This window comes from Triticum urartu, chromosome 3A (genome assembly GCF_056163025.1).
Source record: "Triticum urartu cultivar PI428250 chromosome 3A, HENAU_Tu73, whole genome shotgun sequence".
Lineage (NCBI taxonomy): Eukaryota > Viridiplantae > Streptophyta > Magnoliopsida > Poales > Poaceae > Triticum > Triticum urartu.
The window spans coordinates 472597845-472669933 of NC_141875.1; the positions used below are offsets into that span (position 1 = coordinate 472597845).

Sequence of the window (72089 nt, forward strand, 5' to 3'; positions counted from 1 at the left end):
GTTCTCACCCAAAATAAGTTTGTATTCAAGCTGACCATTTATTTTGTGTTGCAGTGTCATCCGGTTCCCATAACTGCATCATTTAGTTGGGCAGCTCCAATCTCCAAAATATACCGCGGGAGCCGTTCGTCGGATTTGAACAAGCTCCTTTCTCTAAGATGGCAGGGCTGGGTGATGGAAAAACAACCATGGGAGGTTCATCCAGCAGCACTAGTAAGCTTGAAGATCATTTTGGAGAGGGCATCATACTCCCTGTGATGTTAGTGTTGCTAGAGGAGGCTATGTTGTCTAGTGCAGCGACGTTCAGGTATAGATCATCTATATCTTTGGCATTTTGGTTCGACTTGGTACTAAACTGATGAATTTATGCAGCATCGTGATCTCCCTAACAATCTTGTTCCTCTGACGGTAAAACAATTAACATTGCTCACACCTTCAACGCAATATGGAGGTGCACTGAGTCTCCATGGGACGTCTGTTAGCACTATAAGAAAAACGTACACCACTAGATTGCTCTGTTCGGTTAGAAACTGAAACTTTAAATGTATAATGATGCCGTTTCTCAATGAAGGGGCATTTTGTTGGTGTGATGCGGAGTCGTTGTGACTTGGACATCGAAATTATCTTTGACTTCGATGGCGGTACTGGCAGGGTTAAGGCCAGGACATGGTATTTTACTTGAATTGTAATTTTTCTGTGTCAAAAAAATGTAGCTACCTTGGTCTAATCTGGTACAAAAATTGTTGCTTTCAGGATAGTGGAGTTGAGTTCATGCGTTCGATGGACACTGCTAAGTAAATTTTTTTGACTGACAACAGTTTTTGTTCTTGCTATTATCATTGATGGCACATTTACATGATTTGCTGTTTACTTTTCCCAATCTCTGAGATGGTGACTATATGGATATTCATAACAGTCTAGCAGGCGAGTGTGCTCAAATGTATTGTCACGTTCGACATGTTAAACCCAATATGGATGTTTCATATTTATTCAGGCTAGACTACGTCAAGCAGATAGGGATCGGCGAGAGGCCGCTTCTGTTGTTCTGGAGCACTGTATTTCAGTTCATAGCAGCGGCAACTCTCTGTTTGACTCGGTGCTTCGGGTCTTCTATCGCCCTGGAATGATGTAATTGACACAAGAGCCACGGAGATCCACTAATCTACTTACTGATATATTTTTTGTTTTGTTATCTGACCCCTTGGCTACTAACAGAGAACTTCAAAACGGCGCGTCCTTTTCTCTGAGCTTGCATTTTGTGCATGTAACCTCTTTAGGTGGCTTCTTGGGACCAACATATGTTGGGCATGTGCTCCTGTAGTGGCCGGGTAGTCCACAGTTCTTGCAGTTTCGTGGGGGGTTGTTTTTCTTGTCTTGCTTGGCCTTAGTGTATGATAAATTCAGAATTCGAATTCGATTCTGAATTCAGTTTCTTTTCTACAAGTGCTTGCCACAGAACTAGTTAAGGGTTTCAACGGTGCAAAAGTTCTCAAAAATTCTGAAAAAAATACTGAACCAACACACCTATAATATAACATGATCCAACGGAGGGATTAAAAAAATACAACTGTATGTGTCCTGGACAAAAAACAAATAGTTCAGTATATATTTATGTCACAGTGAGCTGAAATGCTTATTATTTTTGCCGAGGACACACAGATGCATATTTTGACAATCCCTCCGTTGGATCATCTTATTACATTAGAGAGATGCTCCCATATTTATTTCATATTTTTTGATAACTTTTGAACCGTTAAAAGTTTAGGGACACTTAACTAGTTCTGTGGCAAGCTATGGTATACACAGTTTTACCTATATATAGGAGTAGGATTTTCTACAAGTGCTTGCCACAGAACTAGTTAAGGGTTTCAACGGTGCAAAAGTTCTCAAAAATTCTGAAAAAAATACTGAACCAACACACCTATAATATAACATGATCCAACGGAGGGATTAAAAAAATACGACTGTATGTGTCACAGAACTATATATATACTACCAACCTTCTCCTTCATCTTCTTTAATACATGCCATTTGCACCAGCAGTGCACAGTTGTTGGCATACCATCTGCAATGGCAAGCTCCATCTGTCTACTTTGATCTGAAAAGTAAGAAAAGAAAAATGTCACCCATTAGTGTTTTGATAAAGCCATAAACAAAATACCCATTGATAGAATGTCACTGGAACCCTATTGCCCATTGCTGCAAGGAAAGTTTCAAATGCCCACTTGAATGCTTCAACTGTCTCCTCGCGAAGTACAACGCAGCCGAATATACAACATTGGTGATGATTGTTTACTCCGATGAACAAGCCCACTGGCATCTCATACAAATTACTCTTGTATGTAGTGTCGAACGTAACCACATCTCCAAAGCATGTATAGTCTGCCTTGCTCTTCTGATGGCACCAGAATAAACCGGGCACTCTTCTTTCCTCATCAGTTTTCACCGCAAAATAAAAACCTTTGTTTTCAGCTTGCATTGATGAAAACAGACCCAAAGTCTTGTTGATGTCGTCCTGGCTGGACTCATGTGCTATTGATGCACACATGCTGCGCAGAGATCTTTTTCTGAATGGGACATCCTCATACCGATAGACCTTCCTGAGGGATAACCCCATAGACCTTCCTGAGGGATAATATTATCAAGGCCCATGTGGCTTACTAATTCCTTTACTGAAGAGTCTATGTGATTGCGGCATTTCCATATTTTTCTTTCACCTATCGAATCAGCCATGATTTTGAGTTTGGCGCCGTTTCCTTGCCCTGCATAAAAATGACAAATGAACATGGCTTGGCAAGGAAATATATTTGGTCGACCTGATTAAGAGAAATTTGAAGTTGGTGCTAACCTCGCTGGAACAAAGAATGTCTTGCTTTGATTTGTAATTCTGATTGTTGACGTATTTGTTTCCCTGCCTGATGCCGAAGCCAATCTCCCATGAATAGGCGTTGTAAAACTCATAAGCCTCTTGTTCAGAATTGAACACCATGCCAATAGCTGGTTCGAAAACAACTTTTTTTACCAAGTTCTGTCGCTTCTTCAATTGCACGCTCTATCGCGCTCTGATGTCCTTCCACTGGTGCCCGGAATGGATTACCCTATCTGTTTCTGTACGCCAAAGAAACAGGGGAGCTCTATCAGTTTTCTGTGTGACTGCGGACTGCCAAAGATACTGCTACAGAAAAGAACGCTTGAATAATTACCATCTATCTGTTTAATGTCAAGGCTTTACTACAAAACTGTAGTGCATGCTAGTTCTATTATCTATAGCCGTGATTAGGACAGATTAAATCAGAGTATATGAAAATCGCTGCATATTCTTGTATTGCGAGGGTTACCTCTGACGTCTTATCCATCCAGTGGCCGGCACCGTCGGCGCCACGGGGACTTCGGCTGGTTTGTTGTCATTCTCTTCTTTGACCATGAGATATGATCCATGAGGACTTCACCTGTCAATGGATCTATCGCGGAGAATAGGGTAAGAAAAATGTTACATGATTCAAAGAGGACAGGGAAGAAGGACATTAACGGTCGTGCGCGTGAGTAACTCACCTGTGTGCTGGACGAAACCATCGGGGTGCGGTGCGCCGTCGTTCTCCTCCACTTTTGCTACCGGACGCTGGCTGTGAAGATTGAGATGAAGGGGAACTATGAGTCTGTGTAGCTTACGGGTTGAGATGGTATGGTCATGGGGGATGTTCACGTCCGGCCAGCACAGGTGTCGATATCTCTGAACGACCTGCAGACTGTGGTCACGGGTGTGGATTTTTTGTTTCTTTGACTTTTTTTCCTGTGGCGTGTTCAGACTTGTGGACGTACCTGGCCACTGTGATATTACTTGAAAAGGAAGAAAATTCGAGGAGGATGAGCTCTATTGGCAACGCAAACATATTCCCAATATTGAAATGATTACGTTCACCATCACAATATAAATCTTAACAAAGACCTTTTTAGTGAATTTAATGTGTTTGTGTTACTTTTTCTGTAAGTAACATGTACTACAATTATTGTACATTCCTCTAACTCGTTAGCTCATAAGGACATCTCGAACGCAGACCCTGAAAACGCCCGCATCCATCCGGACTCAGCATTATTGCTCCGGAAGACATCCAATGCGGCATTATATAGGGCAGCGGCGCATTCCCTACCATCATTTTCCCGCAAAAAAGGAACCAAACATTGGGGGGAGGGGGGGATGCTCTAGGAGACCCCTTATAGTCGCGCAAACTGTAAAAATCCGGTGACTATACGGGTTTGGCCCATTTTTTGGGCCAGACCAGAGCCCGTATAGTCACCCGGTTGTAAATGATTGTAAGATAGCCTGCAAACCGCCACCCCCCAACGCAGTATATCTACGGGTTTGCGGCAAGTATACGGGGCGAAACCCTATACCCCCGTAGCCGCGATAACCCAATCCCCTCTCTGATTTCTCGCCGCGGGTGCGCTAAGTACGCCTCCCCCGCCCACCGATCTGCGATGATGTGGAGCTCTGGCCGGTGCGGTGGAAGCGAAGACCCGGAGCGCAAGTGTTGCATCATCGCCGATGCAGCATGCAAGCGCTCGGCCAAACGGTACACCAACTACGAGCTCCCGGTGTCGTCGTCCCTCCTCCGCCGCGAAACGGAGGATTACGACCGCCACCATGCGCGACGCTTCGACGCGGGGAGCTCTTCTGGCGCGTCGCTGCTTCCGGTGAAGAGGGAGCCTGGCGAGCTTTCCGCTCCACACTGTCAAGAGGGAGTCGGAGGAGGAGCGCCCGCGCGGCCACGACATCATCGGCCCGGAGGAGTACCTCGTCGGGCCCGACACGGGCGCCTTTGAAGCGGCGCTCGTCGAGCGCACTGCCGCGAGCAAGAGGAGGAGGACGCGCGTCGCCGGCGGGATGAGGAGCTCAGTGACCTCCTCTTCGAGCAGGCACTCGCTGCCGTGCGTGAGTTCAACGCCAAGCAGGCGGGATGGCGTCGCGAAACCGAGGAGCAAGCTAAGAAGTACATCGATCTTGTCTCCTCCTCCGACGACGAGTGAGTACTGCTACCGCTGCACCCGGAGAGATCCAGTGAGCCCTGATTTTGGCAAGTTTAGGGTAGGGTGGCATCGAACTATGTATGTGTCAGCGGCGGCAAGTTTAGGGTAGCTCCGATCTAAAATAACTTTTGAAATGTAGCGATGATCAAACTATGTATGTAGCATGTGTTCTTCATATGGCCCAGGAATGTTTTTTTTAATTTACAGTTTCAGTTGAGGGCTCTATTCGGCCGTAGCTGATTTTGCCCCTCAAACCTCTGAATTCTCGACCCGTATCCACGATATAAGGGCCCCTGATATGTGGATCGATGGTATCGCCGGACCGGCAGGGCAGAAAAATGCACGGACTGCAGGGCTAATGTTCTTCTTGGATTTGGCCATGTAAAAACAAGCCATGTTGCCTTTTTTGTGTGATCCATCGTGTTGTTTGGAACCGACTACATTTTAATTTCAAAATGATTTTTATCGGCGGAAAAATACATGACAAAAATGGATGGTTGATACGTCTCCAACGTATCTATTTTTTCTCACACTTTTCCTCTTGTTTTGGACTCTAATTTGCATGATTTGACTGAAGCTAACCCCGGACTGACGATGTTTTTAGCAGAACTACCATGGTGTTGTTTTGTGCAGAAATAAAAGTTCTCGGAATGGAATGAAACTTTGCGAGGATTTTGTATATCAATAATAAGAATTTCTGGAGCCAAGACCCACCAGAGAGAGGCTCCTGGTTGGGTACAACCCACCTGGGCGCGCCTGGCGTGCCCAGCTGGGTTGTACCACCTGGTGGCCCCGCTGACGACCCCCCTATACTATAAAATGACTCCAGAAAAAAATAGGGAGAAAGAATTATTGCGATCCACTAGATGGAGCCGCCGCCAAGCCCTGTTCTTCCTCGGGAGGGCAGATCTGGAGTCGGTTTGGGGCTCCGGAGAGGGGGATCTTCGTTCTTCGTCATCACCAACCCATCTCCTCCGCCAATTCCATGATACTCCCCATCGGGAGTGAGTAATTCCTTCGTAGGCTCGCTGGTCGGTGAGGAGTTGGATGAGATTCATCATGTAATCCAGTTAGTTTTGTTAGTGCCTGATCCCTAGTATCCACTATGTTCTTAAATTGAAGTTGTTGTGACTTTGCTATGCTTAATGCTTGTCACTTTGAGCCCGGGTGCCATGTTTTCAGATCTGAACCGTTTATGAATTCATCATTATATCCATGTTTTAGATCCGATCTTGCAAGTTATAGTCACCTACTACGGTTATGATCCGACAAACCGGAGTGACAACAACCTGGCCCACTCTCGGTGATGACCGTAGTTTGAGGAGTTCATGTGTTCACTATGTGTTAATGCTTTGTTCCGGTTCTCTGTTAAAAGGAGGCCTTAATATCCCTTACTTTCCAATATGGACCCCGCTGCCACAGGAGGGTAGGACAAAAGATCTCATGCAAGTTCTTTTAATAAAGCACGTATGACTATTTACGGAATACATGCATACATTATATCGATGAACTGGAGCTAGTGCCATATCACCCTAGGTTATAACTATCACATGATGAATATCATCATTATATCCATGTTTTAGATCCGATCTTGCAAGTTATAGTCACCTACTACGGTTATGATCCGACAACCCCGGAGTGACAACAACCTGGCCCACTCTCGGTGATGACCGTAGTTTGAGGAGTTCATGTGTTCACTATGTGTTAATGCTTTGTTCCGGTTCTCTATTAAAAGGAGGCCTTAATATTCCTTACTTTCCAATATGGACCCCGCTGCCACGGGAGGGTAGGACAAAAGATGTCATGTAAGTTCTTTTAATAAAGCACGTATGACTATTTACGGAATACATGCATACATTATATCAATGAACTGGAGCGAGTGCCATATCGCCCTAGGTTATAACTGTCACATGATGAATATCATCCAACAAGTCACCGATCCAATGCCTACGAATTTATCTTATATTGTTTCTGCTAAGTTACTACTGCTATCATCACTATTACACTTATATGTGTGTGAAAGGTTTGTGCAATGGAAGATGAGGGTTCCCATGTCATTATGATGATACGGCCATACAAGAATATCGTAAGCGGAGTGACTTGCATGCTTTCAATTACAATTGCCCATTCATTATTGTTGTTTCCTCTTGACCATGTCAAGTGTTGGCTCCTATAGTCACACAAAAAAGGTGATTGAGAGTGAGAGAGAAAGGTGCTACTCCGATAGGTACAACGTTCATGGAAGAGAAAGGTGCCCGGTACAATTAAAAAGAGTGCACTCATACGAGTATGTAGGGTTTGTGTAATGGAAAATGAAGCTTCTCATGTCATTATGGTGATACATAAATACAAGAACACCATGGAGGGGGTGATTTGCATGCCAAGTGTCCTTTCACTATTGTTGTTTCCTCTTAAGTGACCTCAACCACATCAAGTGTTGGCGCATAATAGTCACACAAAAAAGGTGGGTGTGAGAGAGAGAGAACGATCGGGTTCATCGAAGGAATTATGGAGCTACTCCAATAGGTACAACGAAAGAGAAAGGTCGCCGGTCCAATTAAAAAGAGTGCACTCATACGAGTATGTAGGGTTTGTGCCATGGTAATTGAAGGTTCCCGTGTCATTACGACGATACGGCAATACAAAAACACTATGAGGGGTGTGACTTGCATGTTTTCAATTAAATTTGTCTGTTCATTATTTGTTGTTTTCTCTTAAGTGAGCTTAAACACGTCAAGTATTGGCGCCTATAAACACACAAAAAATGAGGGTGTGTATGTGTGTGTGAGAGAGGGAGAGGGAGGGAGAGAGAGAGATAGGGAGAGAGTGAGAGATCGGGAACACCGGATAAAGCAGGGTGCTACTCCGATGGGTACAACATTTATGGAAGAGAAATATGCCCGGTCCAATCAGAAGAGCGCACTCATACGAGTGTGTAGGGTTTGTGCAATGGAAAATGAAGGTTCCCGTGTCATTATGATGATACTGCCTTATAAGAACACCATGATGGGAGTGAACTGCATGTTTTCAATTACAATTGTTCGTTCAATATAATAGTTGTCACCTTTTAAGTGAGCTTAAACATGTCAAGTGTTGGCGTCTATAGACACACCAAAAAGATGAGTGTGGGAGAGAGATAGATCAGGATCACTAGAGGAATCAGGGTGCTACTCCGATGGAAACAACGTACATGATAGAAAAATGTTCTCGGTCCAATTAAAAATAGTACACTCATACAAGTGCGTAGAGTTTGTGCAATGGAAAATGAAGTTTCTCATGTCAGTATGACTATGCAGCGATAAAACAACACCATGAGAGGTGTGACTTGCATGTTTTCAATTACAATTGCCCATTCATTATGTTTCTTTCCTCTGAAGTGATCTTAAACACATTAGATGTTGGCGCATATAGACACCAAAAATAGATGAGCGAGAGACAAAGAGATTGGGATCACCGGAGGAAACTGGGTGCTAGTCCGATGGGTACAACATTCTTGGTAGAAAAAGGTGTCTCGGTCCAATTAAAAAGAGTGCACTCATACGATTGTGTATGGTTTGTGCAATGGAGAATGAATGTTGTTGTGTCATTATGACAACTAGATGATACCCCGCGCGCTGCTGCGGGAATTGCTTGCATTATATTTTAATGAGATTTTGTTGTATGGAATGTGAATGTTTAAGTTAATAACATGAGAACCAAAACTAAAAATGCATATGATTCAGAGAATTTGATTGTTGTATAGTAGTTGTAAAATATTTGTTGCATGAATAGGTTGCAATATATTTTAATAAATTTTTGTTGTATGAAATATGAATATTTGAGTCAATAACATGAGAACCAAAACTAAAAGTACATATATGATTTGCTGCATTCGAGTATAATTGTAAATTATTCAATGAATATAAGTTGTATCATAAAGTGGAAAATTATTTTCCATGCATGGCTGCATAATGTGGTAGACTGTTTTCCATGCAAGCTTGCATGTTTAGGTGGGCCTTTTCTCATGCGTGATTGTATGATGAGGTGGCATGCTTGCATGTTGAGAGAAATAAGTTAGTGAGGATCAACTATTTAGGTATTATAGATACGGCTATACAAGGACACTGTGAGGGGTGTGACTAGCATGTTTTCAATTACAAAATGTGTGCTCATTATTGATGTGTCCTCTAAAGTGAGCTTAACCACATCAAGTGTTGGTGCCTATAGACAAACAACTACGTGAGTGAGAGATATAGAGATCGGGATGACCGAAGGATATAGGGTGCTACTCCGATGGGTACAATGTTCATGGTAGAAAAGGTGCCCTTCCAATTAAAAAGAGTGCACTTATATGAGTGTGTAGGGTTTATGCCATGGAAATGAGAGTTCTCATGTCATTATGATGATACGGTGACACAAGAACACCATGAGGGCCGGTCTATGGCTTGCATGTCAAGTGTTAGCGCCAAGACAGACAAAAAAAGGTGAGGGGTAGAGGGGCCGGGATCACCAGAGTAAACAGGGTACTACTCTGATGGGCGCAACGGTTAGGGTAGAAAAAGGTGCACAGTTCGATTAAAAAGAGTCCACTTATATGAGTGCGAAAGGTTTGTGGAATAGAAGATGAAGGTTCCCTGTCATTATGACAATACAACGATACAAGAACATCATGAGCGGGGTGACTTGCATGTTTTCAATTACAATTGCCCATTCATTATTGTCGTTTTCTCTTAGCCACGTCAAGTGTTGGCGCCTATAGTCACACAAAAAGGTTGATTGAGAGCAAAAATGCTAAACGCACGGACTATTTACTGGCTTTTACGGGCTGCTTCCATCTAACTAAACCTGCCCCCTGATTTTCAGGTGGGTGGGGCCCAATCTCTCCCCTTAATCCAATCAGTCCCTACCAACTCAGACTCACTCCATAAAAGCCCCGTATTGAGCCCGTGAGTGTAGCATTGCCGGATTAAGAGTGAGAGATAAAGGTGCTACTCTGATAGGTACAATGTTCATGGAAGAGAAAGGTGCCCGGTACAATTAATAAGAGTGCACTCATACAAGTGTGTAGGGTTTGTGTAATGGAAAATGAAGGTGCCCGATGTGTACAACGTTATGGTGGAAAAAGGTGCCCGGTCCAATTAAAAAGAGTGCACTCATACGAGTGTGTAGGATTTGTGCCATGGAAAATGAAGGTTCCCGTGTCATTACGATGATACGGCAATACAAAAACACTATGAGTGGTGTGACTTGCATGTTTTTAGTTCAATTTGTGTGTTCATTAATGTTGTTTTCTCTTAAGTGAGCTTAAACACGGCAAGTGTTGGCGCCTATAAATACACCAAAAATGTGCCACACACACACACACACACACAGAGAGGGAACACCGGATAAAGCAGGATGCTACTCCGATGGTTACGTCGTTCATGGTAGAGAAAGGTGCCCGATCCAATTAAAAAGAGTGCACTCATATGATTATGTAGGGTTTGTGTAATGGATAATGAAGGTTCTCCTGTCATTATGACGATACATCTATACAAGAACACAATGAGGGGTGTAACTTACATGTTTCAATTACAATTGTCTGTTCATTATGGTTGTTTCCTCTTAAGTGGCCTTTACCACGTCAAATGTTGGCACCCATAGTCACACAAAAAAGGTGAGAGAGAGAGAGAGAGAGAGAGATCGGGATCACCAGATGAACCAGGGTGCTACTTCGATAGGTAGAACATTCATGGAAGAGAGAGGTGCCCGTTCCAATGAAAAAGAATGTAGTCATACGAGTGTGTAGAGTTTGTGTAATGGAAAATGAATGTTCTCCTATCATTATGACGATACATCGATACAGTGATGGTAGAAAAAGGAATCATGGTGCTACTCCGATGTTTACAACATTCATGGTACAAAAAGGTGTCTGGTCCAATTAAAAAGAGTGCGCTCATACCGAGGCAGCTGATGGAGTGATGTCAATATGGCGGCAAACATTGACCGCTTGGCGTAGCCTCTCGGGTGGCCCATCTCTCTTAGGACGAGTTTGCCGTAGCCGCGGAAAAGCACGGTGTTGAAGCTCGAATGGCCGGAAAATGCAGCCTCCACCCCACCTCCTTTGGAAGGAGAGACGACTCTATTCCCGCCATGGGGGCGAACTCAAGGTATATGATGTTGTGATCTCGCACAAGGAACTAAGCAACGATGCCATGAAGAGGACTAGCAGCTCCTCCTTTAGTGCTGCACTCAGCCAATACTTGGACACCACGCTAGCACACAACAATGTTTTGAGATTATCTACCCTAGCAAGGACATCCTCAAGGAGATAGGCATGCCTTAAAACATCAGACATGTAGTCTTCGTCATCGACGGGGGTGGTAGAGACGATGCTGGACATGGTTTGTGCTCGAGGATGATGACGGTCGTGCTAGCTAGAAATATGGTTCTAGCTCTATGGGCAACTCCAACACAGCAACTCATTTTAGTTGTTTAGGTCATTCGGGCAGAAAACTTGACCCAATGGAGTGATCCAAATGGACAAAGTGTCTGCCTGCTATCTGTTTACAAACATGACTCAAATATGGGCCACAAATCGGTACAGAACGGACAGAAGTGGACGCTCCCGTTGTCCACTGTCGAACGCCCGTGTCCGCCCTAATCCAAACCGGTGAGTACACACCAGCTGGGCAGCTCCACAACCTCCTCAACGAGGAGCGAGTCCACCGGCGAGGCCACATGCGCAGGCCGCCACCGCGCTCACCGGCAAGGCCACCGGCACAGGCCGCCACCTCCACATCGTCATCCCGTCGCCCGCGGCAGAGCAATCGGCGGTGTTGGCACTGGAGTCGTGTCCAGGGGCAGCTGGAGCTCGTGTCCTGCGGCGGCAGCTCGACCCCTGCGCCATGGAGGGGCCCGGCGGCGCGAGGGGGAGCGGAGGGGCCCGACGGCGCGAGGAGTGCGCAAAGGCACGAGAGCGCAAGGGGGAGCGGAGGGGCGTCACGAGGAGGGGCACGGCGACGCCGGCGCCACTGAGGCGGACGAGGCGGGCCGCCTGCAGAGGAGGTGCTCACTGGTGTTGCTTCTATGCACTTGTCCACTTTTGTGTCCCGTGTTGGGTGCACTCTTCGTCCGCACGTGTCCGCGGCATGTCCGCTAGGCGGACGGGCGATCCAAACGGACAGAAGCGGACGCTCCCGTCGTCCGCTGTCGAACGCCCGTGTCCACCATAGCAGTGACTACACACGAGTTGGGCAGCTTCAGTACCTCCTCAACGAGGAGCGACGCCACCTGCGCAGGCCGCCGTCGCGCTCACCGGCAAGGCCACCGGCGTAGGCCGCCTCCTCCACGCCGTTATCCCGTCGCCTGCGGCGGAGCAGTCGACGGCACTGGCGCTGGAGCTCGTGTCTGGGAGCGGACCAAGCTCGTGTCGCACAGGGACGACTGGAGCTCGTGTCCTGCAGCGGTGGCTGGATATCGTTTCTTGCGGTGATGGCTGGAGCTCGTGTCCTGTGGAGGCGGCTCGACCCCTGCGCGTCCTACGTCGGCATAGCGAAGTGAAGGGGGTCAACGGCGCGAGGAGGTGTGGAGAGGCACGTCGGGGTGAGGGAGAGCGGAGGGGCGGCGCGAGGAGGAGGCGGGGCGCCTGCAGAGGAGGTGCTCCCCGGTGTTGCTTCTGTGCGCTTGTCCATTTTTGTGTCCAACGCTAGATGCATTCTTCGTCCGCACGTGTCCGCGGCATGTGCGTTAGACGGACAGTTGAACAAACTGATAAAAAATAGATAAAATATGTGTTCGTTTGGGTCACTACGTTTGAAGCTACTCTAAATGCCTCTCCTATGCATCGTATTTCAGCACGTAAGAACAATCCAGAGAATGATGCCACGCCGAGTTCGTGGCCAGGCAAAGTGAGGATCTGACCATGCCATCTAGGTAGGCCACAGGTGTGGCAGAGTGAGGACTGCGGCATGCATGAAAATGGCCGGTCCATTGGCTGCGTGCTGGACATGCATCAGGTTGGTCGCTGCTGTGGGAGGCTCCTTTTCGTTGCGTGCATGCCATCAGGTTACAACGTTGACTTCTGGACACCGAAATTGCGCTCGAAAACACAGTGCCTTTTGACCGGCTTCTGTCCATGTGAATACTCGTCGGGTGATGGGAGTGCATCCGCATGCGTCCGTGCGGAAGATGACAAGAAAACGAGAGACCAACATCATTCATCACTCAACACCTCTAGCCCCCTACTCTGCTACGGTCACGAATCTGGGCGTACGGGGCGTCCGGCCTGCACCAGAAGCAGACCCAAAGGTACTTCAGAAAACTTATCTCGTTAATACATCCAAAATTCACACGAACAGAGTGGTTCCATTAGCCCGTGTTGAGAAAAATATGTATGTTGTACAGGACGCAATGTATCTAGCCTTCTGCCTTTTATTTCCTTGTGCTACTTCATGCTTAACAACTAGGATGGCTCCCGGTGTGTTCCATAATTATTTGGCAATTCAACCAATAACCTTGTAACATAAGTAGTGTAGCTATAATTGCAATGTCTCCAAACTGATGTTATATGATGAAGCTTGTCAACGCTGTGCGTCTATTAGTGAAAAGATGCCGACCTACTTACAATTATTTGAAATATATATCCATAGCTTGCTATTCTTCTGGTTATGCACCAACGATTTTTTTTCCTTCGTACAGACTCTAAATTTTAAAAACGTTATACTGCTCGCATCTTTGTTGGAATAATTTTTTAGTAGTTTTAACGCAATATGTACACCACCCACCAATAAGCATGACAACATAGTTTTTTCTATAGCGCAGTGTGACAACCAGTTGGGCATCAGCTTCCAATTATACCGGCCCGTTAGAGGATGGAGAAAAGAGGAACCCATCACCACGGGCTTGCTAATGAGAGGCCGTCGTGACACAAACAGCTCACACGCATATACTACCAAAAAGGAGATGAACGAACAAAAAACAAAAACAAAAAATCGCACCTTTACTGAGCATAGAACCGAATGGAGGGATGAGAACCTTTCATGGGCTCAGAACCTTACGCGCATGGCCCGATGACTGCAGCGTGCAGGCCGAGTGCCAGCCTACAAGCTGGGCCTATGGCCTATGCACATGTGTTGTGGTCCAACTTCTGCTTAAAGAGGAAATCAAGTTTAGAGATCAAAAATTGCGAAAATGCAAAAAGGGAAAGGGGGTGGAACAGATCCCAATGCTTGCATGTGGCTGAGATAGCACTCTTCGCTAAGAAACACATAAACACTATTCTGATCACGGGATCAGAATAATATTTTGATCACAACCTGACATGCCCCGCTAGTAGTACGTTGAACTTCTCTGTGAACTAGGTTAAACTTCCGCCAACATTGCCCAAATGGGGCTTGCGATATATCCTTGAAATGCTATGGACCTTAATATCATGACCCAATTTAATTTTTTGGCAAAATATAAGCGGTTTAAGAGCAGTTTTGAAAACCATTTTTTTTCGAACAAAAAACGTGAATCGTATTTTCGATCGCATTTCTAAACCGTTTATCGGAATGAGGCATATAATATGGCGTTGGAAAGCTGCTGCAAAACTGCTCCTTCCACGTGTTGAAAGTTTTCTCTAATTCCCTATGGTTAAAGAGTAATTTGAAAAAACGTAAAATTTCGTAAACCGAACAGCTGAGTTCATTTTTTGATGTCATTTCTAAACGGCTAATCCAATGGAGGCATATGATACGGCGTTGGAAAGCTTATGAAAATGCACTACTTTTTCATCTTGAAAGTTTTTTTCTAATTTTGAATGGTTTAAGAGTAATTTAGAAAATGGTGAAAGTCCTACCGAGTTCGTATTTTCAAGCTAATTTTTTAACCGTGCGTCCGAATGCAACAAATGATATCGCGTTGGAAAGCTTGAACAAATGCGAAACTTTTTGGTATGTATTGTTTCTCCCAATTCTTTACGGTTTTAACTCAGTTTTGAAAATGGCGAAAAACATATTTTCGCCGTAATTTCTACAAACTCTATCGGAATGGGGCAAATAATATACCGCCGAAAAGCTATGGAAAATGCGAAACTTTTTCATGTTGATGGTTTTCTCTGATTCCTAGCCGTTTTCAAGTAATTTCGAAAACGGCGGGATCATGTGTTCTGCCTTTATCGCGAAACTGATTCTTCAAAAATGCACCGCGTGAAGAATCTGAACTTCTCGTCGCGTGTACTTGAACTTCACTCTGCTTTTTCACGTGCTTTTTTTGCTCGTAGGTCTCCATCCACTGCTCGTAACTCTCTATCCACTCACCGGAATTGAGCAAGTGATATACCAGTGGAAAGCTGTTGTAAGCACATAACTTTGCCGTGTTGATCGCTTTTTCATACTCATGATGATTTTAAAAGTTTTTCATCTGAAATTCATTCAGCGTAGTAGTTGAACTTCATGCTGTTTTCACGTTGAACTTCTGTGACGTATTTTCGTTTATAATTTTCTTATCCATTCGTCAGTGTTACACAAATGATATTCTTGTTGTACAAACCTCTCTCACAATAATTTTTTTAACTTTCTCCCACGGAGTACTTGAACTTATAACGACAACAAATTTAACCTTTGCATTTTTATTCTTTTTAATACAAAATGCACACCGTATAGAACGTGAACTTCTGGTAGTTTATCAACCCGAACTTCTGTCGGTTACGTGAAAATATCTAAGTTTTTTATAAATATTAATCTGAATTTCTTAATCCTTTTTTTGTGAATTTTGAAGCGCTCCATTTTTAAAAGTTGAACTTCTTATTATTTTATTTTTGAACTTCTTATTTCCATTCTTTAATAACGAGGAAAATATGAGTTTTCTATAATTATCGAACTTCTCCATTTTTTTAATATGAACTTCCTGGTTTTATTTCTTAATCTTTTTTTCCAATTTGAACATGGTTGATTCTTCAATACTAAGGGATATTTGAATATTTTAATAACGGTAAAATGTTAGTTTCTAAATAAACATCGAACCACTTCGTTATTTTCGTTTGAACTTCTAGTTTTATTAGAAATGGGGAAAATCTATTTTTAAACATTTTTAGTTGTTCCTTTTTTAATTTGAACTTCTTCATTTTATACTTTAGTAACGTGAAAAATCTGAGTTTTTCATAATCTTTGGACTTCTTTTTTTTTTAATTTGAACTTCCTAGTCTTATTCTTAGAAAAAATATGTTTTTAAATAAGCACCATTTTTTTAAAAAAATAAACTTTATACTTTTATTTTTCCAAAAACGGAAAGAATTTGAGTTTTTGTATATCCATCGAACGTCTTTTTTTTAATTTGAACTTCATTTTATTTTTCAGTAACAAGGAAAATATGACTTGTCATAAATATGAAACTTCTCTATTTTTGTAACTTTGACTTCTTGATTTATTTCTTTCAGTAAAGACAATATCCTAGTTTTGTAATAAATATTGAATTGTCCATTATTTCAATTTCAACTTCTAGAGTTTTTTTTTAATTTTAGAAACAATGAAAGTCCTTTTTATGATTTTTGAACTTCTCTATTTTTAAAATTTGAACTTCTTGTTTATTATTTTAGAAATGGTGAAACATCCGCTTCTAAGTGTCTTTTACTTTTGAACTGCTCTATTATTTCTGTTTTTTCTTCCTATGATCTTCTTGATTGTCTTTAGTGATTGAAGAAATTTGAGGTTTAGTAAACATTGAACCGCTCCGCTTCTAGGTTTTTTAAGGTGTGTTGTGAGTATAACTCCCAACTTCGGTTGTCGGTGTATTTGAACTTATGCGATATTAGTAAAAAAACAGAGCCAATTTGCGCATTTTTTGAATCTTTTCTAAATGGTTAACCTTGAACTTCTCGAAATTTTTCACTATACATACCTTTTTTGTATGTAATAACTTTTCTATGTCAAATGTCTCCCTGAATGTATATGAGCTTACATAAAAAAATGTACATGAGCTTCTTTTTTCAATGGTGTTTTCTTGCTAACATGGCACCACATAGATCCCTTAATTTCCCTTTTGGCTTCATACGTTCTAATGCAATGGTTTTGCACGACATGCATGTTTATGAAATTACAGAAGTTAATTGGTTTGAGGTAAAAGGAAACAGTAAAATAATTTATTTCCATTTTTGGCATAACCACCGGCACCTTAGGAACGTATCCATTTTTTATCTGCACTTGCTCGTTTTTTTGGACGCTCCACTGCTCTCTGCTGTAATTTCACAGCACGAGACTATACAATTTTTTTTTGAATTACTACAATCTTCAACCTGGAGTCAACCTTGGACTGCACAATCACGTGCAATCAGATAAGAAGTTTTATGCATTCGGAGTTGGATATAATGTACAACAATCACGTATAATATGCATCAAACTTCAACCTGGAGTCACATTGGACTGCAAGACCAAATTTTAGAAACAATGAAGTAAGTAGAGAGGGGGTGGAAGGGAGATTCGTGCGGTCCTTTATTCGCTCCAGCGGGACAACCAACGTTGTTGCACGAGACCGGAGAGAACATCTCAGGCGAGGTTGATATTAGATAAACAAACTAACTGATATTAAGATAAACTCCACTGCTTAAATTATTGCCAATGACGATTTGGATCATTGATTGCTCTGTTGCTTCCCAGCTCCTCCAGACTGTAGTCCATCGTTCCGTGCGTGGGATGGATGAGCGAACCAAATAAAACTTAAATGATAGTTGGAGGTAATGTCAGGTCGCCTCTTAGACCCCCACACTTGCCGGTGAGCAAACTGTGCACTGCAGCACTAGTACCTGCGGCCTAACTTCCGAAAAGCGCGCGCATGCAAACAAAGACCTACTAAAAAGCAAAGCAAAAAGAGCGCGCATGCGATGGCAATGTCTCGAACGATGCCGGTCACGGTTTTGCTACGGCCATTACTTCCACGAGAGCTTGATCTCTAGCGCGCGTAGGAAATCTTCATCTGATCCATCGATCTCTCGGAAGACCCGGAGACAAGCCCGACACGGATGTTGCACAACATGTTGCGCTTTGCCTCTGGCGGCGCACGGCCAGGCGGAATGCTGCATGCTCGATCGATCGGTGGTCTGGTCCCACGATAAACTCCATTGGCGATTGACAGTTTGACACCGTCGACCAGTCGACCGACGCGACCGTCAGAGAACACAAGAGGCACTGGGTCAGGGGAACCCAAGTGGAGACGCAAATTTCTTGAATGACATCGACGAGCCATGCTGCACCATGTTCGCAGTAGCATAGAACGACAAGCATCACTTAGCATCTCTCTGAATAAACTGGGTGCAAAATTATGGACAAATGCAGCAGTGGGAACCGGGCGGCTGAGGCGGTGGACGTCTTGGGGCTACATAGTTGAACGGCTGGAGGTAGCAGCGGCAAACGACTTGAGTGCTGTTGCGGCCGGAGGAAAGGTAGGCTCGCATAACGGAGGCTGGAGAAGAAGATCGAGCCCGGCAAGGAAGCTGTCCATGGTGAGTTGGAGATGCGTCGGCGAGGGACGCATGCAGGCGGGATACGGCGTGACCTCCCAAGGCGTCTGACCCCTAGACGACAGCTTGGCCAGAGACCGGGGCCTGTAACCCGGTCCTTGAGGCGGCGGAGCGGGGGCACGCGGCGAGCCTCTGCGCCCGTGTAGCCGGCGGGGGGCACGACACCGGCGACGAGGAGGGAGACGCTCGCCGACAGGGGGCTCGCGGGATGCGGAGGCTCTCGTTGGGAGTTGGTGGGGGCGCCTTGGGTAGGTCAGCCGGCGGGAGGAGGCGCGCGGGACGGCGAGATCCAGGAGGGTGGCGGCACTCGGGGAAGGGGATCGAGGGATGTCAGGGTGGGGATCGGGGCAAGCGGGTGGGGTGGGGTGTTTTTTTTTCTGTAATCGGTCCGGTAGGGTTTTCGGGAGTTCGGAAACAGCTCGTCGCTCCTATATATAGGGCCTGGCTGTGATCCAAATAGTTATTCTAATCTTAGGATTAGAATAGTGTTGTCCTATATATATATATTCATTTAACATTTCGTAAATACATGATTAATATTTTCTCAAATACATGTTTTGATGACTGCTTTTCATACACATTTGTTTTTTTCATGTACATCAAGAACATTTTTTATACATGTTTAACATTTTCTCAAATACACGACTAACATTTTTTAAATGTGTGATGAACACGTTATAAAAAACTAAAAGGAAAACAAAAATAAAATGGAAAGGAGAAATAGAAAAATAGAAACAAAAAAACAAAAAAGATAAACAAAATGAGCACGTCCCTCGCTTCCTTGTGTTGGAAACACCTCATTGTGTACGTGGGTTGATTGCAACACCGACTTAGTGAGCACCTCACTCGCTTCCTTTGATAAGCCTAGACCCTTCCAGACACCTTTGATCTTGAACTTTCTCTAACATGCTTAAAACAACCATCCTTTGACCTACCAACCATAGTCGACGTCCCAAGATAGCGTTCTGATAGAGCAATTGAATCAACACTCATCATCTGCTTTTGCTCCTCCTTTTTATTCTGCTCACACCCCTTCCCAGAGAATATGGAAGATTTTTGGAGATTTAACCTTTGGCAAGACACGACTACATGTAAGTGGCAGTATCTCTTAGCTTCAAGAGGTTTGCCGTTGATGCACCAAGACAATACTGTCATCAGCAAACAACAGATAGGTGACAGTGGGCCAGTGCCCCTAAAATTCACTCCGCGAATTTCACTATCTCTCCACGCATGTTTAAATCGTGCCGAAAAACTCTCCACACAGAAGAGAAATAAATAGGGAGGGGGGGGGGGAGGATCCCCTTGCCTTAGGCCCACTGGATGAAACAAAACCATCAGATAAGTTGCTACCTATTATTTGAAAAAACCTTGTTGACCTCACACATCTCATGATCATGGTTGTCTATGACGGAGAAAAGACAAATTGCGTCATCATATGCTCTAAAAAAATCACTCAACGTGGCGTATGCTTTCGTCATATCCAGTTTAACTTCACATAAAAGATTCTTCCTCTTCCTTGTCGGGATAGCATATGACATATGTGACCAAAACATTATCCATAATCAGTCTACCTAGAAAAAAGGCACTCTGCTCCTCAGATATGAATCAGCAACACTAGTTTCAGCCAGTTTGTAAGAATCTTTGCCCGTAATTTTATACAATACATACATAGGCTGGTCGGTCTAACCTGGGATAAAAATTCTAGCGCGTTCACCTTTGGAATCAATGTAGGATTGTATCATTAAATCCCTCTGGTATATCCTTGCCACTCAAAACTCCTCGCACCGGTGAACATACTTCAGACTTGACCATCAACTAGTGTCGTTGGTAAAAAAAAGTTGGATGGCCATCGGTCAGGCGCTTTGGTCGAACCCATTTGGAATAGCACCTTCTCTATCTCATTATCTATCACATCTTTGGTTAATTTCTGGTTCATATCATCCATAACACAACCCGGGATGTGGTGCGGGATAACAACCACATCCGCTCCTCGTTCCATGTGAAGCAAACATCCCTGAGTTGAAGTCTCGCGCTATCTGCCGCATTGCTTCATTAGTTGCACACTTCGAGCCATCTAGTCGGTGCAGGTGCTTGACCATGTTTTTCCTTCACCAGTGAAAAGCCCTATTTTGAAAAATACTTGCTATTTTGAACCCCCCTCCTTCAACCAGCAACTCCATATCGTTGCTTATACATCACCTCTTCATGCAGGTAGATCTTATGGAATGTTTGTTCGCACTGCTTGACATGGTCTCTATGTCCACTGATCTCCTTCTCTTTCTTGGCACGTTTAAGATTTCCCTTCAATCGTTTGATTTCCTTGCGCACCGAACCAAAGACTGATCGACCCCATCTATGCATGTGCTCGGTGACTTGCATTAGCTTGTCATGGAACACAACAAGACCTATCACTCTCTCTCTCTCTCTCCATGTTCTTCCTTCTCCCACGCATCCTCCACCATCTCTTCATACTCATCATGTCATGGCCACATCTCCTCAAATCTAAGTTTCCTCGCAGCCACCCTTGGTCGATCATCTCCATCTCCATGGATCAGTGTACTAGTGCCATGTGATCTGATTCCTCCGTCATTAACATGTTCCACCTCCGTCACAACAAACATATGCATAAAATTATTTGTGCAAGTTTCTTTATCTAATCAAACCTTAATGCTTTCTGGAGGATCATGTTTATTGTCCCTAGTATATGGGTAACCGGAGAAGCCATTGTCCGCTAGTGCACACACCTCGAGGCAATCCTTAAAGTCATCCACATGGCTTAGACTGTGTTCATTACCGCCTAGTTGCTCTAATTGTAGTCATATGTGATTAAAGTCGCCATCACACATCCACAGAAGATCATCTTGTGACTTAAGATATCTCAATGCATCTCATGTGCGTTGACATAATTCCGTGCATGGCTCCTTGTAGATTCCATTGAATCTAAAGGTTTTTCCGTCCATTGTAATTGATGCATCAAAATAGTAGGGGCACCATGATCTCACTGACATCGTAACATCATATCTCCACCACAGAGCAAGCACCACTCCTACTAACACAACCTGCCGCTACCCCGTGTCTGAAACCAAGTCTCCACTTTAGTTTGTTCATTGGCTCTGGCTTCTTCGTGGTCTTAGAGAAAAAACACCACCACTGGGTTGTAGGACCTGACCAGGCCGCACAGTTCACCCACTGTCGAGTCTAGCCCCAGTCCTTGACAGAACCTGGAAAGAATATTCGTTACTCTTGTCGGATTTTACTCATATGTTCAGACAATGTATCATTAGGATAACCGACACACTCAAAGACTAAGGGCACCTTCTACCTTTATTCACCAACAAAAATATCATTATTTGCGTGCCTGTCAACATATCCTTTCGCCACCTAGTACTGCTTTGACATTCTCTTCCTCTCCACCAAGAAAGTCTGGTTGCCATAGTCCTTTCTCATGTACTCCCCTTCATACTTCCTCGGCCTTCGCACACACGTCCCAACCCTTCTCCGCTGTCCTTCTCCGGATCTATCAACATTCTCATATGTGCCTTGGGAGAAAAATTGTGTTTTTCTTTCCTCTATTCAAGTTCAACTCTCAACTTTCTTTCTCTCTTCCCTTCCAGTTCGTGCCGCAAGTCCCTATCTTTCCTCTCATCGGTGTTGGATCACTTCTTACTTGGGGTCAAAACCTCCTCGTTCTCCGCCCCACAATCCCCACCAGTGCAGGAATCGCCTAATGGCATGCCATGCCTATACAGAGCTCTTTGGGTTGGTAGATCACGCACTTTTCCGCACCTTGTCTACGTTGGTCACCACAGTTATATATACATAGAACTACCCCTATTGTATCTTCCACTCACTGCCACTGGTCTGTGCTTGGATTCTTTTTGAGAAGAGCTCCAACCTGCCGAGGCCCGCAACCATTCACCCCACTGATACAAATGGTCAATTAGTGGATCACACTTCTCCTTCGACATGAACCAACCATCCACAATCAGAACAAAAGTGGGGAATTATTTCATATGAGAAATCGAACCATATCCCTTCCTTATCCTCTGGCGAGGTTTTAAGGAAAAAAAACCTCACTATTGGCTCATGTAGCGAGATCTTTGCGCTCACCCGTAGATGGTTTCCCCTTGCAAAGCCATTTTTCTCGACGACAACCTTCACCACCTCCACTACCCAATTCCCTAGAGACCGCGAGACCATCGAACGTCCAGTACTGCCGCCAGAACGAGCCACCAACGCGCCGATGTTGCTGTTCCCCTACTAGAGCCGGCTTGACCTTATCGATGACAGCTGGGAAGTATTTGTGTGCGTGCCCTTAAGGACCAGCGCCCTGAAGCTGCAGATCTAAAGCGCATGACATCAAATCTCGCCACATGACGAGAAACCATAATCTCACCGCCCCAAGGAGAAAACAGTAATCTACGCCGGAGCTCCGTCGGACGAACTAGACGAGGATCGAAACCCGATAGACAAACTCAAAGAAGAAGTGCCGCCATCCGCCCGAGCGGCACACCTACCACCAGAGCAGAGGCATCGGGATTCTCCTCTCCGCCACCAGCTGCCGGAGTGGCGGGCAGAGGGAAGGTGAATCCACGGGCCCGCCAATGAAGTATGGAGGGGAAAGTTTGTCCTAGCCGACTAGGGTTAGGGAGAAAACAAGAGGCGTGACCATGCACGCATGGCTGATGCTTCAAGATATTATATATTTTGCATCCGGATACTTTTATTTTCTTTATTTAGGAAGAGTAATTCAAACTCCCAAGTACATCAGCGAGTCCTTGTCATGTGCATTTCACGATCCAGTTATTGTTTTAGCGATGACAACCAATGCAGAGTGAATAACCGAGGGTAATGCGGAAATATTTATATACATTTCAGGTACCATATAGCTAGTCCAACAACCTTTAGTCTGTGGGGTACTATACATATTTTTACATCATCACCTTGTTGAAGGCATTGCTCGGATATGCTCGGAGTGATTCTATAGGGCGATTACCTAGATTTTTACCTTTGGTGATTGGATCTGGTAACGGCGGTGCTTGAGCACCGCCGCTCTCTTCCTGAAAGCATTGTTATTAAAGTATTACCGTCGGTGTGCTGTTATTAAATGGCTGGTGCGAATATGATCCTTTAGATTTTTTTCTTTTTCATCACCTACACGTAGCTATGGTCTTATATGACTTTGTTATTTGCCGGCGTATTTTTTTTGCATGTGTTGATATTGTCTGTGGACATTCTAACTATGTAGAGGCGGTCCTCATTGTATTTGTATCCTTTTAATGATTCATTCCGAGCCAATAAAATTCACCATTTGTAAAAAAAAGTATCAAGATTGAGAGGCAGAGCATTGGCTTGTTGGCAGTTTTCAACCATTAGATACCGCAATTTTATTTTTGTGCATAAGTGTGGTACACCCCAAAGAGGTCACAATGTAACTAAAACTAGCCATCAGTTTTATCTGGTTGTAATTATGTTTTTTTGGAAGTTGTAATCCTACATACCGTCCGAAGAGACTCAGCTCCACTAACTTATTTATCTCAACATATAAGCATACCACATCATCATATAATTATGAATGGCATACAACCCACCTCAACAGGCAACCATGCATAGATTTGTTTTCATTCTATTATTCTACTTATACTTAATAAATATTTTAGAACTATATAATAAATCATATGTAATTTTAATTTTCATTCACATGTTATTAATCTAAATATTTATATTCCACATAATCAATACCTACTAATAATGCAAGGTGCATTTCTTTGATTTTTTTCATCCGTACATGGGCGAAAAGATATTTGCCAAATTTTTGTACATCCGTCTGCTAGAAAAGGAGAAACGGCTCGTTCGTATGTGGGCTGCGTGCGCTGTGGCCCAGAAAAGCCAGCCCATTTAATTTTCTGTCCACGCAGCACGGAAAACCCTATTTGCCGCATGTCAAGGCTTCGCACAGGGCACCTAACACTGGGCCAGCCCGTTTCGTTTTTTCTGTTATTTCTAATTTTCTTTTTTCTGTTTCTTTCTCTTTTTCTTTCATGTTTGTTTTTTTCATTTTCCCTTCAAAGCTTTTTTCTGTAAATTCGGACTTTCTCAAAAATGTTTAGAAGTTCAATTTTGTTCATTTTTTTCTGAAATTATTCAGAATTTTAAAATTTTGTTTCCGTTTTAGAAAAAATGTTTGGAACTTCAAATTTGTGTTCTCATTCAATTTTTTTCAAAATTCAAACAATGTTTCCATATTTTTTTAAATGTTTTTTTCCCAAAATTGTTGGAGATTAAAAAAACGCATTGTAAAAAATGTTTCAAATTCGAATGATTCCCATTTTGTGAAATTTTCACAAATTTAAAATAATGTTTGTGTTTGAGAAAAAACATTGTATAAAATTATCCTGAATGTTCAAAACATGTTCCTGTATTAAAAAAATGTTCACAATTTCCAAAAACTTGCTTTTATGAAAGGATCATAATTTCAAAATATGTTTGTGTATTTCAAAAAATGTTCCTGTTTTAAATTTTGCTCGGGTTTTCCCAAAAATGTATGGAGTTTTTAAAAAATTGTTTCACAATTTGAAAAACTGTTCATGTTTTGAAGAATATTCGAAATTCATAATAGTAATTAATTTTGACAAGTTCAAACATAATCAAAAAATGTTTTTAATCTGACGCTGCAATATGTTCTTAAATATTCGCGTTGGTCATTGGTTAGCATGACGCATTGTTCGAGTGGCTAGCGATAATCGAACAGGAAAAAGAAAACAATTATTGCTCTATCGACCAGACTGTATTGGACCTCAGCCGCACTCCCCTACCGGGCCTGCTCCGCATCCGACCCATCAATCCTCGCGGAGGGAGGCAAACATATTTTGTGGCCGTATGGAATCGAACTTGCGATGTCTCATCAGTTCCTCAGGCGGATGCCAACCTAGGTCGGCTTTGTTACATAAAAACGGCTGGTCCTCCTATTAAATATGCGTAAACATTTTGTTCCTTCACTTTCGCATGTAGTTTATGAAAAAAAACGTTTGCTCCCCTGGTGGGCTGAACTAGGCCTACCACACATTTGTTTTTTGTGTCGGACGGATAAGCAGCAAAAATATGTCCCTATGTTGTTTGGAAATAAGGAAGTTGTCTCGAGAATTATGAGCAGAATGAGGAACTCCATAAATTATTTCCCATGGCATAATTGAAAGAAATTTAGTTCTAGTTAAAAATAGTTATGGCGCATGAGCTCTAAAATAATCAAAGAGTATAAACCCTGATACAGAAGGACACTCATGTTGACACTCATGTTTTTTTATGCGTTGATTATGCTAATGAAACGAGATTTATGCACTATAATTAGTAATCCATCCAATTATGTCGTCGTAGGAGGGAGTGGTTGAAGCAACCGTGCCCCGAAGGTCGTCGTGCAGCCACCAGATGACGCAGCAGCCACAACCCTGAGACAGAGGTGGACCGGAGGATAAAAGTCACGAGTTGAGTGGTCGCCGCCACACCGACCAATCCCACCACTATCAAGATCCCCCGGTTGCGCTCCGATACAGAGGCTCTCTCCGTATGCTGATGATGTCATAATGTTCATAAGGCCGTGGAGATCGGATCTGTGGTTTGTTCAGGAGGCGATGAGACTATTCGGCGAGGCATCGGGTCTCAAGGTTAACTTCGCCAAATCCTCGGCAGTTATGATCAGATCGGAGGAGGCCAAGGAGGAGCTGGTGCGGCAGGCCTTACCATGGAAGATGGAGACTTTTCCCATCAGATACCTAGGGTTGCAGTTGGGGATCAAACAGCTCACGCGATCGGAATGGCAGCCTATTGTGGATAACGTACTTAAGATGATGCCAGGCTGGCAGAGAGGCCTTGTCACCAGGCCCGGAGGCCTCATTCTGGTGAACTAGGTTGTGCGGGCCAGGCCCACTCATCACCTGATCGTGGCGGAAGCTCCGAAGTGGGCGCTGGAGAGAATGGATAAAGGGTGTCGTGCATTCTTTTGGGCAGGATCGGAAGAGATTCAGGGCGGCAAATGCGCAGTAGCATGGCGTCGGGGATGCCGGCCAAAACAGCTGGGAGGTTTCGGTGTGGTGGATCTTTACAAACAAGGGATAGCTCTCAGGTTAAGGTGGGAGTGGCTGAAGCATACGGACAGCTCGCGGCCCTGGCAAGGGCTCAAGTATTGCACAGACAAGCAAGTTATGATGGCTTTTGATAGCTTGGTCAAATGGGAAGTTGGGGAAGGATCTAGGGTGCTGTTCTGGAGAGATCGTTGGATCAACGGCGCTAGCGTGAAGGAGATCGCCCCTTTACTTGTCAAGAAAGTTCGGCAGCAGGTGGTTAACAGGAGGAAAGTGAAGGAGGCCATGCACCTTCATGCATGGACACAAGATATCGTGGGGGAGATGAATACAGAGGAGCTTCTGCAATTCATCCGGCTGTGGGAAGTTTTGGTACATATGGAGCTCGTTCCTAACACAGAGGATACCCCGATCTGGTAATGGGATGCAAGCGGCAAGTACTCGACAAAATCTGCTTACAAAATGATGTGTGAAGGGGGAGTCAGATTCCAATGTGCCTCGGTTGTCTGGCGTAGTTGGGCAATGCTCACTTGCAAACTTTTCATGTGGTTTGCCCTTCAGTACAGAGTTTGGACGTCGGATCGCCGTCAACGACATGGATTGCAAGATCACAGCTCGGCTTGTTTCCTTTGCAACCAGGAGGAAGACAAGGTGGATCATATACTCTTGCAATTCGTTTATGCGAGACAAGTGTGGTTGTCGTGCTTCAGGAAGTTTGGCATCGACGTAGTTGTGCTACCAACCACGGAAGACACATTAGGTGACTGGTGGGTTTCCGCCAGGAAACGCATCGACAAGAGATACTGGAGAGGATTCGACACAGTTTGCACATCAGTCTGTTGGAACCTCTGGAAACAGAGAAATGGTAGGGTTTTTCGCAACAGCAACATCGTCAACGAATGGGGAGCTACCAATATAATCCATCAGGAAATCATGCTATGGGCATCGGCGAGAGGAAGAGGAGATCAACATGGTATAGAGTAGTAGCCTAGCGTGTGGAGTGGTGGGGTGGATATGCATATGCCTGTCGTGTGTGGCGGTGCATATCGTTTGTATCTCTTGTATATAAACCTCTCTCGTCTATAAAGGTAAGGTACGCAATTTGCGTACTCTTGAAAAAAAAGATCTCGCTGACCAACATGACCCGAGAGAAGACCGCATCTCCTCGCTCTATCGCCATTTTCATTGGACACATAAATTCTCTCCCATTGCTTCTCGTAAAAAATATCTCTATGTGGCAACGCACGGGCTTAATGATGTGTTAGTTGAATCTTGTTGAAGTTTTCTATGACTGATTCCTGCAGAAACATCCAGTGTATCATCTAGTTGAATTAAGCCTCAAGAACAATTTCTAGAACAAGTCTAAAAAGCGCTGATTTGCTGACGGCGCGCGACCACACAAAGAGGGGGCCCCAGAAATGAACCCACCCTGCTCACCTCCATGCCCGAGCAGTGTCACCAGAGCCATATCATGCATCGACGACGGGCTCTGGACCGCACTTAACGTGACGCTCAAGTCAACGACCCTCGATTACGATCTGCAAACCGATGCGATTACGGGGCGCCGATTGATCAGGGCCGGCGATAGATAGATAGATAGATGTAGTACCAGGCACTCATTTTTCTTCGATTCTGATCCCATCGGAGGCTGATCATTGTTCGTTCCAACACTAACACGGACACTGTGGTTAATTGCTCCACACAGGAACGCGATTGTGGACGGGGACTCGGGAGTGTACAAGAAATATAAGAGCGTCAACGATTTCTGGCACGCGTATAGCTAGCTCGCTTTTGGTTACGTTGGATGGATGGATAGAAATCAACTGGCTATCCGATCCGCGCGCACGAGGGAGGCAAGGGAGGCCATGGTTTCCTTCGCCTTTCCGACGTCGAGGCCGGATATGGCCAGCCGGCTAGCTAGCCCTTTTGGGAGGAGAGACATGTCTATCTGCGCTGTTTGACCAAGCCGACCAAAGCAAGTTTAAGCCGATCCATCGGCCGTCGACGTAAATAGGATAGCTCGCTCGTGCGGGCAAGAGCTAGCAACCGCGGCCGTGACCGGGCTCGTCGGCGTGCGCGGGAGTCGTCGATCGTTGGCGGGAGAAATCATTACCCAGCCAGACATAGCGGATCACCCTGGTTCAAACCGTTTGTCAATGGATGCCGATCCAAAGTGGTGCGCGCTAGCCGGCTCTATCGCAGTGTGCAGTGTGCAAGCTGCAACGTCGCATTTTGAGCGCGCGCAATACGGTGGGCCGGGAGGGATCCCTACCACAGGTCTCATGCCGACAGTCCGGCCAGGGCAGGCCGGCGCGTCGACCGGTCAACCTCCTGAGTGCGCCATGCGGGAGACAGCGCCTCAATCAACACGTCGAAATGAAGATCGCGTGATGGAATTACTTCCATGCATTTTTTCACGGGGAACTTCCAGGCATGCCAATTGAAGTTCTGGGTTTATCGTAAGCTAAACTTGTTTAAATTTAGTCAAGTCTATAGAAAATTATACTAAAATTGAAATCTAGAACAGCAAATTAATCTCACGAGATTCTTTATATGAAATATAATTTTGTACTATGTGTATTTATTGTTGTACTGTACATCTTACCGATTTTTTTAATAGAGATGGTAAAACTTATGCAAAGTTGACTTAAGACAAATCTAGAACTTTAATTATTTTCAAACGAAGGAAGTAACACACATACTTACAATCCGGTGGCGCTTGACGTCTGCCTAGCTCCTAGACCTATTATCGCCATCATAGCTGGAATATTGCATAGGCGTGAAGCATCATTGACGCCCACACGTATATATACGTAGCCCCTCAAGTTAGCGGTGCAAGGACCCTCAACTTGCCTTTTTTTCTTTCGCGATAACCCTTAACTTAGTTAATCATGTACTCCCTCCATTTCAAAATATAGTACGTCTGCGCTTCCCGAGGTCCAACTTTAACCATAAATTTAACCAACGAGACCAACTGCGGCGGGAGAAAAAATTATATAATTGAAAACTTCTTTCGAATACGAATTCACTGATATAATTTTTGCTCCCGCCGCAATCGGTCTTGTCAGTTAAATTTATAGTCAAAGTTGAAGCACGGGGATAGAGGAAGCACTACATTGTGGAATGGAGGGAGTATCTAGCTTGTAATGTACTGTACCCCGATGTAGTTCTAGCACCGACGAGATCAATCGACCAGTTGTACATCTTGTTGGATCATGTACTTTTCACCTTATGGCATCTCTTTTCCTCTAGGGTTTCCTTAGAGTCTCCTTTAACTCCGACGGCGGCGCCGGAGTCCACCCAACAAATCTATCGTTTGGATGAGCGACCGCGATGGGCGTCTCGCAGGCCAAACCCTCGGGAACAAGTCCAAGGTGCTGCATGGCGGATCTGGAACCCAAGGATGACGAGGGCGGTAAGCAGGAAGAGCAAGGCGGGGTAGGGTTTAGGGGAGGAGAGGAAGGTGAGGGAGGTCAGCGGAAGGAGCCCAGGGCACCCGCTGCTCCGGGTGGGGGTGGTTCTACGAAGAACGTGGAGGATGAGGTTGTAGTTGAAGATCGGAGGAGGATGTTCATGGATGGGATCAATTTGGTCCTGATCCTGAGTTGGAAGACGTTTTTGAGGGTCTTAATCTTCATGGTGAGGAGGAGGAGGATCTTGATCTGTCAGGGGAGGTAGAGGAGTTGATTAAGGAGGTTCGATGGCTATGCTTGTTTAGGGTTCATACTATGAGGCCGTTTAGTCATGCGGCGTTACTGAATTCAATGAGGAACACATGGGCTTGTGCCCAAGGAGTTACTTTCAATATCAAGGGGCCGAATCTGTTCTTGGCGCAGTGTCATTGCCTTGGGGATTGGAAGCGTGTCATGGACGTAGGCCCTTGGCAATTTAGGAGGGATCCGGTGGTCATTATGGAGTATGATGGTTTCACTAATGTTTCTAAATATGCCCTGGACATGTATCCCATCTGGGTGAGGATCAAGGGGTTGCCGGATGGTCTAACAAGGAAGAGGGATCTAGCTGAGAAAGTTGCCAAGAAGGTGGGTGAGCCACCGTTTATTGTGGTAGTTAACGAGGGGAGGATCAATCCCTCAACTCATTTAAGGGTCAGGGTATTTGTGAATGTTCAGAAACCTTTGGTGAGGTTCGTGCATATAACTCTCAAAGAGATGAAAAGGTACCCAATCACCTATGAGAAGCTGATGGATTTCTGTTACTTTTGTGGCTGTATGGGGCATGTGGTAGAGGAATGCGGTGACGGGATTCATGACCCAGCTGACTGTGATTGGGGGGACTGGTTGCATTGGACTAATGAGCCGACCATGTCAGGAGGTGCTGGAGGGCACGGAAGGGGTTGGTCGGTTGTGGGCCAAGGCTCAAGCGGGGCAGGTTGGGCTGGTAGAGGGGGAGGGAGAGGAGGAGGGGGTTTAGGAGGAAGAGGAGGAGTAGAGACACAGCCGGCAAGGAGGGGTGATGCTGGTCAAAATGTGGGGGACGACGTTCTTGCCGTCCCAGGAACTGTAAACATTGGCAATGATGACGTTCGCTTGGCCCGCAAGAGGCTTATGGGTTCTGATGGTGTTGTCATGGTGCGAGGGCAACCAGTGCCGAACCTTGCAGGGAAAGTTTCGAGTACAGTTCTTATGCTGGAAGGAGGGGGTGCAGCAGGTGCGAATGAAGCGGCTCCTTCGTCATCTACACCTGGCAAGGTGCCCATTGTGAAGAGAAGGAAGCAGGGGGATGAGGAAGGTGATGATGACACAACTATGATGGATGAGGCAGCCTTGTTCGAGGGGGACCGCCGGTCCCAATGAATGACTTAAGCTGGAACTGCCGGGGAGGGGGGAATTCCCAGACAGTTCGTGAGTTAGCGACTATCTCACAGTCGCATCCCCCCACTATGGTTTTCTTGTGTGAGACTAGACAAAAGGCAGAGAAGATGAGGAGAATCCGAAACCGTATTGGACTGAAGGGTTTTTCGGGAGTTGATAGTAATGGTATGAGCGCCGGATTGGCTTTTTTCTGGCATGAGTCATATGAGGTGGAAATTCTAGATAAGGAGGATCGGTACATCGACGCCCTAGTGCGTACGCAGGAGGGTGCGGACAGGTGGAGGATTACATGTGTATATGGAGACCCGTGGGTGGAAAATAGGCATCTCATGTGGGAACAACTACAACGTTTGAAGAACACAAATGATTTGCCATGGCTTGTGGTGGGTGATTTTAATGAAGCTATGCGGGACTTTGAACATTTCTCAGCTACACCGAGGGGAGAACCACAGATGGTTGCTTTTAGGGATGGAAGTGTGTGAACTTGTTGATCTCGGCTTTGTTGGCGTACCATATACATATGAGAACAAACGAGGTGGGTCGAATAATGTACAAGTGCGGCTGGATAGGGCCGTAGTGACAAATACTTGGAGAAACTTATTAGCTTTTTCTTCGGTTCTCCATGTGCCTTCCCCGTGTTCAGATCATGTGATGCTGGTGGTGAGGGGCGTAGCTGATACATGGCCGGTTGGAGTTAGGAACCAGCGATATGAGATGTTCTAGGAAAGGGATTCTACACTACCTGATGTGGTGAAAGAGGCATGGGAGGCGGTTGGTGCTGTCGTGAATCTATCCCAGCTGCGAGATGCGCTCTCCAAAACAATGGCGACCCTGAGTTCTTGGAGCAAGAAGTTCGGCAATGTTACACGTGAACTTGCCAAGTCACGGTCCCAGTTGGAGGAATTAATGCATATGAATGCTGATAGGCAGGACATTAGGAGGGTGACAGATAAGATGAATGAACTGCTCTATCAAGAAGAAATGCTATGGTTGCAAAGATCTAGAATTACTTGGTTGAAGGAAGGAGACAGAAATACTAAATATTTCCAGAGTAAGGCTGTATGGAGGGCAATGAAGAATAAGATACGAGACTTGACTGATAGTATCGGTGTGGTTCATACAGATCTTGGAGCTATGGGAAGGATGGCAAATGAATACTTCCAGAACATATTTGCAGCTGACCCTTCTCTTGATGCTACACCTATCCTAAATTTACTCGAAGCTAAGGGAACAGAGGCGGATAACATCAAGCTTTGTGCACCTTTTTCTGATAAGGAGATTTCAAATGCGTTGTTTCAAATTGGCCCTCTCAAGGCACCGGGTCCGGACGGTTTTTCGACCAGGTTTTTCCAGCGGAATTGGGGCACTCTCAAGAAGGGTGTCCTGGCAGCAGTAAGGGAGATTTTTTGCACAAACATTATGCCTGAAGGGGTAAACTCAATGTCCATTGTGCTCATCCCTAAAATTTTCAATCCTTCCAAGACAATTGATTATAGGCCTATAAGCCTTTGTAACGTCATTTATAAGGTTGTTTCAAAGTGTTTGGTAAACAGGTTGCGACCGCTCTTGGATGATCTTGTCTCTCAGGAGTAGAGTGCCTTCATACCTGGGAGGATGATTTCTGATAATGCTCTTGTCGCCTTTGAGTGTATTCACTATATCAAGCAGGAGAAGGACCCGACAAAGAGTTTTTGTGCTTATAAGTTGGATCTATCCAAGGCTTATGATAGAGTGGATTGGGCCTTCTTAAGGCAGATGATGCAAAAGAAGGGTTTCTCTCAGCGATGGATGGACTGGATAATGTCATGTGTCACATCGGTGAGATATTCTATCAAATTCAACGGAACCCTCTTGGATTCATTTGCGCCGATGCACGGTCTTCGGCAAGGTGACCCTCTTTCACCGTTCTTATTCCTGTTTGTGGCGGATGGATTGTCAGCAATTTTGAAAAATAAAGTGTTGTTGAGGGAGATCACACCAGTGAAAATTTGTAGGAGAGGTCCAGGCATCTCACACTTGTTGTTTGCTGATGACACACTACTATTTTTTGAGGCTTCTAGAATCCAGGCGGAAAGGGTAAAAGATGCTCTAGACCTTTATGGTAGTGCTACAGGCCAAAGTCTCAATTATAGTAAATGTTCTATGTTCTTTGGGGGGGCTTGCCTGAATGCAGTGAAAGAGGAAGTGCGGGGCGCCTGACAGTTCACTACTCTTCTCTTTGAGGAAAAGTACTTAGGGCTGCCAACTCCGGAGGGCCGCATGTCTAAAGGCCGCTTTCAGAATTTACAAACTAGCCTCACAAAACGGTTGATCCAATGGGGTGATGGACTCTTGGCTCAGCCAGGTCGAGAAGTGTTGATCAAAAGTGTTGCTCAAGCCTTCCAACGTACATTATGGGTATTTTCAAACTCCCGCTCTCGGTGTGCGATGATCTTACGTGTATGGTAAGGAATTTTTACTGGGGTTCGGTGGAAGGTAAACGAAAGGTTCATTGGAGAGGGTGGGATCATTTGTTGCAGCCAAAAGATAGAGGAGGACTGAGGTTTCGTGATTTCAGAATGTTTAATCAAGCTCTATTGGCTCGCGAGGCATGGAGATTGTTAACCAAACTGGAAAGTTTATGTGCCCAAGTGCTTAAAGCAAGATACTATCCAAATGGTAAGTTGGAAGACACTGTGTTTTCAGGAAATGCATCTTCTTCGTGGCAAGCTATTTGTCACGGACAGGAGCTGTTGAAAAAGGGGCTGGTGTGGAGGGTGGGGAATGGGAGAAGTATTCGTGTGTGGCGTGACAACAGGATACCTAGACCCTTCTCCTACAAGCCAATTTCCCCCCAAGGAAGGTGCCGTATTCGCTTCGTCTCGGACTTGCTAAATGATAATGGTTCTTGGAATTATGGGCTTCTCTCCAGCTATTTTTTGGTAGCGTACGTGCATGAAATATTGAAGATCGGAGCTTCTCCTAGGCTGGGAGAGGATGTGTTGGCATGGGGCCCGGATAAGAGGGGAGTTTTCTCAGTAAAATCTGCATATTCATTGGCGTTTGATATTGAGCACCATGAAACTGCTGCCTCATCGAGTTCGAACTTGTCCGGGAGTAGATCTTGCTAGAGTTTTATTTGGAAAGGTTGGGCTCCTCCTACAGTTCGTGTTGGGTAACGTAGTGATTTCAAAAAATTTCCTACGCACACGCAAGATCATGGTGATGCATAGCAATGAGAGGGGAGAGTGTGATCTACGTACCCTTGTAGATCGACAACGGAAGCGTTAGCACAACGTGGTTGATGTAGTCGTACGTCTTCACGGCTCGACCGATCAAGCACCGAAACTACGGCACCTCTGAGTTCTAGCACACGTTCAGCTCGATGACGATCCCCGGACTCCGATCCAGCAAAGTGTCGGGGAAGAGTTCCGTCAGCACGACGGCGTGGTGACGATCTTGATGTACTGGGCTTCGCCTAAGCACCGCTACAATATTATCGAGGACTATGGTGGAAGGGGGTGCCGCACACGGCTAAGAATATGATCACGTGGATCAACTTGTGTCTCTAGGGGTGCCCCCTGCCTCCGTATATAAAGGATCAAAGGGGGGGGGGGCACGGCCAGCCAGGAGAGGGCGCGCCAGGAGGAGTCCTACTCCCTCCGGGAGTAGGATTCCCCCCCTTTCCTAGTTGGAATAGGATTCGGGAGGGGGGAAAGAGGAGAGAGAGAAGGAAGGGGGGCGCCGCCCCCCTCTCCTTGTCCTATTCGGACTAGGGGGGGGGAAGGGGCGCGCGGCCCAGCCCTGGCCACCTCTCCTCTCTTCCACTAAGGCCCACTAAGGCCCATATACCTCCCGGGGGGTTCTGGTAACCTCCCGGTACTCCGGTAAAATCCCGATTTCACCCGGAACACTTCCGATATCCAAATATAGGCTTCCAATATATCAATCTTTATGTCTCGACCATTTCGAGACTCCTCGTCATGTCCCCGATCCTATCCGGGACTCTGAACTCCTTCGGTACATCAAAACTCATAAACTCATAATATAACTGTCATCGAAACCTTAAGCGTGCGGACCCTACGGGTTCGAGAACAATGTAGACATGACCGAGACACGTTTCCGGTCAATAACCAATAGCGGAACCTGGATGCTCATATTGGCTCCTACATATTCTACGAAGATCTTTATCGGTCAGACCGCATAACAACATACGTTGTTCCCTTTGTCATCGGTATGTTACTTGCCCGAGATTCGATCGTTGGTATCTTAATACCTAGTTCAATCTCGTTACCGGCAAGTCTCTTTACTCATTCCGTAATACATCATCTCACAACTAACTCATTAGTTGCAATGCTTGCAAGGCTTATGTGATGTGTATTACCGAGAGGGCCCAGAGATACCTCTCCGACAATCGGAGTGACAAATCCTAATCTCGAAATACGCCAACCCAACATGTACCTTTGGAGACACCTGTAGAGCACCTTTATAATCACCCAGTTACGTTGTGACGTTTGGTACCACACAAAGTGTTCCTCCGGTAAACGGGAGTTGCATAATCTCATAGTCATAGGAACATGTATAAGTCATAAAGAAATCAATAGCAACATACTAAACGATCGGGTGCTAAGCTAATGGAATGGGTCATGTCAATCAGATCATTCACCTAATGATGTGATCCCATTAATCAAATAACAACTCTTTGTCCATGGTTAGGAAACATAACCATCTTTGATTAACGAGCTAGTCTAGTAGAGGCATACTAGTGACACTCTGTTTGTCTATGTATTCACACATGTATTATGTTTCCGGTTAATAAAATTCTAGCATGAATAATAAACATTTATCATGATATAAGGAAATAAATAATAACTTTATTATTGCCTCTAGGGCATATTTCCTTCAGTCTCCCACTTGCACTAGAGTCAATAATCTAGATTATACAGTAATGATTCTAACACCCATGGAGCCTTGGTGCTGATCATGTTTTGCTCGTGGAAGAGGCTTAGTCAACGGGTCTGCTACATTCAGATCCGTATGTATCTTGCAAATCTCTATGTCTCCCACCTGGACTAGATCCCGGATGGAATTGAAGCGTCTCTTGATGTGCTTGGTTCTCTTGTGAAATCTGGATTCCTTTGCCAAGGCAATTGCACCAGTATTGTCACAAAAGATTTTCATTGGACCCGATGCACTAGGTATGACACCTAGATCGGATATGAACTCCTTCATCCAGACTCCTTCATTTGCTGCTTCCGAAGCAGCTATGTATTCTGCTTCACACGTAGATCCCGCCACGACGCTTTGTTTAGAACTGCACCAACTGACAACTCCACCGTTTAATGTAAATATGTATCCAGTTTGTGATTTAGAATCGTCCGGATCAGTGTCAAAGCTCGCATCGACGTAACCATTTACGATTAGCTCTTTGTCACCTCCATAAACGAGAAACATATCCTTAGTCCTTTTCAGGTATTTCAGGATGTTCTTGACCGCTGTCCAGTGATCCTACTCCTGGATTACTTTGGTACCTCCCTGCTAGACTTATAGCAAGGCACACATCAGGTCTGGTACACAGCATTGCATACATGATAGAGCCTATGGCTGAAGCATAGGGAACATCTTTCATTTTCTCTCTATCTTCTGCAGTGGTCGGGCATTGAGTCTGACTCAACTTCACATCTTGTAACACAGGCAAGAACCCTTTCTTTGCTTGATCCATTTTGAACTTCTTCAAAACTTTGTCAAGGTATGTGCTTTGTGAAAGTCCAATTAAGCGTCTTGATCTATCTCTATAGATCTTAATGCCTAATATGTAAGCAGCTTCACCAAGGTCTTTCATTGAAAAACTCTTATTCAAGTATCCCTTTATGCTATCCAGAAATTCTATATCATTTCCAATTAGTAATATGTCATCCACATATAATATCAGAAACGCTACAGAGCTCCCACTCACTTTCTTGTAAATACAGGCTTCTCCAAAAGTCTGTATAAAACCAAATGCTTTGATCACACTATCAAAGCGTTTATTCCAACTCTGAGAGGCTTGCACCAGTCCATAAATGGATCGCTGGAGCTTGCACACTTTGTTAGCTCCCTTTGGATCGACAAAACCCTCTGGTTGCATCATATACAACTCTTCTTCCAGAAATCCATTCAGGAATGCAGTTTTGACATCCATCTGCCAAATTTCATAATCATAAAATGTGGCAATTGCTAACATGATTCGGACAGACTTAAGCATCGCTACGGGTGAGAAGGTCTCATCATAGTAAATCCCTTGAACTTGCTGAAAACCTTTTGCGACAAGTCGAGCTTTGTAGACAGTAATATTACCGTCAGCGTCCGTCTTCTTCTTGAAGATCCATTTATTCTCAATTGCTTGCCGATCATTGGGCAATTCAACCAAAGTCCATACTTTGTTCTCATACATGGATCCCATCTCAGATTTCATGGCTTCAAGCCATTTTGCGGAATCTGGGCTCACCATCGCTTCTTCGTAGTTCGTAGGTTCATCATGATCTAGTAGCATGACTTCCAGAACAGGATTACCGTACCACTCTGGCGCGGATCTCACTCTGGTTGATCTACGAGTTTCAGTAGTACCTTGTTTTGAAGTTTCATGATCATTATCATTAGCTTCCTCACTAATTGGTGTAGCTGTCACAGAAACAGATTTCTGTGATGTACTACTTTCCAATAAGGGAGTAGGTATAGTTACCTTGTCAAGTTCTACTTTCCTCCCACTCACTTCTTTCGAGAGAAACTCCTTCTCCAGAAAGTTTCTGAATTTAGCAACAAAAGTCTTGCCTTCGGATCTGTGATAGAAGGTGTATCCAATAGTTTCCTTTGGATATCCTATGAAGACACATTTTTCCAATTTGGGTTCGAGCTTATCAGGTTGAAGCTTTTTCACATCAGCATCACAGCCCCAAACTTTCAGAAACGACAACTTTGGTTTCTTGCCAAACCATAGTTCATAAGGCGTCGTCTCAACGGATTTTGATGGTGCCCTATTTAACGTGAATGCGGCCGTCTCTAGAGCGTATCCCCAAAACGATAGCGGTAAATCAGTAAGAGACATCATAGATCGTACCATATCTAGTAAAGTACGATTACGACGTTCGGACACACCATTACGCTGTGGTGTTCCGGGTGGCGTGAGTTGCGAAACTATTCCACATTGTTTCAAATGTACACCAAACTCGTAACTCAAATATTCTCCTCCACGATCAGATCGTAGGAATTTTATTTTCTTGTTACGATGATTTTCAACTTCACTCTGAAATTCTTTGAACTTTTCAAACGTTTCAGACTTGTGTTTCATTAAGTAGATATACCCATATCTGCTTAAGTCATCTGTGAAGGTGAGAAAATAACGATATCCGCCACGAGCCTCAACATTCATCGGACCACATACATCTGTATGTATGATTTCTAACAAATCTGTTGCTCTCTCCATAGTACCGGAGAACGGTGTTTTTGTCATCTTACCCATAAGGCACGGTTCGCAAGTACCCAAGTGATTCATAATCAAGTGGTTCCAAAAGCCCATCAGTATGGAGTTTCTTCATGCGCTTTATACCGATATGACCTAAATGGCAGTGCCACAAATAAGTTGCACTATCATTATCAACTCTGCATCTTTTGGTTTCAACACTATGAATATGTGTGTCACTACTATCGAGATTTAATAAGAATAGACCACTCTTTAAGGGTGCATGACCATTAAAGATATTACTCATGTAAATAGAACAACCATTATTCTCTGATTTAAATGAATAACCGTCTCGCATCAAACAAGATCCAGATATAATGTTTATGCTTAACGCTGGCACCAAATAACAATTATTTAGGTCTAATATTAATCCCGAAGGTAGATGTAGAGGTAGCGTGCCGACTGCGATCACATCGACTTTGGAACCATTTCCCACGCGCATCGTCACCTCGTCCTTAGCCAATCTTCTCTTAATCCGTAGTCCCTGTTTCGAGTTGCAAATATTAGCAACAGAACCAGTATCAAATTCCCAAGTGCTACTGCGAGCATTAGTAAGGTATACATCAATAACATGTATATCACATATACCTTTGTTCACCTTGCCATCCTTCTTATCCGCCAAATACTTGAGGCAGTTCCGCTTTCAGTGACCAGTCTGCTTGTAGTAGAAGCACTCAGTTTCAGGCTTAGGTCCAGGTTTGGGTTTCTTCTCTTGAGCAGCAACTTGCTTGCTGTTCTTTTTGAAGTTCCCCTTCTTCTTCCCTTTGCCCTTTTTCTTGAAACTAGTGGTCTTGTTGACCATCAACACTTGATGCTCCTTCTTGATTTCTACCTCCGCAGCTTTTAGCATTGCGAAGATCTCGGGAATAGTCTTATTCATCCCTTGCATATTATAGTTCATCACGAAGCTCTTGTAGCTTGGTGGCAGTGATTGGAGAATTCTGTCAATGACGCAATCATCTGAAAGATTAACTCCCAATTGAATCAAGCGATTATTATACCCAGACATTTTGAGTATATGTTCACTGACAGAACTGTTCTCCTCCATCTTGCAGCTATAGAACTTATTGGAGACTTCATATCTCTCAATCCGGGCATTTGCTTGAAATATTAACTTCAACTCCTGGAACATCTCATATGCTCCATGACGTTCAAAATGTCATTGAAGTCCCGATTCTAAGCCGTAAAGCATGGCACACTGAACTATCGAGTAGTCATCAGCTTTGCTCTGCCAGACGTTCATAACATCTGGTGTTGCTCCAGCAGCAGGCCTGGCACCCAGCGGTGCTTCCAGGACGTAATTCTTCTATGCAGCAATGAGGATAATCCTCAAGTTACGGACCCAGTCCGTGTAATTGCTACCATCATCTTTCAACTTTTCTTTCTCAAGGAACGCATTAAAATTCAACGGAACAACAACACGGGCCATCTATCTACAATCAAACATGAATAAGCAAGATACTATCAGGTACTAAGTTCATGATAAATTTAGGTTCAATTAATCATATTACTTAAAGAACTCCCACTTAGATAGACATCCCTCTAATCCTCTAAGTGATTACGTGATCCAAATCAACTAAACCATGTCCGATCATCACGTGAGATGGAGTAGCTTCATTGGTGAACATCACTATGTTGATCATATCTACTATATGATTCACGCTCGACCTTTCGGTCTCCGTGTTCCGAGGCCATATCTGTATATGCTTGGCTCGTCAAGTATAACCTGAGTATTCCGCGTGTGCAATTGTTTTGCACCCGTTGTATTTGAACATAGAGCCTATCACACCCGATCATCACGTGGTGTCTCAGCACGAAGAAATTTCGCAACGGTGCATACTCAGGGAGAACACTTCTTGATAATTAGTGAGAGATCATCTTATAATGCTACCGTCAATCAAAGCAAGATAACATGCATAAAAGATAAACATCACATGCAATCAATATAAGTGATATGATATGGCCATCATCATCTTGTGCTTGTGATCTCCATCTTCGAAGCACCGTCATGATCACCATCATCATCGGCGCGACACCTTGATCTCCATCGTAGCATTGTTGTCGTCTCGCCAATCTTATGCTTTCACGACTATCGCTACCGCTTAGTGATAAAGTAAAGCATTACAGCGCGATTGCATTGCATACAATAAAGCGACAACCATATGGCTCCTGCCAGTTGCCGATAACTCGGTTACAAAACATGATCATCTCATACAATAAAATTTAGCATCATGTCTTGACCATATCACATCACAACATGCCCTGCAAAAACAAGTTAGATGTCCTCTACTTTGTTGTTGCAAGTTTTACGTGGCTGCTACGGGCTTAAGCAAGAACCAATCTTACCTACGCATCAAAACCACAACGATAGTTTGTCAAGTTGGTGCTGTTTTAACCTTCACAAGGACCGGGCGTAGCCATACTTGGTTCAACTAAAGTTGGAGAAACTGTCACCCGCTAGCCACCTTTGTGCAAAGCACGTCGGGAGAACCGGTCTCGCGTAAGCGTATGCGTAATGTCGGTCCGGGCCGCTTCGCCCAACAATACCGCCGAACCAAAGTATGACATGCTGGTAAGCAGTATGACTTATATCGCCCACAACTCACTTGTGTTCTACTCGTGCAAATAACATCAACACATAAAACCTAGGCTCGGATGCCACTGTTGGGTAACGTAGTGATTTCAAAAAATTTCCTACGCACACGCAAGATCATGGTGATGCATAGCATCGAGAGGGGAGAGTGTGATCTACGTACCCTTGTAGATCGACAACGGAAGCGTTAGCACAACGTGGTTGATGTAGTCATACGTCTTCACGGCCCGACCGATCAAGCACCAAAACTACGGCACCTCCGAGTTCTAGCACACGTTCAACTCGATGACGATCCCCGGACTCCGATCCAGCAAAGTGTCGGGGAAGAGTTCCGTCAGCACGACGGCGTGGTGACGATCTTGATGTACTGGGCTTCGCCTAAGCACTGCTACAATATTATCGAGGACTATGGTGGAAGGGGGCACCGCACACGACTAAGAATATGATCACGTGGATCAACTTGTGTCTCTAGGGGTGCCCCCTGCCTCCGTATATAAAGGATCAAAGGGGGGGGGTGCGGCCGGCCAGGAGAGGGCGTGCCAGGAGGAGTCCTACTCCCTCCGGGAGTAGGATTCCCCCCTTTCCTAGTTGGAATAGGATTCGGGAGGGGGGAAAGAGGAGAGAGAGAAGGAAGGGGGGGCGCCGCCCCCCTCTCCTTGTCCTATTCGGACTAGGGGGAGGGGCGCGCGGCCCAGCCCTGGCCACCTCTCCTCTCTTCCACTAAGGCCCACTAAGGCCCATATACCTCCCGGGGGGTTCCGGTAACCTCCCGGTACTCCGGTAAAATCCCGATTTCACCCGGAACACTTCCGATATCCAAATATAGCCTTCCAATATATCAATCTTTATGTCTCGACCATTTCGAGACTCCTCTTCATGTCCCCGATCCTATTCAGGACTCCGAACTCCTTCGGTACATCAAAACTCATAAACTCATAATATAACTGTCATCGAAACCTTAAGCGTGCAGACCCTACGGGTTCGAGAACAATGTAGACATGACTGAGACACGTCTCCGGTCAATAACCAATAGCGGAACCTGGATGCTCATATTGGCTCCTACATATTCTACGAAGATCTTTATCGGTCAGATTGCATAACAACATACGTTGTTCCCTTTGTCATCGGTATGTTACTTGCCCGAGATTCGATCGTCGGTATCTTAATACCTAGTTCAATCTCGTTACCGGCAAGTCTCTTTACTCGTTCCGTAATACATCATCTCACAACTAACTCATTAGTTGCAATGCTTGCAAGGCTTATGTGATGTGTATTACCGAGAGGGCCCAGAGATACCTCTCCGACAATCGGAGTGACAAATCCTAATCTCGAAATACGCCAACCCAACATGTACCTTTGGAGACACCTGTAGAGCACCTTTATAATCACCTAGTTACGTTGTGACATTTGGTACCACACAAAGTGTTCCTCCGATAAACGGGAGTTGCATAATCTCATAGTCATAGGAACATGTATAAGTCATGAAGAAAGCAATAGCAACATACTAAACGATCGGGTGCTAAGCTAATGGAATGGGTCATGTCAATCAGATCATTCACCTAATGATGTGATCCCGTTAATCAAATAACAACTCTTTGTCCATGGTTAGGAAACATAACCATCTTTGATTAACGAGCTAGTCTAGTAGAGGCATACTAGTGACACTCTGTTTGTCTATGTATTCACACATGTATTATGTTTCCGGTTAATACAATTCTAGCATGAATAATAAACATTTATCATGATATAAGGAAATAAATAATAACTTTATTATTGCCTCTAGGGCATATTTCCTTCAGTTCGGACCTTTGCGTGGCGTCTTGCTACTGATTCTCTGCCGACTTGGCAGCGGAAAAACTGTATAGGCCTTGAAACAACGAACAGATGTCCGGTTTGTGGGGTAGAAGAAGAAGATAATTACCATCCGTTCATTAGATGCCAACTTGCTCGTGACCTATATCTAGCCATGGCGAAAGTATGGCAACTTCCATACTTACATACAATGTTGAATAATGGTAAGGAGTGGTTGTTGCATGTCCTGGCTCCTTTGAATGAGGTTGGTTGGATGATGGTGTTGCTGATTTTCTAGAGGTGTTGGTATATCCGAAATGAGTTGGTTCATCACAAGCTGGCCCCTTCTATGGAAGTTTCTATTAGATTCCTTCAAACCTATTTTGACTCCCTTATTGGCATCAAACTAAACCCTCAAGCGGATCCAGCAAAAGGCAAATCTTGTATCGTCTACGATATACCAGCGCCAGCAGCGCATGCTCATGTGCCGGAGCCTGAGGGTTGGAAACCTCTTGCGTCTGGATGGATGAAGCTGAGCACGGATGGTTCCTTCGTTTCTTCTGAGAGGGCAGGAGTGGGAATGATTCTGAGAGATCATCACGGTACTATTAACTTCTCAGCATGTCGAGCCTTGTACTCTTGTAGGGATGCTTTGGAGGCTGAACTTTGCGCATGCATGGAGGGGCTCTGATTTGCCATTCAGCGCAGTGAGGAGCCTGTAGCTATGGAGCTGGATTCTCTGGAAGCAGTAACGATGATTTCATGTGCGGACGTTGATCGGTCGGTGTATGCTTCCATTGTGAGGGAGATCAAGCACTTAAGGACCCTTAGACAAACTTGTATTACTCATGTATCTAGATCACATAATAGGGCTAGTGATTGCCTAGCTCGCTTTGCTATGTTCCAAGGTAGAACTATGACTTGGTTGGGGTCAGGCCCAGACGAGGTGGTGAGGATTGCCTCTGATGATTGTAATGACATTATAATTGAGTAATACAAGCTATTTTTCCCGCAAAAAAATGTACTTTTCACCTTAGTTGTTTGCATGCTTGGTAAGCTGTACTCCATGCAGCAGAAATATACCCCGTGTGAATGTAAAGGCGTGATGATACTTTTGGGACCAAGACAGGAAGCTTCCTCTACAGAGGTCACATCATAAGATGAGTCCATTTTCATTAGCAAATCTTCCTTGGGAAGCAGGTGGCATGCAAGAATTATGGCCACACTAATGTATTGCAGATGTTGTAAATAGGATTGTTCACGGTGGTTAGGTCCTTCAGTTCGGACCTTTGCGTGGCGTCTTGCTACTGATTCTCTGCCGACTTGGCAGCGGAAAAACTGTATAGGCCTTGAAACAACGAACAGATGTCCGGTTTGTGGGGTAGAAGAAGAAGATAATTACCATCCGTTCATTAGATGCCAACTTGCTCGTGACCTATATCTAGCCATGGCGAAAGTATGGCAACTTCCATACTTACATACAATGTTGAATAATGGTAAGGAGTGGTTGTTGCATGTCCTGGCTCCTTTGAATGAGGTTGGTTGGATGATGGTGTTGCTGATTTTCTAGAGGTGTTGGTATATCCGAAATGAGTTGGTTCATCACAAGCTGGCCCCTTCTATGGAAGTTTCTATTAGATTCCTTCAAACCTATTTTGACTCCCTTATTGGCATCAAACTAAACCCTCAAGCGGATCCAGCAAAAGGCAAATCTTGTATCGTCTACGATATACCAGCGCCAGCAGCGCATGCTCATGTGCCGGAGCCTGAGGGTTGGAAACCTCTTGCGTCTGGATGGATGAAGCTGAGCACGGATGGTTCCTTCGTTTCTTCTGAGAGGGCAGGAGTGGGAATGATTCTGAGAGATCATCACGGTACTATTAACTTCTCAGCATGTCGAGCCTTGTACTCTTGTAGGGATGCTTTGGAGGCTGAACTTTGCGCATGCATGGAGGGGCTCTGATTTGCCATTCAGCGCAGTGAGGAGCCTGTAGCTATGGAGCTGGATTCTCTGGAAGCAGTAACGATGATTTCATGTGCGGACGTTGATCGGTCGGTGTATGCTTCCATTGTGAGGGAGATCAAGCACTTAAGGACCCTTAGACAAACTTGTATTACTCATGTATCTAGATCACATAATAGGGCTAGTGATTGCCTAGCTCGCTTTGCTATGTTCCAAGGTAGAACTATGACTTGGTTGGGGTCAGGCCCAGACGAGGTGGTGAGGATTGCCTCTGATGATTGTAATGACATTATAATTGAGTAATACAAGCTATTTTTCCCGCAAAAAAATGTACTTTTCACCTTAGTTGTTTGCATGCTTGGTAAGCTGTACTCCATGCAGCAAAAATATACCCCGTGTGAATGTAAAGGCGTGATGATACTTTTGGGACCAAGACAGGAAGCTTCCTCTACAGAGGTCACATCATAAGATGAGTCCATTTTCATTAGCAAATCTTCCTTGGGAAGCAGGTGGCATGCAAGAATTATGGCCACACTAATGTATTGCAGATGTTGTAAATAGGATTGTTCACGGTGGTTAGGTCCTCTTGGAAATTGTGCCTTTTTCACCGAGGTAACAACATACCCGATTGACATAATGGGGACTTGGATTTCGGTTGGCATTGGTTGATCACAATCCACAAGAAGGGAATGTCTCACATGCCGCTTGGAAAATGAGAACACCAAAAGGGACTAGGTAGTCTGGAACTAGAAATCATGAATTTAGCGCATTGGCTTCGTTGGGCATGAGAGGGATCTCCTTGATGCTGCAACTCGGGCTGAGTTAGGTAATGGGCAAAGATGTTTCTTTTGGACTCACATATGTATCAATGGCACAACCGTTGAAGAATTTGTGTGGAATATTGTCCATGGGACCAGGAAGCCAGCCCCTCCCCCCTTCTGGACCTTCCCGAGAAGTCATCGTGCCCCCGAAGAGCGTTCAACCCTGCGAAGATAAGGAAAGGTGTCCGAGGAGGTCGGCCCTCGCCCCCTCTCCTTCTCGGGGAATTGCCATATGGCTCACAGTTTGCATGTGTCGGACGCTCCCCGAAAGAAAAATGAGGGATGTGACTAGAGGAGCCCATACCTAGGCAGGGGTGATGTCATGTTGTATGTATAATAGGGCAGGTTAGGCATGGCCTCAGCCATGCCATGGCAAAATGACTAATGTGAAGGGGCTTGATCAGAGTAGATGGGCCTACTACTGCCTACATCACCACATGGTCTGTGTGACTCCCCTCTTTGTAGGACTGGGAGGGTATAAAAAGGGGACATCAACAATATTTTGTTAGAAAAGGAATATATAGAAGAACACACAAAAGCGGGAGTAGGGTATTACACCACTACGGTGGCCCGAACCTGTGTAAAATCCTTTGCTGCGTGCCTGGAGTGATGGAAGTGTTTTAACCCCTGACCGAACAATCTAGGAGCACTACCGTAGCTCTGCTCTTGATAATCACCCGTCGATAGATATTCTCAGTTCTTGCCTCCGGTCGCCAGAGAGAGAAGAACAGTTGCAGAAGCAACGATCAATGAAGGCTTGATTAATGATATAAAGGGACAAATTAACATCTGCATTTTTCATCAGGTTTTTGTTGGGGAACGTTGTAGAAAACAAAAAATTTTCCTATGGTTTCACCAATATCCATCTATGAGTTCATCTAGCAATGAGTGATCGGATGCATCTACATACCTTTGTAGATCGCGAGCGGAAGCGTTCAAGGAACGGGGATGAGGAAGTCGTACTCGACGTGATCCAAATCACCGGAGATCCTAGCGCCGAACGGACGGCACCTCCGCGTTCAACACACGTACAGTCAGCGTGACGTCTCCTCCTTCTTGATCCAGCAAGAGGGAAGGAGAGGTTGAGGAAGATGGCTCCAGCAGCAGCACGACGCCGTGGTGGTGGTGGAGCTGCAGTACTCCGGTAGAGCTTCGCCAAGCTCTATGGAGGAGAAGGAGGTGTTGGAGAGGGAGAGGGAGGCACCAAAGGCGTGGGTGTGAGGCCCTTCCTCCTCCCACTATATATAGGGGGCCTAGGGGGGGCGCCGGCCCTAGGAGATGCAATCTCCTAGGGGGGCGGCGGCCAAGGGGAGGGGGCTTGCCCCCCAAGCAAGCGGGGCGCCCCCCTCAGGGTTTCCCCCACCCTAGGCGCATGGGCCCTAGGGGAAAGTGCCGCCCCAGCCCACTTTGGGCTGGATCCCTTCCCCATACAGCCCATAAGGCCCTCCGAGAGAGGTGGCCCCTCCCGGTGGACCCCCGGAACCCCTCCGGTGGCCCCAGTACAATACCGATATGCCCCCGAACCTTTCCGGCGACCGTATGACAACTTCCCATATATAAATCTTTACCTCCGGACCATTCCGGAACTCCTCGTGACGTCCGGGATCTCATCCGGGACTCCGAACAACATTCGGTAATCACATACAAGTCTTCCTTACAACCATAGCGTCACCGAACCTTAAGTGTGTAGACCCTACGGGTTCGGGAGACATGTAGACATGACCGAGAAGGCTCTCCGGTCAATAACCAACAGCGGGATCTGGATACCCATGTTGGCTCCCACATGCTCCTCGATGATCTCATCAGATGAACCACGATGTCGAGGATTCAAGCAACCCCGTATACAATTCCCTTTGTCAATCGGTACGTTACTTGCCCGAGATTCGATCGTCGGTATCCCAATACCTCGTTCAATCTCGTTACCGGCAAGTCACTTTACTCATACCGTAATGCATGATCCTGTGACCAGACACTTGGTCACTTTGAGCTCATTATGATGATGCATTACTGAGTGGGCCCAGAGATACCTCTCCGTCATACGGAGTGACAAATCCCAGTCTTGATTCGTGTCAACCCAATAGACACTTTCGGAGATACCCGTAGTATACCTTTATAGTCACCCAGTTACGTTGTGACGTTTGGTACACCCAAAGCACTCCTGCGGTATCCGGGAGTTACACGATCTCATGGTCTAAGGAAAAGATACTTGACATTGGAAAACTCTAGCAAACGAACTATACGATCTTGTGCTATGTTTAGGATTGGGTCTTGTCCATCACATCATTCTCCTAATGATGTGATCTCGTTATCAATGACATCCAATGTCCATAGTCAGGAAACCATGACTATTTGTTGATCAACGAGCTAGTCAACTAGAGGCTTACTAGGGATATGTTGGTGTCTAAGTATTCACACATGTATTACGATTTGCGGATAACACAATTATAGCATGAATAAAAGACAATTATCAGGAACAAGGAAATATAATAATAATCCTTTTATTATTGCCTCTAGGGCATATTTCCAACAGTCTCCCACTTGCACTAGAGTCAATAATCTAGTTACATTGTGATGAATCGAACACCCATGGAATTCTGGTGTTGATCATGTTTTGCTCTAGGGAGAGGTTTAGTCAATGAATCTGCGACATTCAGATCTGTATGTACTTTACAAATTTCTATGTCTCCATCTTGAACATTTTCACGGATGGAGTTGAAGTGACGCTTGATGTGCCTAGTCTTCTTGTGAAACCTGGGCTCCTTGGCAAGTGCAATAGCTCCAGTGTTGTCACAGAAGAGTTTGATCGGCCCCGACGCATTTGGTATGACTCCTAGGTTGGTGATGAACTCCTTCACCCAAATTGCTTCATGTGCTGCCTCCGAGGCTGCCATGTACTCCGCTTCACATGTAGATCCCGCCACGACGCTCTGCTTGCAACTGCACCAGCTTACTGCCCCACCATTCAAAATATACACGTATCCGGTTTGTGACTTAGAGTCATCCAGATCTGTGTTGAAGCTAGCGTCGACGTAACCTTTTACGACGAGCTCTTCGTCACCTCCATAAACGAGAAACATTTCCTTAGTCCTTTTCAGGTACTTTAGGATATTCTTGACCATTGTCCAGTGTTCCTTGCCGGGATTACTTTGGTACCTTCCTACCAAACTTACGGCAAGGTTTACATCAGGTCTGGTACACAGCATGGCATACATAATAGAACCTATGGCTGAGGCATAGGGGATGACACTCATCTCTTCTATATCTTCTGCCGTGGTCGGACATTGAGCTGAGCTCAATTTCACACCTTGCAACACAGGAAAGAACCCCTTCTTAGACTGATCCATATTGAACTTCTTCAATATCTTATCAAGGTATGTGCTTTGTGAAAGACCTATGACGCGCCTTGATCTATCTCTATAGATCTTGATGCCTAATATATAAGCAGCTTCTCCAAGGTCCTTCATTGAAAAACTCTTATTCAAGTAGGCCTTAATGCTGTCCAAAAGCTCTATATCATTTCCCATCAAAAGTATGTCATCTACATATAATATGAGAAATGCTACAGAGCTCCCACTCATTTTCTTGTAAACGCAGGCTTCTCCATAAGTCTGCATAAACCCAAACGCTTTAATCATCTTATCAAAGCGAATGTTCCAACTCCGAGATGCTTGCACCAGCCCATAAATCGAGCGTTGGAGCTTGCACACCTTGTCAGCATTCTTAGGATCGACAAAACCTTCCGGCTGCATCATATAAAATTCTTCCTTAAGGAAACCATTAAGGAATGTCGTTTTGACGTCCATTTGCCATATCTCATAATCATAGAATGCGGCAATTGCTAACATGATTCGGACGGACTTCAGCTTCGCTACCGGTGAGAAAGTCTCATCGTAGTCAACCCCTTGAACTTGTCGATAACCCTTAGCGACAAGCCGAGCTTTATAGATGGTCACATTACCATCCGCGTCTATCTTCTTCTTAAAGATCCATTTATTTTCTATGGCTCGCCGCTCAACGGGCAAGTCAGTTAAAGTCCATACTTCGTTTTCATACATGGATCCTATCTCGGATTTCATGGCTTCCAGCCATTTGTCAGAATCCGGGCCCGCCATCGCTTCTTCATAGTTCGAACGTTCTCCGTTGTCTAACAACATGATTTCCAAGACAGGGTTGCCGTACCATTCTGGTGCGGAACGTGTCCTTGTGGACCTTCGAATTTCAGTAGGAGCTTGATCAGAAGTATCTTGATCATCATCATTAAATTCCTCTCTAATTGGTGCAGGCACCACAGGAACATTTTCCTGAGTTGCGCCACTTTCCAGTTCAAGAGGTAATACTTCATCAAGTTCTACTTTCCTCCCACTTACTTCTTTCGAGAGAAACTCTTTCTCTAGAAAGGATCCATTCTTGGCAACAAAGATCTTGCCTTCGGATCTGAGGTAGAAGGTATACCCAATAGTTTCTTTAGGGTATCCTATGAAGACGCATTTTTCCGACTTGGGTTCGAGCTTTTCAGGTTGAAGTTTCTTGACATAAGCATTGCATCCCCAAACTTTTAGAAACGATAGCTTAGGTTTCTTCCCAAACCATAATTCATACGGTGTCGTCTCAACGGATTTCGACGGAGCCCTATTTAAAGTGAATGCGGCAGTCTCTAAAGCATAGCCCCAAAAAGATAGCGGTAAATCGGTAAGAGACATCATAGATCGCACCATATCTAATAGAGTGCGATTACGACGTTCGGACACACCATTACGCTGAGGTGTTCCAGGCGGCGTGAGTTGTGAAACTATTCCACATTTTCTTAAGTGTGTGCCAAATTCGTGACTCAAGTATTCTCCTCCACGATCTGATCGCAGGAACTTGATTTTCCTGTCACGTTGATTTTCAACCTCACTCTGAAATTCCTTGAACTTTTCAAAGGTTTCAGACTTGTGTTTCATTAAGTAGACATACCCATATCTACTCAAGTCATCAGTGAGGGTGAGAACATAATGATAGCCACCGCGAGCCTCAACACTCATTGGACCGCACACATCAGTATGTATGATTTCCAATAAGTTGGTTGCTCGCTCCATTGTTCCTGAGAATGGAGTCTTGGTCATTTTACCCATGAGGCATGGTTCGCATGTGTCAAATGATTCGTAATCAAGAGACTCTAAAAGTCCATCTGCATGGAGCTTCTTCATACGTTTGACACCTATGTGACCAAGGCGGCAGTGCCACAAGTATGTGGGACTATCATTATCAACCTTACATATTTTGGTACTCACACTATGAATATGTGTAGCATTACGCTCAAGATTCATTAAGAATAAACCATTCACCATCGGAGCATGACCATAAAACATACCTCTCATATAAATAGAACAACCATTATTCTCGGATTTAAATGAGTAGCCATCTCGTATTAAACGAGATCCTGATACAATGTTCATGCTCAAACTTGGCACTAAATAACAATTATTGAGGTTCAAAACTAATCCCGTAGGTAAATGTAGAGGTAGCGTGCCGACGGCGATCACATCGACCTTGGAACCATTCCCGACGCGCATCGTCACCTCGTCCTTCGCCAGTCTCCGCTTATTCCGCAGCTCCTGTTTTGAGTTACAAATGTGAGCAACCGCACCGGTATCAAATACCCAGGAGCTACTACGAGTACTGGTAAGGTACACATCAATTACATGTATATCACATATACCTTTAGTGTTGCCGGCCTTCTTATCCGCTAAGTATTTGGGGCAGTTCTGCTTCCAGTGACCACTTCCCTTGCAATAAAAGCACTCAGTCTCGGGCTTGGGTCCATTCTTTGGCTTCTTCCCGACAGCTTGCTTGCCGGGCGTGGCAACTCCCTTGCCGTCCTTCTTGAAGGTTTTCTTACCCTTGCCTTTCTTGAACTTAGTGGTTTTATTCACCATCAACACTTGATGTTCCTTTTTAACATCTACCTCTGCTGATTTCAGCATTGCAAATACTTCAGGAATGGTCTTTTCCATCCCCTGCATATTGAAGTTCATCACAAAGCTCTTGTAGCTCGGTGGAAGCGACTGAAGGATTCTGTCAATGACCGCGTCATCCGGGAGATTAACTCCCAACTGAGTCAAGCGGTTATGTAACCCAGACATAGTGAGTATGTGCTCACTGACAGAACTGTTTTCCTCCATCTTACAGCTGAAGAATTTGTTGGAGACTTCATATCTCTCGACCCGGGCATGAGCTTGAAAAACCATTTTCAGCTCTTCGAACATCTCATATGCTCCGTGTCTCTCAAAACGCTTTTGGAGCCCCGGTTCTAAGCTGTAAAGTATGCCGCACTGAACGAGGGAGTAATCATCGGTACATGTCTGCCAAGCGTTCATAACGTCTTGTTCTGCAGGGAGAACAGGTGCGTCACCTAGCGGTGCTTGTAGGACATAATCTTTCTTGGCAGCTATGAGGATGATCCCCAGGTTCCGGACCCAGTCCGTATAGTTGCTGCCATCGTCTTTCAGCTTGGTTTTCTCTAGGAACGCGTTGAAGTTGAGGACAACGTTGGCCATTTGATCTACAATACATGTTGTAAAGATTTTAGACCAAGTTCATGATAATTAAGTTCATCTAAATCAAATTATTCAATGAACTCCCACTCAGATAGACATCCCTCCAGTCATCTAAGTATAACATAATCCGAGTTAACTAGGCCGTGTCCGATCATCACGTGAGACGGACTAGCCAACATCGGTGAACATCTTCATGTTGATCGTATCTTCTATACGACTCATGCTCGACCTTTCGGTCTTCTGTGTTCCGAGGCCATGTCTGTACATGCTAGGCTCGTCAAGTCAACCTAAGTGTTTGCATGTGTAAATCTGTCTTACACCCGTTGTATGTGAACGTTAGAATCTATCACACCCGATGATCACGTGGTGCTTCGAAACAACGAACTATCGCAACGGTGCACAGTTAGGGGGAACACTTTCTTGAAATTATTATGAGGGATCATCTTATTTACTACCGTCGTTCTAAGTAAACAAGATGCAAAAACATGATAAACATCATATGCAATCAAATAATAATAGTGACATGATATGGCCAATATCACATAGCTCCTTTGATCTCCATCTTGGGGCTCCATGATCATCTTGTCACCGGCATGACACCATGATCTCCATCATCGTGTCTCCATGAAGTTGCTCGCCAACTATTACTTCTACTACTATGACTAACATGTTTAGCAATAAAGTAAAGTAATTTACATGGCGTTTCTCAATGACACGCAGGTCATACAAAAAATAAAGACAACTCCTATGGCTCCTGCCGGTTGTCATACTCATCGATATGCAAGTCGTGATTCCTATTACAATAGCATGAACATCTCATACATCACATATATATCATTCATCATTCATCACAACTTTGGCCATATCACATCACAAATCACTTGCTGCAAAAACAAGTTAGACGTCCTCTAATTGTTGTTGAAAATTTTACGTGGCTGCAATAGGGTTCTAGCAAGAACGTTTTCTTACCTACGTGAAAGCCACAACGTGATTTGTCAACTTCTATTACCCTTCATAAGGACCCTTTTCATCGAATCCGCTCCAACTAAAGTGGGAGAGACAGACACCCGCCAGCCACCTTATGCAACTAGTGCATGTTAGTCGGTGGAACCGGTCTCACGTAAGCGTATGTGTAAGGTTGGTCCGGGCCGCTTCATCCCACAATACCGTTGAAGCAAGATAAGACTAGTAGCGGCAAGAAAGTTGACAACATCTACGCCCACAACAAATTGTGTTCTACTCGTGCAAAGAGAACTACGCATAGACCTAGCTCATGATGCCACTGTAGGGGAACGTTGCAGAAAACAAAAAAATTTCCTACGGTTTCACCAAGATCCATCTATGAGTTCATCTAGCAACGAGTGATCGGATGCATCTACATACCTTTGTAGATCGCGAGCGGAAGCGTTCAAGGAACGGGGATGAGGAAGTCGTACTCGACGTGATCCAAATCACCGGAGATCCTAGCACCGAACGGACGGCACCTCCGCGTTCAACACACGTACAGTCAGCATGACGTCTCCTCCTTCTTGATCCAGCAAGGGGAAGGAGAGGTTGAGGAATATGGCTCCAGCAGCAGCACGACGGCGTGGTGGTGATGGAGCTGCAGTACTCCGGCAGGGCTTCGCCAAGCTCTATGGAGGAAGAGGAGGTGTTGGAGAGGGAGAGGGAGGCACCAAAGGCGTGGGTGTGAGGCCCTTCCTCCCCCCACTATATATAGGGGGCCTAGGGGGGGCGCCGGCCCTAGGCGATGCAATCTCCTAGGGGGGGGGGGGGGCGACGGCCAAGGGGAGGGGGCTTGCCCCCCAAGCAAGGGGGGCGCCCCCCTCAGGGTTTCCCCCACCCTAGGCGCATGGGCCCTAGGGGAAAGTGGCGCCCCAGCCCACTTTGGGCTGGATCCCTTCCCCATACAGCCCATAAGGCCCTCCGGGAGAGGTGGCCCCTCCCGGTGGACCCCCGGAACCCCTCCGGTGGCCCCGGTACAATACCGATATGCCCCCGAACCTTTCCGGCGACCGTATGACAACTTCCCATATATAAATCTTTACCTCCGGACCATTTCGGAACTCCTCGTGACGTCCGGGATCTCATCCGGGACTCCGAACAACATTCGGTAATCACATACAAGTCTTCCTTACAACCCTAGCGTCACCGAACCTTAAGTGTGTAGACCCTACGGATTCGGGAGACATGTAGACATGACTGAGAAGGCTCTCCGGTCAATAACCAACAGCTGGATCTGGATACCCATGTTGGCTCCCACATGCTCCTCGATGATCTCATCGGATGAACCATGATGCCGAGGATTCAAGCAACCCCGTATACAATTCCCTTTGTCAATCGGTATGTTACTTGCCCGAGATTCGATCGTCGGTATCCCAATACCTCGTTCAATCTCGTTACTGGCAAGTCACTTTACTTGTACCGTAATGCATGATCCCGTGACCAGACACTTGGTCACTTTGAGCTCATTATGATGATGCATTACCGAGTGGGCCCAGAGATACCTCTCCGTCATACGGAGTGACAAATCCCAGTCTTGATCCGTGTCAACCCAACAGACACTTTTGGAGATACCCGTAGTATACCTTTATATTCACCCAGTTACGTTGTGACGTTTGGTACACCCAAAGCACTCCTACGGTATCCGGGAGTTACACGATCTCATGGTCTAAGGAAAAGATACTTGACATTGGAAAACTCTAGCAAACGAACTATACGATCTTGTGCTATGTTTAGGATTGGGTCTTATCCATCACATCATTCTCCTAATGATGTGATCTCGTTATCAATGACATCCAATGTCCATAGTCAGGAAACCATGACTATCTGTTGATCAACGAGCTAGTCAACTAGAGGCTTACTAGGGACATGTTGGTGTCTAAGTATTCACACATGTATTACGATTTCCGGATAACACAATTATAGCATGAATAAAAGACAATTATCATGAACAAGGAAATATAATAATAATCCTTTTATTATTGCCTCTAGGGCATATTTCCAACAGTTTTATCCTTGTGGGAGGTGATTTTTGAAGTTCAGATCACATATGGGGTTGAAAACAAGCGGAGTTGGTCGTGAAATTACAATTAGTCCAACTAATGAGCATTGTGAGAGATGTCATGGCTATTCTATTGGGGGTGTTGATGTCAGAAAAATTGACCCACCAATCTTTGATGGATCGTTCAAGATGCCAAGTGAATGTGTCAATGTTCTTGAGGTGAAGTCACTCGTTTGCCAAGTTCCAAAGGCAAAGGGTGAAGTGGCACCTTAAGAAGAGGTGCATACTGGACTCTGCTAGAGTTGACCGTCCAGTGAGTACGGAGTACATACACAAATTATTGCTTCACCAATAAGGATTACAACAAAGTTACATTTGCATTATATCTTGCGTGTTGCGTCTTGGATGTGTGCATCCTAGTTATGCAAATGCCAAATGTGTACTCATTGTGTTTGTATCGACTTGATGCCTCATTGTAAGTTAATAAAATTCACCCTTTGTCAATTATGTCTATTGTTGTGACACGCACGCAGAACAAGAATGTATTTGGTAGTAATATACATATTGTGGAGAAAATATCCTATGAAAACATGTAGAGCTCGTGTTTCAAATGTTTATAAGATTCTAACAAAAACACATTGTCACATGTTTCACGTGTTTTACAAACATGACAATTTTCAAATTTAATTTCACTGGGAGCTAGAAAAAAAAAACAAATCCAGCACCAGTTTTAGTAATTTCAATTTGTCGAACCTTCCACCTTTTTGGTTGCTGAATTTGGCTTTTTCATACTAGCTACTCCCTCCGTCCGATAATATAAGAGACGGAGGGAGTAGCTCTCAAGTGAAACCGCAATCTATTTTTGAAACGGAGTGAAACTGTAATTTCACAACTTTGTAGAATGTCATCTCGCCAGCACACTGTATTTATGTCAGAATTTTTGAAACATGGCTTTCATTTTGTTTTCACCGGTTTCCCCCGAAACTTGATTTCCATCGGATACTTTCTCGATATTGTGTCTGCCAATTCGCGGCCGCTGAGAATAAGATTCGAGCTTCCAAACCTGCAATCGGTCGCCTGAGTAATTAGTCAGTATTTGACTCGTCGTGCACAAGAATACGATGCTATTCCTACGATCGAAAAAATTGTCGTTGAATCCAGGGAAGGAAAAACAAACGAATCTACTATCAAACTTCTTCCGAAGAACAAGATAAAACCAGCAAATTGCACGCCGTATAGATAGTAGGGGCACTCCTCGTGCTGAAACAGTAGTCCAGTACCAAGAGAACTTTCCTGCAACCCAGACAAGTCCGTCTCAGGGAGAAACAGGACAGTACCACCGGTTAGCTACGTTGCTTGGCCGAGTGTCCGTGGCTTGTTGCTGGTACTACTACGTATAGCCTACATACATAGCCAGCGAGTTAGCATTAGCTCTGATCCATCCTATCATATCAGTGTGGCGTGAGAGCAAGAAAGAGGAGCTGAAAGGAACAGTACTGCCCGTAGTGTCCTGGCCCGGGCTCCCAATGGAAAAGGCAGGCCAGATTAGGTGGGGGAAATTAATTAGTGCACCGGGTTGGTTTGCATGGGTCGAGCATGCAGGGCGCTTTTCCGTTGTAGCCAGCGAACACGGCTCAATCATGCAGGTTATTCATGCAAGCCAAGTGCACATCACGCCATCTTTTTCTGATGGCAACGGCCTCCTCCAAGTCCTAGTAGTACCGGCCATCGAGCGGGCAACAGCAGTATAGTATAGTGGCAGCACCGGCGCGACCTCACGTACGTACCGGAGCACCGGAGCGAGCAAGCGAGCTAGCTAGCTAGGCTGCCCGGAGCGGCGAATAAACTAGCCAGGCGTGGGTGGGACGTGTGCGTGCGTGTGACGGTGGCGATCGAGCCGTGTGTGCGTAATGTGATGTGTAATGCGGCCACTTAGTAGCTAGCTTCGGGGTTGCATAACTTCAAAGAGGAGCCACCATGATGCACCCCTCTCCTCTTTGCTCCCTTTCACTTTCCTTTCTAGAGGAGGCATGTCAAGGTCAGGCTCTCAGGTAGCTAGCTAGCAGAGAATAGAATCCGGCTGCATCATCTTTAATTTTACCCCACAATAGAGACATGCACTTGTGCTAATAATTTAGTAATCGGCTGGGCCATCGATCGGTCCATCGATTCCTTTTACATGTCATGCAACCGATGGATCCGCTTATGTACCACGTAGTCGTGCGTAGCTAGTGTCGGTAACAAGTTTTATAAGCCATAATAATGCTATGTAGTTCGTTGTGCTTCCTTTCTCTGTCCACTAGTTTCAGTTTGTCTCGAGCCTGTCTGAATGAAATAATCAACGTCAACCAGCTAGCGCTATGGGGAATATATATTACATATATATTGGACGTGCGTTCTAGTACCGAGATTGGAGTTCCTTTGAAGAAATGAGCAGGGCGCAAAAGGGAGGGGATACAAGTTGTCAACATATTACGTTACTGTCTGACCCTTTTTGTGCCGAGATTTTCTTTTTTACTTTTTTTTCTTGTGGGTGAAAAGTGAAAACATCCGGTTTGTCTTGTACTACACTCTCATGCAGCTCGACTGAAAGGGAAAGTCTGGCTACCTCGACGTACTGGGCAGAAGAATTGGACAAGAAGCATCGTTCCAAATGCAGTACATATACGTCGTAGATCATCACACGAATCCAACATGAGTGTTACATGAAATGTCTTCAATTTCACTCATGCACACACAGACCGGTCTGCCTGGCAAAGCGGCAATGGAAGTGCGCGTTCACGATAAGCTAGCTATATAGTGTATTCTTCATCTAGACAACTAACGACTATGCATTGGCAGTTAGACGAGTCATATGCAAGCTAACCAAAAACAATCTCTAATCTAAATTCTCTTCTAAAAAAATATATTCTAAATTCAACAGGTCGAGACAAACTCTTGGCGTTCCAAAACATCACCGAGTCATTAACCACCTCACATTAGTCACTCTCACATTCTTCCTTGAAGCCAAAGCTAGCCGAGACACGGTAGTGTGATTAATGGCGCCATGGGTACATGCTGCATGCCCAATGATAACGGTGCACGGTTATGTGGGTAAATGGGTACCGTCCATGCATGCAGTTGCAGACTTGCAAGCGGCACAACCGTTACATGCCATCAGGAGGCTAAGCTCTGATCAAGCATCGATGGATGGAGCAAGTTGGAAGCTAAACCCCCGAGCCTGATAGGCCACCAAACGTCCACGGCCGTGCGCACGGGTGGTCTCCGTGCTACGCTAACCTGCATGCTTTCTCCAACGCACGTTAGCCAGCACCGCTACGTCACTATCCATGCGGTTGTAGCCCTAGCGCTCTCTCTCTCCCTCTCTCTCATAAACTATAGTACCTGCCATCATTTGGCACTACCCTTGAAGCCACACTAAGCAGAGGGTACTGCTACTAACTAGTACACGCACACTTAACTATGTAGATTCGTATCGTCTACTGTCGTGTGCAGCGATCTCTGCCACCCTCGTGATCGACAACGCATTTGCAGAGGGCCGGACTAAACCATCCATATCTGTACTGTTCTCCTTGTCGTTAGCAAATGTGTTCCACAAGCCAATGGTTAGGTTAAAATACGACGTATATCCGGACACATGCACAGAAAGAACACGATTATGCATATGCTTTTGGCGCATAATTTCGCCTTTGTTTTCCTGGCGTGGAGTGGGAAGTGCGGGTTGCCGGGTTCTCCTGCACGCCGCTAGTGGCTTTAGGAAGCTAGGGCCCCTTATAGCCTTTCAGCATGTGTACTGGGATGGCATGATTGCACGGTTGATCGCCTTCTCAAGGCACGCACGTACGTGATACTACGAGCGATGGGAACAGGTCGATCGAGCCGGCTTGTACCTACGTACGTATAGTAGTAGCACCGATTGTTTGCGCGCGCGTGCCGGCCGTGTGGTTGTGTTCTGCTGCGCATTCACCTCGGCGTGCGGCTGTTATTTTCCTCTGGATGCGTCTCTTTCGTTTTTCTTTTTTTTTCTTTTTACTTTCCGGATGAAGAGACCGCCAAGCGGTATCATGTGATTTTTCACCCCCGAGCGGTAACTTTCGCCTTTGCATCCTTCTAGAACCGGATGAAGTGACCCGCAAGCGGTTACACTACACCAAATTACGTCGATCTGCAGATCCGCTCACGTAGTTTTCAGACATGAAAGTAAGAGAAACAAAGATAATTATTAATTAGGATGAAGACGACTTGCATGCGGTGGTCTATTTATTGTTTGTTGACACTTGCTGACTATCACTGGTTAGGTGATTAATTTGTTCCTAACAAACGAAATGGTTTTCTCCTCCCAACGACAGAATCACGCGTCTAGGGTTTCCCGCCCTTCCGCCGGCGCCGTCGTAGATCTGCCTTGTCTCACGTACCCTTAGGGTCATGGAGGCATGATGGATCCGGTCCTTATTGGTGAGAGGACTCCTGCTTCGTTCGTAGACGTTTTTTGTATAATTTGACCAGGGCTTCCGTCTTGCTCAAGAAGGCAAGGCAACATCGGCTCTCTGAAGATGGGATAAAATTTTCCTCACCTAGTCTCTGTCCTGGTGGTGCATCTTGCGTCATCCGAGGGCATTTGGAGGTGTGTCTCTGGCTGATTTTTTGGGATTTGGTCGCCGTTGTGGATCCGGTTTTCGTTCGTATGCGTTCGTGTGTCTACGGATTGGATCCTTCCATTCTATGCTTCTCTTCATTGGCCACGGTTGGTGTTCTGGTAAGCTGATTCTTCGCAGCCTTAGCACGACGAGTTTCTAACAGTCTACTACAACAAGATTTGCTCGGCTTTTATGAGGAAGGGGTGATGACAGAGGCACGCCTTCGGCTCACTCAAGTAATTGTAGTCGTCACTATGTGTGGTCTACAGACATGGATGTAATTTTTGTTATTTATTGCGTTCTTTGTTCACTCAAGTAATTGTAGTCGTTACTATGTGTGGTCTACATACATGGATGTAATTTTTGTTATTTATTGCATTTTTTGTACTATCATCATATTTGATGAATAGATTGAAAGTTTTTCCTCAAAAAAAAAGATGATATGTTCCTGCTCACTCCTTCCCAAAATGTAAGACCCACTTGACTTTACACAGCCTTTAATGCATGACTTTGACCATTAGCTAGTCTATACCTACTAATAAGGGCATCTCCAACAGATTGTATGTAAGTCTTGTTGGTAAAGTGTCCATGTCATCAACCAACAAGCTATCATACAACTACTCCAATGGGTTGTATGTAAGCTATTCAATAGATGGTGAAAAAATAAACCTTGGAGCTTGTGCAAAGGTTGTTGGTTAATCTACGTACAACTTTGCTCTCTCTCCACATTTAATACATGCCACATCATCACTATGTCCTAGGTGGCAAATTTACCAACACATATCTTACAACTGTTGGAGATGCCCTAAAATGAAGGTAAGTTTATGCCCGTCCGTCTACTCTTGAAGTTGGCAAGATTTACCCCCCCCCTCCCATGTCACCCATGATTGAAAAAAAGTATGTAATTTAACAAAAAGATGCATCTTAAAATGTTTGTGTAGTTTTAAGAAATGTGTTCACCTGTTTAAATAATGTCCATATAATGTCAAATATCCACCCTTCTTTTAAAAAATGTTCATGTAATTCTAAATAGTAGTCACGTGCTTAACATAATTTAAAAAGTATTTATGCTCTAAAATCCCATGTGATTTAAAAAGTGTTTATGTGTTTTGAAAAGAATGTTGACGTATTTGGAAAATAAATGTACAACTTAAAGTGAGTGGTGGTATGAGGGGTGGTGTATAGACCAGGTGTAGGTTGTAACTCCGAAAGGGCGGCCATCACGTCCAGCTCGATGAGATTAGTGTCAAAAGTATTAAGCATCCGCTTGTGATGACGTGGTCCAATGACAAGTGTGTCATGCGGTGGCCGAGATCATCACCTTGGGATTGACCACACGCGATCATGGTTGATTAGTGCGGGAAGGAGGATATGCAACAACACAAGTGAGGCGCTATGCTGAAATACATAGTGTGGACCTGTGGATGGATCTTGAGTCGTGCTTATTGCGGTAGGAGCATGTAGTAGCGGAGCCAGAGTCAGCACAAATCTCAGGTAAGACGTATATCTACAGTGTCAAATTTGGTATAGTCAAGAAGAAAAACTCATGCACACCTAACTCCATGGGAGCTGCGATTTTTCTTCCGTTGCAATGCAAGGCCAATTTTCTAGTATATATTAATGTACATGGATTAAACATGTATAAATGATATTGTCGTGTTTGTCGTACAAAAAGTTTGTATTTCATATGTCTTTATACCAATTTTGTATGCATACAATAGGTGAAAATCATAGTCAAAATTATGCGATGAAGACCAAAAATAAAATCATGTGCACCTTATATTTTTGGGAGAAGGGAGTATTTAGCAAAAAAAAGGTGATTTGTTCCTACAAATCACAGAGATCTGTAGCCAACAGATTTGCTTCTTGTTTTGTGCTCGTCCTTTTGCCCATCTTCTTCTTCTACTACGTGATATCTTCGGTGACAGTGAGCTCGTCGATGCTCCAAGATGGAGCCGCCAATTGCATGAGCGTTGACAGTGGAGTTGAGGGCAAGGGGGATACCTGAGCAGACTAGTTAGCGTTTTTTTTTCTTTCAAGAACATAGTTAGCGTTGTTAGATAGAGCTCGCCAACAATGTGGGGATGTGGTGATTGTGGAGAGAGGTGGCCATGCACCGACACCAAAGAAAAATCGTTCTAGGGCATCCCAAGCTCTCCAGGTGATACCATGAAGGCTAATGAAGTTGAACATAATTTGAGCCGCGTCCTTGAGAATCATGGACGAAGCTAGGAATTTAAATTGTTTAAATTTGTCTTTGAGAGAAGGAGTGAGATCCTTTGGATCGACCACAGAGAAACTTTACAAAGTAACCTCCCAAAGACCAAAATTTTCTCCATATAGATGAATTCTCGTTCTAGTTTTCCAATACGCACACTGAGACCTATCAAACATGGGTATGGGGCCAACATTATCAACATAAGTGTTTTGAGAAATAGAAACACTATAATCGAATGCCACCTTTGAGTATTCCGGTCGTACGCCCCCTCTCTCACCCAAGTAGGAGAGCTTTTCCGCAGACATACTCATTAGGTTCTTGATTTTGGTTTTAGGTCTTTAATCCTAGCTCACCTCATTATCCAAAGAAGACATCTTTAATCTATAAGCAATAAAGTCTACTACAATGGTAAGAAACAATTGAACTTATGATACCAGTTCATTGTGTTTGGAGACACACAAAACCACCGGTGTATGCACAACCAATGTTTTTGACTAGCTATCTCGGGTCCAACGGTTGTACAAAACTGCTCTGGCTTGCGCATCAGAGTTGGTCATCGATAGTTGTATTGGTACATGTTTGAAATTAGCATATACTTATGCACTACCTTAACGATCGTTGCTCAAAACAGAAGAAAAAATATGCATCAACATATATGGAGTATGGGATGGTTTTGCCTCGGTGGTAGAACTTAGCAAAAAAGTGCTTTCAACAGGCAGCTAGATGGATACTAGGTGTCTTCAACTCACAAACTAGGATACATACTAGGCGCTTTTAGCCACTATCCTCCAAAGTGCAGCAACAACATCGACACACATAAAACACCATATTTTAGCGTGGAAAACCCTCAACGTGGGTAAAAGCATGAGCCGGTGCCACACCTAAACATTCTTCCCCAATTATCAAAATATGGGATACATCAAGTCTTCTTTAGGTAGCATTAGAGGCTCTTACGTATCAAAATTTCACATTGGATAATAGTGAGATTTGAGGCTGCAAGATTTAGAGATTGGAACTCACTAATTATTGTATAACCACAACTTGAAGGATACAAGATGATGGATCTGAACTTCACAATCTTGGAAGAAACTCACTTTTCTTGATGGCGGATTTTTTTCTTTCAATCATCCCCTCTTTTGTTTTATTTTCTTTTTTAGTGGAGGCTAACCTAAAATTTTTGTCACACCTCTTGCTAGTTCTTGGATGGAGGCTAAACATTCTCTTCTCTTGAGTGCAAACTCCAAAATACTATAAGGTCATAACCTTAATGAGTAGGGAGCTCTTGCACATATTTGGGATATCTATAAGACTTTGAAGTCATCTTCTCATGGCCCACATAAGAAGGATATCATACATTATGAGTGATAGTCGGTCTTAGAACAATGGTTAAATTTCTTTATGATGTAGGCTAGAAAAATCATGCATATGCATGCCGCTGCCTGGCTCGCCTCCTCCTTCTCGTTAGAGGGAAACTGATGCATATCAATTTCGTTGTTTGCTCCATTGATCCTTGACACCATTGTCACTGTTTTATTTCTCGAAAGGAGGCTCCTTCCTGTAGCACCTTGTTGGCATAGGCCAACAAGGGTCCTCTGCAGTTGAAGATGTGGCCACCAACATTTGTTTCATAACCAGAAATGAGTTTTAGAGACAGTGAGCCGGTTAATATCATCCAAGAAATATCAAAAACACCTATGTGTGTCAGGTGCTTGAAACACTTTTACTTTCGGTTGATTCTTTGAGTTGGATTGAAATCCAATGGCGCTAGTTCATGTTCCTCCACCAGCCCTACCTCTTTCCGGTTGCTCCGCCTCCCACCCGAACCAGTAAAGCTTGTTCCTCCTCTTCGGTGGTGACATGATAGCAAGCCACGTTGTCCCCAGCCCCAATGAGGCCCTCGTTGGTGCCGGCTTGTGTTTGTGGTTGCGCTACTCTTTCCCTCCAAAATTGACTGATTCAATTTGTTTTCCAATTGCATGATGAATCACACGGGCGAATACAACCTCTGCTAAAAAAGAAAAATCCCTGCGACGATGTGCCGCCACCTTTTCGACCCTAGCTAAGCTTATCGTCAGCTTGTCACATTTGGCGACGTAGGGAGGCACGATGGGATCATCCATTTGCATCTCAAGATGGATAGATGGAATGCGGAAGTCGGCAAAAGGCGTTGATGTATGTCACGCACGGTTGGTGCGATTAGAGAATGATCTAAGCACAATTATACATCTAGCCCCCTTGTCATGAATAGCAGAGAGCACAGGTGTTGCGTTTTTCTACTAGCTTGCATTGTCGCAACAGTCCCCTAGCTAGGTGATTAACACTGTACCATAATCGTGCGCTAATGAGAAAAATCTCTCAAGTCATACCTCCAACTAACCCAGCTTTTGGCCCGTCATTTTCCATCCTGCAGCGTCGGGCCCTAGTCGATTCCTCTCCCCGGCCGTGTCTCTGCCTCCTTTGCTGTTACTGCAACAACAGTAGAAGCTGCTCCTCTTCTCTTCCTTGCGCCCGCACGCACCCAACTATAGGAGCACTTCATTTTGATCACGAAAATCCTAAGCCTACGGAGCACAAGTAAACGGGGTGTATCTTCAGCTCCAATCCATTGCAGGCGCGAGCACCTCAAAGCGCACACACACTTACACACATACTCCTCAGCTGGAGTAGGTTGCTTGAGACCTACTGCTTGATTGCTGCGTCGTCTTCCCCTCCCCGGCCCCCGTACGTACGTGCGCGGCTCTTGGCACGCACGCTTCCCCATATATACCCCGGCCAGCCTTCCCGACCGAGATAGATAGATAGAGATACACAGGCAAGGCAACGAACCAACCATCACACTGACGAGGTAGCTCGCCGGTTGCTCGGTCGTTTGTTCGCTCGTCCCTTGAGCCGGCCGCGCGCGCGTGCCGGGCGGGCGGGAGAATGGGACGGCACGCGGGCACCGGCGGCGGCGGCGGCGTCCAGCAGAAGCTGCGCAAGGGGCTGTGGTCTCCCGAGGAGGACGAGAAGCTCTACAACCACATCATCCGCTACGGCGTCGGGTGCTGGAGCTCCGTGCCCAAGCTCGCCGGTACGCTCCCTCCCCGCAAAGCTACTTATAATTCCAACTCCGCCCGTCTGTTTTCTTGCATGTGTTGGCGCTTAATGAGGAGTGTGCTCAATGATCCAGGTCTGCAGAGGTGCGGCAAGAGCTGCCGGCTGCGGTGGATCAACTACCTGCGCCCCGACCTGAAGCGGGGAAGCTTCTCGCAGCAGGAGGAGGACGCCATCGTCGGCCTGCATGAGATCCTGGGGAACAGGTACATACATTACGCCTTCCATTTCTTTTTTGAAATTTTAGCAGCGTGAAATCTTGCGATTTGCTGATGAACGGAGCGGAATCAATGCAGGTGGTCGCAGATAGCGTCTCACTTGCCGGGCCGGACGGACAACGAGATCAAGAACTTTTGGAACAGCTGCCTCAAGAAGAAGCTGCGGCAGCGCGGCATCGACCCCAGCACCCACAAGCCCATCTCCGGCGTGGCGGGGGTGGAACCGGACCAGGCGTCGAAAGACGAGAGGCCGCAGGGAGCCGACGGTATAGCCCTGAAGCAGCAGCAGCAGCAGGTGTTCGACCCTTTCCCGGTGGCCGACACCTTCGGCGCCGGCTTCGACGGGGCGGGCATGCCGCTGTACGACCACCTCGGCGGCAAGGACGCGGCCGGGTTCGTGGACTACAGCAGCGTGCTGGACGTGTCGGAGAACCTGGGCTACGGCGAGAGCTCCAGCAACAGCAGCAACTGGAACAGCGCGCCGGAGGCGAGCAATGCGCTGGAGGGCGAGGCGCTGCATTGGGCCTCCGAGAGCAAGGTGGAGCCGTTCGCCGCCTACGCCGGCGACGAGGGCGGCAAGTTCGCGCTGCCCTGCCACGGCCAGCAAGAGCACAGCATGGCGCATTTTGACTTCAACCTCGAGTACTTCTGAGGCCGTTCTGATCTAGCCATCGTCGTATATATTGTTCTTATTTACACACGGACACGGGCAAGACCAACCAACTGGGAAGATTAGAGACTGTACTTTGTCAATTTTCTCTAGTCTTTGTTACTCCTTTAACACTGTTTCTTTTCTTTTCACCGTCTGTTTATGGTTCTTCTATATACATGGCCGAAATAAGAGGTATAGAAATGTGAACACTCTGTAATTTACCATGAGATTCTGCTCTCTCTCTTTTTTTGTAAGGATAAGGAATAAGATTCTTACACTTTTGCTCCGTAAGTTGCTACTACTTGGAAGATTGTGTGTTGTGTATTCCTGGACACTAATTTCTCTGGCAGGTCGCCGTCCTGTCTTAGCTTCTTTTCTCCCCTTGGATTTGTGTCTCGTGAAACTAAAGCAATGAGAAAGAAAGATGCTGCTGTTACAGTACAACTCGGAATTAGGAGCAGCTGCCGTACGCGCGAGTCGGTTTCAGTGATTAGTTTGGGAGCAGTACTGCGTGCACTGTTGTTGCACACCCATTTCGTGGCATTATTAATGCTGGTGTTAGCTTGTAACCCAATTTTCCGCAAAAGGGTCCCTTTTGCTAAAAGGCGTGTTTGAATTACTCCCGTGACAACATGGCTCCAATAATCTAGCGGTGTTGGTGGAGAGAGAGAGAGAGAGAGAGAGAGAGAGAGAGAGAGAGAGAGAGAGAGAGAGAGAGAGAGAGAGAGAGAGACGAGTGGAACTAAAGAAAGACGCTAACCACCTTGCCGCCCGCTCGGGATTCCTTTCTACGGAACCGACCGAACGTGCCAGTTTCTTCTTCTTTGTTCTTGCGCCGGCGACCTGCGGGCCGTGATTTATTTTGTTTATTACAATGTGGTGTGGTGGCGCGCAGAGCCGTGATGATATGATGTCTTGCTTGACGCCGAGACTCTGACCGCGGCTGGCCTGGCGGCAGAAGCACTGCACACGATGGCTTCTAAAGACGGCCGTGTGCAGGGAGGTGTAAGTGAATCATAGCCCCATTGAGGGGATGACCCACGGGATCAACGACGACAGGATCGAGCACCACACATGCATGCTAGTGGTACTCCTTGGTAAGCTGCTAGGCACGTTCGTTAGTTGTTGCTGGCATCGTTCCATCCCCTCGGAGCTCGGGACCAGGTTAGTATTGGTTCAGAGGCTAGTACTGCTACGTAGTAGGAGTATAACAGCAGACCACCAGACACCTGATCTGACATTCCGAGATCATACTGCCTGTCATGCACCGGGATGATGAGCGGCAACCGGTGGACCAGGCGGAGAATTATGGCGAGAGACCACGAGGAATAAACGAGCCGCGGTGTTGCCATGCCGCGGGGCCGGGCCAGTGAGTGGCGGGCGACGGCAACCGGTCGGAGCGACGTGGCTCGGCTGCTCGCCCGGCGTACGGCCCGTCGCCACGAGCACAGAGCGAAGGCGCCGCGGGGTACGGCGTCGGCGGGAACAGAAGCCGGTCGAATCTTTGTCGGTCTACTAATACGTACTCCTACGTGCTGTTCCGGGTCCAAGCCGGAACAACATGGGCGATGTCCGTGCGCCAGCGGCGCTTCTGTGCTCCGATGACGGATCCTTTCGGGGTTTTGTGTGTGTGTGCGCTCCCATGACGGATCCTTTCGTTGGCACATGCGCGCGCGGGCAAGCACACGCACGTGAAAATTTTGCGGCACCCCGTTTCAGGCGGCAGCGTAGATAACACGCCTCTAATCTAAACCTTACTAGAAAAATTGCCCGTACGTTGCAACGGGAAAACAAATAGCACACGTCCTAAGCATAGCTCCAGATCCGCCCCCTCCCCCAACTACAAACCGCTTAACCTTCGTCATGTCCTCTCTCTCTATCCCTGTGTGTGTAACCTCAATGTAAGTTACTACAATAATATTTTTATTACTACGAACAAAAATATCCCATCGTTCACATAGCTTCAGTTCACGATCAGTTTATTTAAATGCCATATGTGTAAGGGCTTGTTCAGCATCATTGTCATACTCTTGGGCGAAGACTTTGCATTGTGTACACTCAATTCAGTTAAAGAAGGCCCCTCATCTGTGGAATATCTGGGTTTTTTATGCTAATACTTCTATCCATATGACCATCTGGCCATGCAAATTGAACAAATCAATTTTCAATATAGCATATTGCATGAATCTGAACAAATATAGAGGCATATATTTGATTGTGACAAATAAACTTATAAAATAAAGTTTTTAAGGATAAACGTTTTTCAACTTCCAATGTTTTTGTAATTATCAAGCATGTCTCAAAGAGCGACATAGCTTGGGAAACCATGCTAAGGATTGTCTTATTTTGGTTTATAACCTAGGTCGACATCAGTGGTAATTGAACAATATATGGACATTGGGAGTGCAATGCTTGACGATGAGTGAAAACATATGTGTGAAGGTGATAGACTGGGTGGACCTTCTCCAAGTGTATCTTCCATCCTATGCAAGGTCATAGTCAGTAAGTAGCATATTGCAAGGTTTAGATACATGGTTAGAAAATATTCTAAAGCGAGAAAAACAAAATTGACCCTGGAGGGAGAAAACAGTGACTCTGCCTTAGGTTTCAAACCCCCTGGTAACAGTGGAATTCGTGTTTCATAGTAAAAATAACCTAGTGGAATTCCTATATGAAAAAGAAAGGAAACATGGTATCAAGACAATCAAATATACTGAGGTATCATACCATAAGTCTTTGCTGCCATTCTTCTTCACGTAATTGAGGGAAATACACAGCGCATCATGTACTTCATAGCACGCTTTACATTCAGAGTCATTACTAACCGAGCAATGTCCTACAAAAACATTGGAAGCAGAACCACCAACACCCAGCAAAGAAAATTTGTCCGCGGCGGACGATTGGACAAAATAGATGCCACAGGCTACCGATCTACACAAATGGGCATTACCAAGTAAGTTCATGTTCAGGCCCTTCCCTGTGTGACATTTGACATTCAAAATCATGATCAATTGAGTTCCTCTATTAAACCAGGACCATGAGTGACACTGGATTCTACCCAATATCCCTACGCATCAGAACAAAGAATGAAGCATTCAGAGCTTTCAACAATTGCCACGGATGTGTGTGTGGCAACGGGAGATTTTTTTTGACGTGTATTCAATTTTAAGCATATCTGTACAAGCTTTAGTAGTAGACAAACAACCAGCCAGATTGGACATCCATAACTTTCGTTGTAATTATCAAGTGGTGCAAACAATCGATGCAAAATTAGTTCCATCAATAATATGATGAACAATTGAACACATAATTTGGAAAAAGAAGAAGATAGGCACATGTCAAGTAACTAATTCAGGTTAAACATGGTATTTGACGAATTCTAGCATGATTTAAGTTTGCATTGTCGAGTGTCGCTTAGCGGGAAATTCTTGGATTTTTATATGTTAGTACCTATAATTGTACGGGGGCCTTCCTGACATCTCCAATTCTGAAGACATCTCAGTTTAGGGATAATGGTGACATCTTCCGGCCTTGACCTGTCTGCAAATAATCCTTAACAGCTATAATTTAGTTTCAGTACATACCCATAAGCTTTTCAGCATGCAGACAACAATGGTACGGTTACGTAGTAAAACTCAACCAGATCACCTTGTGTGCATGCTGAATTTCTACTATACGGCTAGCTTGGTTGAGACAAAACAATGTAACTAATCTATATTCATTAATTAAAACAAAAAAATACCAGGTGAAGGTATCCTAATTAAAGAAAAAAAGTAAGTCCCCATAAAAGAAATAAGAAAGAACCATCTCCAGGAAGGAGAGATTAGACCTATACCAAAGCATTCGTTAGCTAAACCAAAAGAAAATTTATCTCAGGAGCTTGCTTCGAATTGCTTACCTTTCCTGCCCAAATTTCCCTTTTACTTAAGAGCGCATTGATGTCTTGCACTTAAGGGCAACATGATTGAGAACAACAACACTGAAACTATCTTGTGATTTTCTAACAGAGAAGTACACAATTAATATGGCAATGACATATACTTATAATTTATTTATAGGAAAGGCCGCAAAGGACATACATAGAGGTCTGGTCATAGAAGCATCATCCATGAGTAGTCTTTACACTCAGACATTTAGAGTGTAAGTGCATCTAGTGCCCCTTAGTGATTTTGGTGTATTGAAGACTTATAGGTTAAGGGACTAATGCGTTTGTGAGTGTACACAGGTCTATAAGTCTATGAGTAGTTTGATATTCACAGGAAAAGTCGACCCCTAAAAATGAATATTTTCGATTGAAGATTTTGGTATTTCTGAAGACTTTCATGAAGACTTTGAAAGTGAAGAAATTGGTGTGTCCGTGAAGAATTGATATTCATGCGAGGAATATGAAGCTTGAAGGCTTCCGTTTTCATAGTTTTGTTTTTTTCTCCTTCTTGAGTCATAGGAAACACCGTACTGTTAAAGGGGGTCGAGGAAATACTAAGAAAAAATTTCCATGTGATGCTCAACTCAAAATCCTACACCGACCAATCCCTTCGAGTGAAGCCATTGGAAATATCATATAGTTCAGTCAATTTCTTCAGTGACAGAGACGAAGTTCTTCTGGTCTCTGAGGAATTTGTCCTGACTGGGGAGTTAGGAATTCGCCAGTGCGGATTGCCTACACAGTGAGGAACATGATAGCCCTGAGGATTTTGCTACTCAAAATTCCGACCGTTGCTGTGCTATGCGCCAGCTGTCCCAAAATATATATCCACCTAACGGTCATATCATTGAAGGGCATTTATGTCTTATCATGTCGGGCTGCTCCCTAGGCTATAAATAGCCGCCCCCTACAACCACTAGCTGGTTGGCTGCTCCGAGAGAAACTGACACTTGTCATTTGAGAGCAACCCATCCTCTGAGGACTTTGAGCGAAAATCATCAAGTGAGGAAAAACCAAAAACCCCAAACCCAAACACCTACAAACCCCAAGTGATTGAGCATCACTGAAGAGATTGATCCTGTGTGGATCCGACGCTTGTTACCTTTGAAGACTGTGCTTCTTCCAGACGGTTAGGCGTCATGGTCTAGAGCATCCAAGAGTAATTGTGGATCGCCGAGTGACCAAGTTTGTGAAGGTTTGGAATTCGCCTGAAGACTTACCACGAGTGATTGGACGAGGTCTGTGTGACCTTAGTTCAAGGAGAATATGGTGAGTACTTATTTCGCTGCTAGTAGTTCTTCGCTAAGAAATTTCCTCACTGACAAATTCCTCAGTGAAGAATTTCATAAAAACCGCCTATTCACCCCCCTCTAGTCGATATAACACACTTTCAATTGGTATCAGAGCAAGGTACTCCTTGTTCTGTGTGATTTTGGTTTAACCGCCTGGAGTTTTAGTTATGTCGACCGCAGGTATGACGAAAGTGACATGCCCCATCTTTGACGGTCACGAGTATCCCAAGTGGAAGGCCATGATGAAGAAACGCCTCATGACGATGAACAGCGAGCTGTGGACCGTCACTGAGATTGGTCTGACCAATCTGTGCAAGATGGCGGAAGCTGATAACATTCGCAAGTACACTCTTCTCAACCTCACGACGAAGGATGTCATCTGCTCCAGTCTGTCACAAAATCAGTTCAGGAATATCATGCATCTCGATCATGCGAAGCTCGTCTGGGACCGTCTCTCTGAGGTCTATGAAGGTCATCG

The 72089-nt window shown here is 45.1% G+C and overlaps 1 protein-coding gene, 1 long non-coding RNA gene and 1 pseudogene across 3 annotated transcripts; 2 read left to right on the forward strand and 1 right to left on the reverse strand.

Moving 5' to 3' along the window:
• Window positions 1–1454: 1454 nt before the first annotated feature.
• On the reverse strand, window positions 1455–3686 carry LOC125548513 (uncharacterized). Of its 2 annotated transcripts, XR_015599766.1 has the most exons (5): window positions 3553–3686; window positions 3339–3461; window positions 2849–3108; window positions 2226–2762; window positions 1455–2098 (listed from the first exon to the last, which is right to left on the reverse strand). It is a non-coding gene; the product is annotated as an uncharacterized LOC125548513 (long non-coding RNA). The 2 variants fall into 2 exon arrangements; XR_007301106.2 differs by having other exon boundaries at window positions 1456–2762.
• A 793-nt stretch (window positions 3687–4479) lies between these two features.
• On the forward strand, window positions 4480–27911 carry LOC147980144 (uncharacterized; annotated as a pseudogene).
• Window positions 27912–65213: 37302 nt separating this feature from the next.
• On the forward strand, window positions 65214–66685 carry LOC125544453 (myb-related protein Hv33). Its single transcript, XM_048708155.2, has 3 exons — window positions 65214–65501; window positions 65601–65730; window positions 65821–66685. Exons 1-3 carry the CDS (start codon window positions 65354–65356, stop codon window positions 66392–66394), a joined length of 852 nt encoding a protein of 283 aa, XP_048564112.1. The 5' UTR covers window positions 65214–65353; the 3' UTR covers window positions 66395–66685.
• Window positions 66686–72089: the final 5404 nt, after the last annotated feature.

Excerpts from the sequence above, each read along its gene's own strand:
- LOC125544453 (XM_048708155.2), top strand. The coding sequence starts at position 65,354 with ATGGGACGGCACGCGGGCACCGGCGGCGGCGGCGGCGTCCAGCAGAAG. Across the intron at positions 65,502-65,600 it reads CTCCGTGCCCAAGCTCGCCG|GTCTGCAGAGGTGCGGCAAG; the intron begins GTACGCTCCCTC and ends TCAATGATCCAG. Across the intron at positions 65,731-65,820 it reads CATGAGATCCTGGGGAACAG|GTGGTCGCAGATAGCGTCTC; the intron begins GTACATACATTA and ends GAATCAATGCAG.